This window comes from Hordeum vulgare, chromosome 2H, assembly GCF_904849725.1.
Source record: "Hordeum vulgare subsp. vulgare chromosome 2H, MorexV3_pseudomolecules_assembly, whole genome shotgun sequence".
Taxonomy (NCBI): Eukaryota; Viridiplantae; Streptophyta; class Magnoliopsida; order Poales; family Poaceae; genus Hordeum; species Hordeum vulgare.
Genome location: NC_058519.1, coordinates 628,030,419 through 628,102,507, shown reverse-complemented (window position 1 = coordinate 628,102,507; position 72,089 = coordinate 628,030,419). Strand labels below are relative to the sequence as shown.

The following is a 72,089-nucleotide window of genomic DNA, read 5'->3' as shown; positions in this document are numbered from 1 at the left end:
AAAAGTCAACCCATGCTGAATAGTGATATGTGTGCTGAGTTCCTCGTATAATTGTCGTCGTCTTTTAATCTTCAAGTCATGAACAGAGGAAATTCCCGATGATGATAGGATCGATGAGTGCAATTACTGCACCATGATAGGGGTATGTGCGACCATCTTCCTTACTTAGAAAACGGTACGTGTTTCATCTTCATGATAAAGGAGGACTTCATAATTTCTACGGTACGTAACGATGACATGTATTTCTTTGTAATTAAGCATGGCATGTTTTTTTTTGCTTGAACTTCTATTTTTCTTTTTTACAATTCGACTAGTGTATTCCTTGGTATGCAAGACTGTATGTCTTGGACAAGTTCCATTTCGAAGATAGGGAGAGTACGGAGACAAAGAGAGCTCACCTAAGGACGAAACATCTCATTTTTGATGTTAATCTCTACAATCCAGTAGGTTACTCATATTTTGGTTGTTCCAATTGGAGAGCACTATGAAAGGCCTATGGGTTTCAGGAGGGCATGCAAATAACCTTCGATCTTTGTACTAAAGATGATTGTGAAAATAATATCAAAATTTGGGTGCATATGGACATGATTCTAGTTCTACCTCCATGTGAGTTTGTCATCAAATTTTTGAAGTAATTTATATTGTTTATTGAAAAATATTTGGTACTCATCCCTACTAAACTTATTTTTTTAATTGTCGCTTTATTCTTTTCTCTAAGAAATACATAGAAGATAGTATACCGGGCGTACTATAGTTATGACTTTGAGCAAACTTGGTTGGAGAAAATCATCTAATCTCATTTATTAATGATGTTGAGAATTATAAGACCAATTATCAAATTGGCAAAAGTTATATTGAGTACGTGCCACTAGTGCACGAGTTGAACCATGTTAACATCCGTGCAGATAGCATGGTAATATTTTTTAACTATTGTGTCACTAGTCCATCTTTTGCGTATATTGTTCTTAAGCAAAACTAGATTGCTAACTATGTTATTATTATATTCATCAACAGAAACTACCGCCAGAGTTGTGTCTGTCGTGATGTTTGTCGAAGGTCATTTGGATATTCTTAGCTTATGACCTATTCTGTCGGTTGGTTTTTGCAGTGCATACTTGATTTATCGAAGGGATGAAAGCTTCAAAATCATAGGATGGAGCAAACCAATGAATGCACGCAGGCAACCACTTGCCAGAGATGAAGGATTTGCACATGCCACAAGTTGAAGATATGTTGATATCTATTCTTCGTAATGGAGATGTAGGATTTTACCTATTTTATGCTACTTTACCTAAGAAAGAGTACTAGGTCCTAACTAGTACTCATCATGTGCTAGGATGATGATGAGTTTTTTAACTAGGATGATAACAATTAGTTAGTGTTGGTTAACTTGTCATATGCTAGATGATAAGTTCGTATATGACTGTGATGACAATTATGATCAGGAGGCCGTGGTACTTGTCATGTACTAGTATGATGATGAGTTATGACAATGATGAGTTGTTATATCGTTGGGTGGATGAAACACCACTACCACCACCACCACCACCATCACAACAAGAAAGGCTTTAATCCCAAACAAGTTGGGGTAGGATAGAGGTGAAACCCATAAGATCTCGCGACCAACTCATGGTTCTGGCACATAGATAGCAAGCTTCCACGCACCCATGTCCATGGCTAGTTCTTTGGTGATGCTCCAATCCTTTAGGTCTCTCTTTACGGACTCTTCCCATGTCAAGTTTGGTCAAAACACCGATTAGATTAAGTTGGATGGAGTGTGTGTACCGTCCCAACATCATATCGTCCTACTAATCCAAGTTGCTTAACTTGGTTCGTCCATCATATTGCTGACGGGGAACGTTGCATGGGAAACAAAAAATTTCCTATGTGCACCCAAAATCTATCTATGGAGAAGTACAACTACGAGAGGGGGAGTTCATCTACATACCCTTGTAGATTGCTAAGCGGAAGCGTTAAGAAACACGATTGATGTAGTCGTAAGGATGTGTCTCTCAAAAAATTGATAGGGCCGAGTGGAAATGTTGGTGGCATGATTTTGATGTTTAGGCTTTGGACACAGAATTTCGTGGGAGAATGACTGAATATTTTCGGTCGCTATCTCTAAGCACTTGAGCAACCAATTCATCATAGATACCTGACCCCCTTTTAATAATACTGGATTTCCTATGGACTCAAACTTGATTTCTCACAAATATAAAATGTAGAGTCCTCTTGCTTGAAGCTTGGCTAATTCTATTCATTTCCTTGCATCAAGGGGCTTCTCCTCACAATCATTTATCCAATGCATCTTTGAACTTTTCTAAAATATACTTGGATAGAATCATTAGTTCAATGACACATATGTTGTTATTAATTACCAAAACCACCTTAGGGAGCAATTGTGCTTTCAATCTCCCCCTTTTTGGTAATTGATGACAACATATATATCAAAGCTTCGACGAAAGATATATTCAATGATTAGCATCGTTGCTTTGAGAAGTATGTGAAAAGCAAGAGCTCCCCCTGAATTTGTGCATTATTTTGAATTTGCATTTGAATGCAAATGCACAATCGATTAGGATCATGGGCCACTCTTCCATGCCACATACATCTTGGTGGTGCGCATAAATGATATGAACGGATAGTAATGCACATAGCACCAAAAAATGAGTGAATGATCATCATGTAGATAGCACAGATATATAACATAGTAGCATCAACAATCAAAGCGTACGATCAAACACAACGAAGAACAAAGTTTAAGACATCCAAAAGACCAAATGTTTGAAAAACCAAAAGAGAGCAATAAAAGTAATACTCTCTCTCTCTCAGCCCTAATGATCTATACAACTCCCCCCTTTGGAAACAAGTTACAAAAAGTTCGAAGGTCTAGAGCTAAGAGTCACTCTGGGCTTCATCTCCTCCGGTAGCAGTTGATGGAGTCGACAGGAGAGTGTCGGCGAAGGCTTCACTGGATGTTCTTTGAGGTGGAGGTGTTGACAGTGGAGGTGCAGGAGCTTGAGATGAAGGTGTTGAAGGCGTTGATGCCTGAGCTGATCAAGTTGGTCTAGCTTTGGCATAGCTGTAGACCTAGTCTGAGTCCTGAACTAAATAGTTGTAGGAAGAGACGTATCATCATCATCATTACTGGAACGAGGTGTGTGCACTACATGAAATTCATGTTGGAGTTGTTCAACTATGGTAACCAACTCCGTTAGCTTGATATACAGGTCATGGAATTTAGTCTCCACAATCCTCTCAAGGCTCTTGTGGAAACATTTTGGCTATCCTCTAAACCTGACATACTAACAAGCAACCAAGCAAATGAGCTGACCCTATGAATGGAAGTAGAAGAGAAGGAGTGGATGAGCATCACAAAACGCAGAAGTTTTCAGAAATTTGAACTCAAAAATCTTAAGTTTAACTTTATGCAAAAAGGGATTTCGGTGCCACCGAGATAAAAATTTCGGAACCACAGAGACAAGCAATATCCTTAATAAAAACTTGGCACACTTTTCGGTTCCACCAAAAAGAGTAGATTGATTTCACCGAGATTTTTCTTGGCAGCCGAAAACTAAAATTGGTCACACCGATTTTTCTCACTCGGTGACACCGAGATTCAGTTTTGCGGACAGTTAACCCTAAATTTATTCGTTCTCTAATCTAATGGAATCTTCTACTGGATAGGAACATTGCAATTGTGGACTAAAGATGGAGAAAACCAATTTGCGCAAGATTTGGATTAGGGAGCGCAAAGAGGCCCGAAACCTTACCCTAACTTGGTGAAGGTCTCGCAACGACGACGACGGCGGATGAGATTCTCATCGGCGGCGAGGACTCCTACGGCGAGGGCGCTTGAGAGATGAAGCTGATGTCCTCGGGACGAGGGCTCGACAACGAGGAGGTACGGAAGGCAATGATCGAGGAAGTATTTCAAACGTTGGGTCCGTAGAGTATATATTCCCGTGGTTGTCGGTGACACTGAGTTGAAATTTTTGGTGCCACTGAGTTCCTTAACTGTCAGGTGACAGTGAAACTAGGTGAGGCCGAAAATATTCTATCGGCGGTACCAAGATGGAAAAACGAAATCGACCCTATGCATTAGTGGGATCGAGATTTTGTAGTTGGTCACACCGAAATGCACTTGGGAGGTTTTGGAAGTCAGCCCTTGTCGAGATGGTTCTCCGAGTTCTCCTCACACAGAGTGTCCCTAAAGTGCTTGCTCAAATTTTGTGATGTAGCATGAATAGAATTTGAGACGAGAAAGCATAAATAGCTAGAGAGGGGTACTTAGGCATTCTTGTATATACAATTGGGAAAATAAAATAGAAATCCAAATAACAATAAATGGATATCCTCATTGGATATCTCGACTGCGCAAAAAATATGCATACCAACGTGCTCACACAATAAGATGTCAAATAAAAACATGGCAAACATGCACAAGCACTCTAGTATCTACCAAGCAGGTGATGACGAAGTCATCTATATATGAGTATATTGACATAGGATCCAAGCAAGAATACTTGATCATAGGTCATACTCATCATTTAAGCACAAGTGGGCTTGCCACTTTTACATAAAGCTTTGAATGTGTTCACATCTTAAGAGATTCTTATACTCAAGTCTTAGAGTAAATCTCCCCCTTGATGTGGCATCCCCTCTAAGAGGAATAAACTAACCTTGGGTTTTGTCGTAGAAGACTTCATGTAGGTGTAGTAGTGGTGGATGCTCATTATTGATGAAGATCATCTTGAGTTGGGAGCAATCCTTGTTGTTTCTTACTCTTATCACCTAAATGGGCTAGTCCCAAAAGATAAGGAACATATACAAGGATATCTATGGACATGGAGTGAAGTACATGTAAGATGATGTCCAATGATACATTAATTACCTTGTCCCTTGATTACCTTTGATGGAGTGTGTGACTCCTTGAACTAATGCATATGGTTGGAGTTTATTGCATACAGTTCTTGCCAAAATGAATAAGAGTAAATTTCATTGGTGGAGTCGCCCCTCAAGAAATTGTCTAGTTCTTCTTCTTGGGGAACCACATCAACTTGATGGGGATCCTTCGAGTTGTGTAGCACAATATGAAGTATATCTAGTAGTGGCCATGGGAATCCACTTGACCATGGCTTTGGGTTCTTCCTCAAATGAGTCAATCTCCTCTTGAAGCTTGTCCTTGCCCTTGTGGTCTTATGGCGGAAGGTCATTTTGAGAGCTTGTTCCCTTGGGGAGAGTAGGATCATACTTCTCATTTTAGGGAACAAACTTCAGGATGGGATACTGACCTTCTTCCCATTCAACTCCATTGGCATTGAAGTAGCCAACACCTTGCTTCTTCCGGTGTCCTCCTTGATTGTGTACAATTTCCTCGAATTGCTTATTTCCGGCTAGACTCTTGAAGACACTCTCTCTATAATTCCTTTCAACAAATCATTTTCTTGCTCAAGTGTAACTTGGATAAGAGAATCATTAGTGAAATCAAGAGAACTACTAGCAATAACATCATTTGATTTAGCATTAGAACTGTTATTACTAGATGAAGAACCTTTCCTGCCTATGTTACTAGTGTGCTTAGGTTTAACTTGTGAAACAAAGGTAGACAATAGTAATCGTTTGTCTAGATAAAAAAAATCTTCTTTTGAAGATCATCATCGATTGCTTTTAGAAACTCATGTTCTTGCTCTAAATTTAGCTTCTCGAAGCGTAACTTCTCATGAGTTCTTGCAAGCTTTCTATGAACTTCTAGAGTAGATTCATGAGATAATTTAAGAGTGTTTAATTCTATTGTTAGCCGTTCAATCTATTTCTTATCATCATCATATGACTTATCTTGACTAGCATGATTATCATCAAGTTCATTTTTATCATTGTCACTAGTTTTATCAAAGAGCAAGTCATCTTCTCCTAACAAGCCATCATCATCATTATCAAAGTCAAAGTACCGTGGGTGTGATAACTTGGGGCCTTTTTCCATGAAGTAGCTTCCAATCCCTTCATTTGGTGAATCAAATATGTCATAGGAGTTGGATGATACGAGTGTAAGAGCGACAACACCTTCATCTTGACTATAGTCGAAGTTGGAGTGGTAGCTTCTTTCGGATTGTCTATCACACTCAGAGCGGGATACCCATTCACCAACATGAGCTTGATGCCTTCTTATTGAGTTGTTATTGGTGTACTTTTCCTTCTTCTCTGATTCCTTACTTCTCCAGGAGTGTCTTCGTGTAACGACTAAGATGCGGTCCTTTCTGATCTGGGGATCGAGGCCCCGAATTGGAAAGGAGCGCATCTAAGCATCTCGCAAACAAGGTATCATAGCACATACATAATAATAACAGACTGACAATCAGGGGTTCAATTGCCATCTCATAAATATATCAGAGTACATCACGCATACAATCAAAGTAGTTCTGCTACGGACTACAAAACAAGGGAAATGACTATGCTACCCTGCCTGCTGGCCCACGACCATGACCACGCCTCAATCTTCTGGATAGTTCATGTACAGGCGGTCGTTCTCCTCGTCGTACTGCCACGCCAGCTGCGTGTCGTCGGGATCACCTGTCTCTGGGGTACCTGAACCTGTTGGTGTTGTGAAGGAATCTGTGAGCCACGGGGACTGAACAATCTATGACCTCGGTGCCAGAACTAGTCAACTTATTAGGTTGGATAGGTTAGAGTGTTTAAGGTTGCAACATCCTAAGCTTGATATGGTGTCTAACTTACGTAGAACATTTATGAAGGTGGTCTATACCAGCGGTCGAGAATACTTGATCACTAAGTGATCCTGAACACCTACCTACGTCATTCATAACCCCACCATGTTCCCGATCGAAGAGAGATCTTCAAAGGGACAGTCACGGTTACGCACACAGTTGGCAATTTTATTAGCTTATGTTTAAGTTATCTATTACCGGATGTTAACAAAATATTCCAAGTTGCCACATAACCGTGGGCACGGCTTTCCAAAAGAATAAACCCTGCAGGGGTGCTCCAACTAGTCCATCACAAACGTACACAGGCCGCAAAGTAATCCTCTATCACGAATCTCGTGATCTCGTCGGATTCCTTAGAGGAAAACCTCAACTCTGGGGAGAACCAAAGCTTCACCGGGATTCCTATACGCAAGATATATCTCTAAGGTAAGACAAGACTAGCTGGACCTCCCGACGTGTCGACGACCCTGATAAGAGCCGCTGATGACCCACAAGTATAGGGGATCAATCGTAGTCCTTTTGATAAGTAAGAGTGTCAAACCCAACGAGGAGCAGAAGTCTCTAATAAACGGATTTCAGCAAGGTAATAACTGCAAGCACTGAAAGTAGCGGTAACAAGTGATTGTGTAGCGAGGTGAAACGTAGCAAGCAAAGAGTAACAAGTAGTAGCAATGGTGCAGCAAGTGGCCCAATCCCTTTTGTAGCAAGGGACAAGCCTGAACAAACTCTTATAGGAGGAAAAACGCTCCCGAGGACACACGGGAATTTCTGTCATGCTAGTTTCATCATGTTCATATGATTCACGTTCGTTACTTTGATAGTTTGATATGTGGGTGGACCGGCGCTTGGGTACTGCCCTTACTTGGACAAGCATCCCACTTATGATTAACCTCTCTCGCAAGCATCCGCAACTACAAAAGAAGAATTAAGACAAAGTCTAACCATAGCATTAAACTAGTGGATCCAAATCAGCCCCTCACGAAGCAACGCATAAACTGGGGTTTAAGCTTCTGTCACTCCAGCAACCCATCATCTACTTACTACTTCCCAATTCCTTCCTCTAGGCCCAAATATGGTGAAGTGTTATGTAGTCGACGTTCACATAACACCACTAGAGGAAAAACAACATACATCATATCAAAATACCGAACGAATATCAAATTCACATGACTATTATCGACATGACTTATCCCATGTCCTCAGGAACAAAAGTAACTACTCACAAGACATAATCATAATCATGACCAGAGGTGTAATGAATAGCATCAAGGATCTGAACATAAACTCTTCCACCAAGTAATCCAACTAGCATCATCTACAAAGAGTAATCAACACTACTAGCAACCTTACAAGTACCAATCTGAGTTGCGAGACGAAGATTGGTTACAAGAGATGAACTAGGGATTGGAGAGGAGATGGTGCTGATGAAGATGTTGATGAAGATGCCTCCCCTCCGGTGAGAGGAGTGTTGGTGATGACGATGGCAACGATTTCCCCCTCCGGGAGGGAAATTTCCCCGACAGGATCGTCCTGCCGGAGCTCTAGATTGGATCTGCTCAAGTTGTGCCTCGTGGCGGCGGTGAAACCATAAAAAAGCTCCTGATTGATTTTTTTCCAGACCAGGACACTTCATATAGCAAAAGAGGGGGGCTAGTGGGCCTTCAGGCAGCCCACAAGCCTGCCCTGCGCCACCAGGGGGGGTGGCGGTGGGCAAGCTTGTGGGGCCCTGGTGGCCCCCCTCCGGTAGTTCTTTCGCCCAGTATTTTTAATATAATACAGAAAAAATCCACGTAACTTTTCAGGGCATTTGGAGATGTGCAGAATAGTGGACTAGGATTTGCACCTTTTCCAGTCCAGAATTCCAGCTGCCTGAATTCTCCCTCTTCAAATAAACCTTGCAAAAATAAGAGAGAAAAGGCATAAATATGGTACCACAAGTAATATAACAGCCAAAGAGGCAATAAATATCAACATGAAAGCATGATGCAAAATGGACGTATCAACTCCCCCAAGCTTAGACCTCGCTTGTTCTCAAGCGAAAACCAAGTTCCATAAACATGTCCACATGTTGAGGGACGAAGGTGTCTATAAAATATAATACGGACATGAGGGCATCATGATCACACATAGAACAACAATATATCATAAAGATTCTTATGGGAAAGTGACAATTCCTTCACAAAGCAAAGCATGAAGCAAAAACCTTACCGAGAAGTAATCAACAATAATCCATAGTCATTGAAGCAATTGCAATTTATCACAACATCAGAAAGAGTCAAATAAGAGCTTGTAAGGCAAACCCACATACTCAATCATCTCTTTCGTTTTCCACAATTGGTACAACTCACGTGGTACTCATGGTGTCAAAGTTTCAGCTGGACACAAAGGAAGATAGGGGCTTATAGTTTTGCCTCCCAACGGTTTACCTCAAGGGTAAAGTCAACAACAATAAAGCATGAGTACTAAACTCCAAGTTGATATATGAATATAGATCTTTCCCAAGCATGTGACGGTAGCCAAGACAAAGGAAAAAAGGGAATTGGTGATGATCATCATGACTCTTACAAGGGTAAAAAGTAAAGGTACAAGATAGGCCCTTCGCAGAGGGAAGCAGAGGTTGTCATGCGCTTTTGAGGTTTGAATGCTTGTCCTCTTAGTGCGGAGGAACGTCACTTTATATTGCCCCCTGTGACAAAGAACTTTATTATGCAGTCTGTCGCTTTTATGTCTTCATCATCACAGGTTCGTACAAAGCTTATTTTCCACACACTAATAGATCATACATATTAGAGAGCAATTTTTATTGCTTGCGCCGATGACAACTTACTTGAAGGATCTTATTCAATCCATAGGTAGGTATGGTGGACTCTGATGGCAAAACTGGTTGGAGGTTTATGTATGCACAAGTAGTATCTCTACTTGGTGCGAGAGTTTTGGCTAATAAGAGGTGGAAGCAATCGTCACATGCTAAGGGATCTCTAATCATATAACATTGTTTGGAACCAAGCAAACACAATTCATTATGTTGTCTTCCTTGTCCAACATCTACTCCTAGGCATGTAATAGTTTGGTGAGTGCTCACAATTGTAAAAAGTGTCTAAGATGATATATTTATATGTGAACCTCTGTTTCCTTATTACTTCTTATTAATTGCAACAATGACTGAGGTCTATGTTGATTTATTCTCAACAAGTTTCAATCATCATACTTGTCAGAAGTGAAGTTATCACTTTCCATAAGATCGTCTCATGATCTTTCATGCTATCGTTCTTTTCATACTCTTTGATCATGGCACAAAGCAAAGCCCTTGACTAAGACACTCTTTATTATATAGCTCGTAAGCTCGAATACATCGGGGGAGAGACAAAAGAAAAAGACTCAAACTAAAAACTAAAGACTTATTCCTCTAAAATAAGAAATAAAAACTGAAAAGGAAAGAACTAAAACAAAGGTAAAAGCAAAAGATATAAAGGTGATACGATACCAGGGCAACTCCCCCAAGCTTGGCAGAAGCCAAGGGGATTGCCCATACCAATGCTTAGTTGTCTTCCTTTGGTGGTGATGGTGGTGTTGTTGGAGTAGTCTGATCCTCCGTCTTCCAAGGCATAGGTGCTCCATCATGGCAGGATGAACGAGTCGCCGGAATCCTCAAATCTGCAGCCAACCTTATTGATTTAAATCTGTACTCATACTCAGAGTTTTGATTCTGCAGGTCATAGATCTGGCCCTGAAGTTGGTCAACCCTATCGTAGAGCCTGGAGAGGTCTTTCCCAATATCAATGGCATCCATCTTGTGATTGCTAGTGAACTCCGTGATCATCGTGTGGTTGGCGTTGAGTCCACGCTCCACCATCCCTTGGCACTTGAAGACTTGTTGCTCCATTGCTTCGAGCCTCGTCTCCATGCTTCCGGTCTTCTTAGGCCCCTCAACATCACGGATGTGCAACATCCCTTCGCTCATCTTGATAGATTGAGGGTGTTTCAACACTTCCGTGAGGTAGGGATTGATGACCTTCACAAATATCTTGGCCTTAGGAGCATCTGGGGAAGTCATGATGATCTAGATCTGCGGCAGAAACAAGCTCGAAACGAAAACAAAGGAAAACTGCGCGATATGGAGATCAAAACCTTCGGGCGACTATATATTGATTTTTCTGGGCCAGAAGGAGTCCTCCGCAAGAAAAAGGAGTCCGGGAGGCACACGAGGTGCCCACAAGCTTGCCCACCGCCACCAGGGGGGTGGTGGCAGAGTGGGCCCTTGTGGTTGCCTCGTTTGCTCTCCGGACTGCTTCTTATTTTTCTAATTTTCCAAAAATTCCAAAACTGAGGAAATTTCCTATTGGAAAAGTATCGGAGTCTAATTTCTTGCCGAAACAGATATATCTTCATTTTCAAGGTCTGAAACAGGCTGATAAACATCCCTTATGTACTCCTCTGGAGTTATGACATTGATGATATTGGTCTCAACATTTATGGGAGTACGAGAGATGTAATGCTTGATTCTTTGCCCATTTACCACTCTAGGAAAATTTCCTTCCGTGTTATTGATTTTGATGGCACCGGAATGATATACTTCCTCGACAACATAGGGACCTTCCCGTTTAGAGAGAAGCTTGCCTGCAAAGAATCTCAAACGAGAATTGCATAGCAAGATATAATCACCTACACTGAACTCTCGTTTCTGTATTCGTTTGTCGTGCCATCTCTTAACCTTTTCCTTGAACAACCTGGCATTCTCATATGCCTGGGCTCTCCATTCATCTAACGAGCTGATATGAAACAACCGCTTCTCACCGGCAAGTTTGAAATCAAAGTTGAGCTCTTTGATTGCCCAATAAGCTTTGTGTTCCAGCTCAAGAGGTAAATGATAGGCCTTACCGTAAACCATTTTATACGGTGACATGCCCATGGGATTCTTATAAGCAGTCCTATAAGCCCATAGTGCGTCGTCAAGTTTGCTTGACCCGTTCTTTCGAGATCTATTGACGGTCTTTTGTAGGATCAACTTGATCTCCCTATTACTCAACTCAACTTGACCACTGGACTGAGGATGATAAGGAGATGCAACTCTATGGTTGACATCATACTTAGCTAGCATCTTGCGGAAAACATCATGAATGAAGTGTGAACCACCATCGGTCATCAAGTATCTAGGGACTCCAAATCTTGGGAATTTGACTTCTTTAAGCATCTTAATAGAGGTGTGGTGATCAACATTTTTAGGGGGGATAGCATCTACCCACTTAGTAACTTAATCCACAACAACTAAGATGTGAGTGTACCCATTGGACCTCGGGAAGGGTCCCATATAATCAAAGCCCTAGACATCAAATGGTTCAATGACAAGTGAATAGTTCATAGGCATCTCTTGACGCTTACTGATGTTCCCTATCCTTTGGCATTCGTCACAAGACAAGACAAACTTATGAGCATCCTTGAAGAGAGTGGGCCAATAGAAACCTGATTGCAATACCTTATGGGCAGTTCTATCTCGAGGATGGTGTCCTCCGTAGGCTTCGGAATGACACTTCTGCAAGATCTGTTCCTGTTCATGTTCATGCACACAACGTCTAATAACACCATCTACTCCTTCCTTATAAAGGTGAGGATCATCCCAAATGTAGTGTCTCAAATCAAAGAAGAATTTCTTCTTTTGTTGATAGGTGAAACTGGGTGGTATGTATTTGGCTATGATATAGTTTGCATAATCCGCATACCACGGTGCACTAAGTGAAGTGCGGATGACATTTAATTGCTCATCAGGAAAGCTGTCATCAATAGGTAGTGGGTCATCAAGGACATTCTCTAGCCTAGACAAGTTATCTGCTACAGGGTTATCAGCACCTTTTCGGTCAACGACGTGCAAATCAAATTCCTGTAGCAGGAGAACCCATCTGATCAGCCTAGGCTTAGCGTCCTTATTCTCCATGAGGTACTTAATAGCAGCATGATCAGAGTGAATAGTGACTTTGGAGTCAACTATGTAAGATCTGAACTTTTCACATGCCAACACGACTGCTAAAAATTCCTTCTCCGTGGTGGCATAGTTTCTTTGTGCACTGTCTAGAGTTTTACTAGCATAGTGAATGACATTCAACTTCTTGTCAACTCTTTGTCCTAAAACAACACCAACAGCATAATCACTAGCGTCACACATGATTTCAAAGGGCAAGTTCCAGTCAGGTGGTTGAACAATAAGTGCGGTTATCAAAGCCTTCTTAAGTATTTCAAAAGCTTCCTCACAATCCTCATCAAAAACAAAAGGAACATCCTTCTGCAAGAGGTTGGTAAGAGGACTAGAAATCTTAGAGAAGTCTTTAATAAACCTTCTATAGAAACCAGCATGACCTAGGAAACTTCGTATACCTCGGATATCTGTGGGGCACGACATTTTCTCAATTGCATCAACCTTAGCCTTATCAACTTCAATGCCTCTTTCAGAGATTTTGTGTCCTAAGATGATACCTTCATTAACCATAAAGTGGCACTTCTCCCAATTCAAGACGAGGTTGGTTTCTTCGCATCTTTGTAAGACTCGATCAAGGTTGCTGAGGCAATCATCAAAGGAAGACCCGTATGTTGGAAATATGCCCTAGAGGCAATAATAAAATGGTTATTATCATATTTCCTTGTTCATGATAATCATCCATTGTTCATGCTATAATTGTATTAACAGGAAACAGTAATACATGTGTGAATAAATAGATCACAATGTGTCCCTAGCAAGCCTCTAGTTGGCTAGCTCGTTAGTCAATAGATGATCATGGTTTCCTGGTCATGGGCACTAGATGTCATTGATAACGGGATCACATCATTGGGAGAATCATGTGATGGACAAGACCCAATCCTAGGCATAGCAGTAGATCATATTGTGCGTATGCTAAAGCTTTTCTAATGTCAAGTGTCTTTTCCTTCGACCGTGAGATTGTGCAACTCCCGGATACCGTAGGAGTGCTTTGGGTGTATCAAACGTCACAACATAACTGGGTGACTATAAAGGCGCACTAAGGGTACCTCTGAAAGTGTCTGTTGGGTTGGTACGAATCGAGATCGGGATTTGTCACTCCGCGTGACGGAGAGGTATCTCTGGGCCCACTCGGTAGAACATCATCATGAGCTCAATGTGACTAAGGAGTTAGTCACACGATGACGTGCTATGGAACGAGTAAAGAGACTTACCGGTAACGAGATTGAACAAGGTATAGGTATACCGAGGATCGAATCTCGCGCAAGTTCTATACCGACAGACAAAGGGAATTGTATACGGGATTGATTGAATCCTTGACATCGTGGTTCAACCGATGAGATCATCGTGGAGAAAGTGGGAGCCACCATGGGTATCCAGACCCCGCTGATGGTTATTGGCTGGAGAGGTGTCTCGGTCATGTCTGCCTGTCTCCCGAACCCGTAGGGTGTACACACTTAAGGTTCGATGACGCTAGGGCTATAGGGAATTGTTATACGAGGTTACCGAAAGTTGTTTGGAGTCCCGGATGAGATCTCAGACGTCACGGGGATCTACGGAATGGTCCGGAGGTAAAGATTGATATATAGGATGGATGGTTTTGGACACCGGAAATGTTTCGTGCGTCACCGGTAATGTACCGGGACCACCGGGACCACCGGAAATGGTCCCGGGGGTCCACCGGGAGGGGCCACCAGCCCCAAGATGTAGCATGGGCCAAAAGAGGGAGGGCAACCAGCCCAAAGTGGGCTGGTGCGCCTCCCACAAGGAGGCCCAAGGCGCACGAGGTGGAGAGGGGGGGGGGACCCTAGGCGCTGGTGGGCCTAAGGCCCACCTAGGGGTGCGCCACCCCCTCCCCCTGCCCTGGCCGCCGCACCTCCCATCTGGGGGGGCTACCGCACCACCTAGGGTGGGAACCCTAGGGGTGGCACCCCCTCCCCTCCTCCTATATATAGTGGGGGTTTTGGGGCTGTTTTACACACAGTTTTCCATCTCCCTCGGCGCAGCCCTGCCCCCCTTCTTCCTCCTCTCTGCCGGTGTTTGGCGAAGCCCTGCCGGGAGACCTTGTCTCTCCATCGACACCACGCCGTCGTGCTGCCGGAGATCTTCCCCAACCTCTCCCTCCTCCTTGTTGGATCAAGGTGCGGGAGACGTCACCGGGCTGCACGTGTGTTGAACGCCGAGGTGCCGTGGTTCGGCACTAGATCGGAATCACACCGCGATCTGAATCGCCGCGAGTACGAATCCATCAACCGCGTTCTAGCAACGCTTCCGCTTAGCAATCTTCAAAGGTATGAAGATGCACTTACCCCTCTCTCGTTGCTGGTCTCTCCATAGGAAGATCTGAATATGCGTAGGAATGTTTTTGAATTTATGCTACGTTACCCAACAGTGGCATCCGAGCCAGGTTTTCTATGCGTAGATTCTATGCACGAGTAGAACACAAAAGGTTGTGGGCGATGATTTATCAATTGCTTGCCGCTACTAGTCTTATTCTTTCCCGGCGGTATTGTGGGATGAAGCGGCCCGGACCGACCTTACACGTACGCTTACGTGAGACTGGTTCCACCGACAGACATGCACACCGTGCATAAAGGTGGCTAGCGGGTGTCTGTCTCTCCCACTCTAGTCGGATTGGATTTGATGAGAAGGGTCCTTACGATGGGTAAATAGCTTTGGCATATCATCGTTGTGGCTGTCACGTAGGTAAGAAGGTGTTCTTGCTAGAAACCCAAATCAGCCACGTAAAACTTGCAACAACAATTAGAGGACGTCTAACTTGTTTTTGCAGGGTTTGGCATGTGATGTGATATGGCCAAAGTTGTGATGTTGCATGTATGATGTATGAGATGATCATGTTATTGTAATAGGTTTCATGACTTGCATGTCGATGAGTATGAAAACCGGCAGGAGCCATAGGAGTTGTCTTAATTTATTGTATGAGATGCAACGCCATGTGCCTACTACTTTTACTTCATTGCTAACGGTTAGCTATAGTAGTAGTGATAGTAGTAGTTGGCGTGACGACTTCACGGAGACACGATGATGGAGATCATGGTGTCACGCCGGTGACAATGATGATCATGCGATGCCTGAAAATGGAGATCGAAAGAGCAAAGATGATAATGGCCATATCATGTCACTATATGATTGCATTATGATGTTTATCATGTTTTTCATCTTATTGCTTGGAATGACGGTAGCATAATAAGATGATCCCTCTTAAAATTTCGAGAACGTATTCCCCTAAGTGTGCACCGTTGCGAAGGATCGTTGTCTCGAAGCACCACGTGATGATCGGGTGTGATAGATTCTAACGTTCGCATACAATGGGTGTAAGCCAGATTTACACACGCGAAACACCTAGGTTGACTCGACGAGCTTAGCATGTACAGACATGACCTCAAATACAAGAGACCGAAAGGTCGAACATGAGTCGTATGGTTAAATACGATCAGCATGAAGTTGCTCACCATGGTGACTAGTCCGTCTCACGTGATGATCGGACACGGGTTAGTCAACATGGATCATGTATCACTTAGATGACTAGAGGGATGTCGATTTAAGTGGGAGTTCATACTTAATTTCATTAAATGAACTTAATTGTCATGAACTTAGTCTAAAAGTTGTCTTTATAAATATTGTAGATTGCCAACGTCAACCTCAATTTCAACGCATTCCTAGAGAAAAACAAGCTGAAAGATGATGGTAGCAACTATGCGGACTGGGTTCGCAACTTGAAGCTCATCCTTGAAGCAGCTAAAAAGGCTTATGTCCTTGATGCGTCGCTAGGTGACCTTCCCGCTCCCGCAGCAGCCCAGAACATTCTGAACGTCTCGCAAACGCGGAGTGATGACTACTCTCTGGTTAGGTGTGGCATGTTATATAGTTTGGAAACTGGGCTCCAAAGGCGTTTTGAGCAACACGGTGCATATGAGATGTTCCAAGAGCTGAAACTAGTTTTTAAACTCATGCCCGTGTCGAGAGATATGAAGTCTCCCACAAGTTCTTTAGCTATAAGATGGAGGAGAACAGTTCTGTCAGTGAGCACATACTCAAAATGTCTGGGTTACACGGTCGTCTGACTTCACTTGGAGTCGAACTTCCGGATGATGCTATAATTGACAGAATCCTCCAGTCTCTCCCACCAAGCTACAAAGGTTTTGTGCTGAACTACAACATGCAAGGGATGGAGAAGACCATTCCCGAGTTGTACTCGATGCTCAAGTCTGCAGAAGTAGAAATCAAGAAAGAGCATCAAGTGTTGATGGTCAACAAGACCACTAGTTTCAAGAAGGGCAAGAGTAAGAAGAACTTCAAGAAAGACGGCAAAGCCGTTGCCGCGCCCAGTAAGCCAGATGCCGGGAAGAAGAAAAAGAATGGACCCAAGCCTGAGACTGAGTGCTTCTATTGCAAGGGAAAAGGTCACTCGAAGCGGAACTGCCCCAAATACTTAGCGGACAAGAAGGCCCGCAACGTTAAAGGTATATGTGATATACATGTTATTGATGTGTACCTTACCAGCGCTCGTAGTAGCTCCTGGGTATTTGATACCGGTGCTGTTGCTCACATTTGCAACTCAAAGCAGGAACTGCGGAATAAGCGGAGACTGGCCAAGGACGAGGTGACAATGCGCGTCGGGAATGGCTCCAAGGTCGATGTGATCGCCGTCGGCATGCTACCTCTACATCTACCATCGGGATTAGTTTTAAACCTTAATAATTGTTATTTAGTACCAGCTTTGAGCATGAATATTGTATCAGGGTCTTGCTTAATGCGAGACGGCTACTCATTTAAGTCAGAGAATAATGGTTGTTCTATTTATATGACTGATATGTTTTATGGTCATGCTCCGCTGGTGAATGGTTTATTCTTGATGAATCTCGATCGTGATGTTACGCATATTCATAGTGTGAGTACCAAAAGATGTAAAGTTGATAATGATAGCCCCACATACTTGTGGCACTGCCGCCTTGGTCATATCGGCGTTAAGCGCATGAAGAAGCTCCATACTGATGGACTATTAGAGTCTCTTGACTTTGAATCATTTGACACATGCGAACCGTGCCTCATGGGCAAGATGACTAAGACTCCATTCTCAGGAACAATGGAGAGAGCAACCGACTTATTGGAAATAATACATACTGATGTGTGTGGTCCAATGAACGTTGAAGCTCATGGTGGCTATCGTTATGTTCTCACTCTCACCGATGATTTGAGTAGGTATGGGTATATCTACTTGATGAAGCACAAATCTGAGACATTTGAAAAGCTCAAGGAATTTCAGAGTGAGGTCGAGAATCAACATGACAGAAAAATTAAGCGTCTACGATCTGATCGTGGAGGAGAATATTTGAGTTACGAGTTTGGCACACACCTAAGGAAGTGTTGAATCGTTTCACAACTGACGCCGCCTGGCACACCGCAACGCAACGAAGTGTCTAAACATCGTAATCGCACTTTATTAGATATGGTACGATCTATGATGTCTCTTACCGACTTACCGCTATCATTTTGGGGATACGCATTAGAAACTGCAGCATTCACTTTAAATAGGGCACCGTCTAAATCCGTTGAGACGACACCGTATGAACTATGGTTTGGCAAGAAACCTAAGTTATCGTTTCTTAAAGTTTGGGGCTGTGATGCTTATGTGAAGAAACTTCAACCAGAAAAGCTCGAACCCAAAGCGGAGAAATGCGTATTCATAGGATACCCTAAGGAAACTATTGGGTATACCTTCTATCTTAGATCCGAAGGTAAAACCTTTGTTGCCAAGAACGGATCCTTTCTAGAGAAAGAGTTTCTCTCGAAAGAAGTAAGTGGGAGGAAGGTAGAACTTGATGAGGTAATTATACCCCCTCTCGAACAGGATAGTAGCGCAACACGGGAAGTTGTTCCTGTGGCGCCTACACCAACTGAAGAGGAAGTTAATGATGATGATCATGAAGCTTCGGATCAAGTTACTACTGAACCGCGAAGGTCCACAAGGGCACGCTCTGCACGAGAGTGGTGCGGCAACCCTGTGATGGAAATCATGTTGTTAGACAATGGTGAACCTTCGAACTATGAAGAAGCGATGGCGGGCCCGGATTCCAACAAATGGCTTGAAGCTATGAAATCCGAGATAGGATCCATGTATGAGAACAAAGTATGGGCTTTAGTGGACTTGCCCGATGACCGGCGAGCCATAGAAAATAAATGGATCTTCAAGAAGAAGACTGATGCAAACGGCAATGTAACCGTTTATAAAGCTCGACTTGTCGCAAAGTGTTTTCGACAAATTCAAGGAGTTGACTTCGAAGAGACTTTCTCTCCCGTAGCGAAGCTGAAATCAGTCCAAATCATGTTAGCAATTGCCGCCTTTTATGATTATGAAATTTGGCAAATGGACGTCAAAACAACGTTCCTTAACGAAAACCTTAAGGAAGAGTTGTATATGATGCAACCAGAAGGTTTTGTCGATCCTAAGGGTGCTAACAAAGTGTGCAAGCTCCAGCGCTCCATCTATGGGCTGGTGCAAGCATCTCGGAGTTGGAACATTCGCTTTAATGAGGTGATTAAAGCGTTTGGGTTCATAAATGTTTACGGAGAAGCCGTCTGTACAATAAAGCGAGTGGGAGCTCTGTAGCTTTCCTCACACTGTATGTGGATGACATATTATTGATGGGGAACAATACAGAAATGTTGGAGAGCATAAAGGCCTATTTGAACAAGAGTTTTTCAATGAAGGACCTTGGAGAAGATGCATACATATTAGGCATCGAGATCTATAGAGATAGATCGAGACGCCTCATAGGTCTTTCGCAAAGTACATGCCTTGACAAGATATTGAAGAAGTTCAATATGGAAAACTCAAAGAAAGGGTTCTTGCCAGTTTTGCAAGGTATGAGATTGAGTAAGACTCAGTCGCCGACCACAACAACAGATAGAGAGAAGATGAGTTCTGTCCCCTACGCTTCAGCCGTGGGCTCCCTATTGTATGCCATGCTGTGTACCAGACCTGATATAAACCTTGCCATAGGTTTGGTAGGGAGGTACCAAAGTGATCCCGGTATGGAACACTGGACAGCGGTCAAGAATATCCTTAAGTACCTGAAAAGGACTAAGGAAATGTTTCTCGTTTATGGAGGTGACGAAGAGCTCGTCGTAAAGGGTTACGTCGACGCTAGCTTAGACACAGATCCGGATGATTCTAAGTCACAGACCGGATACATATATGTGTTGAATGGTGGGGCAGTGAGCTGGTGCAGCAGCAAGCAAGAAGTCGTGGCAGCATCTACATGTGAAGCGGAGTACATAGCTGCTTCAGAAGCAGCTCTTGAAGGAATTTGGATGAAGGAGCTCATCACCGACCTTGGAGTGGTTCCAAGCGCGTCGGGTCCAATGACTAACTTCTATGATAACACTGGGGCCATTGCCATAGCCAAGGAGCCTAGGTTTCACCGGAAGACGAAGCACATCAAACGCAGCTACAACTCCATCCAGGACCATGTCCAGAGTGGAGTAATAGAGATTTGTAAAGTACATACGGATCTGAATGTTGCAGACCCGTTGACTAACCTGTTCCACGAGCAAAACATGATCAACACCATAATGCTATGGGTGTTCGATACATCACAACGTAACTAGATTATTGACTCTAGTGCAAGTGGGAGACTATTGGAAATAAGCCCTAGAGGCAATAATAAAATGGTCATTATCATATTTCCTTGTTCATGATAATCGTCCATTGTTCATGCTATAATTGTATTAACAGGAAACAGTAATACATGTGTGAATAAATAGGTCACAATGTGTCCCTAGCAAGCCTCTAGTTGGCTAGCTCGTTAGTCAATAGATGATCATGTTTTCCTGGTCATGGGCATTAGATGTCATTGATAACAGGATCACATCATTAGGAGAATGATGTGATGGACAAGACCCAATCCTAGGCATAGCACTACATAGTATTGTTCGTATGCTAAAGCTTTTCTAATGTCAAGTGTCTTTTCCTTTGACCGTGAGATTGTGCAACTCCCGGATACCGTAGGAGTGCTTTGGGTGTATCAAACGTCACAACGTAACTGGGTGACTATAAAGGTGCACTACGGGTACCTCTGAAAGTGTCTGTTGGGTTGGTACGAATCGAGATCGGGATTTGTCACTCCGCATGACGGAGAGGTATCTCTGGGCCCACTTGGTAGAACATCATCATGAGCTCAATGTGACTAAGGAGTTAGTCACACGATGACGTGCTACGGAACGAGTAAAGAGACTTACCGATAACGAGATTGAACAAGGTATATGTATACCGACGATCGAATCTCGGGCAAGTTCTATACCGATAGACAAAGGGAATTGTATACGGGATTGATTGAATCCTTGACATCGTGGTTCATCCGATGAGATCATCATGGAGCAAGTGGGAGCCACCATGGGTATCCAGACCCCGCTGATGGTTATTGTCCGGAGAGGTGTCTCGGTCATGTCTGCCTGTCTCCCGAACCCGTAGGGTCTACACACTTAAGGTTCAATGACACTAGGGTTATAGGGAATTGTTATACAAGGTTACCGAAAGTTGTTCGGAGTCCCGGATGAGATCCCGGACGTCACGAGGAGCTCCGGAATGGTCCGGAGGTAAAGATTGATATATAGGATGGATGGTTTTGGACACCGGAAATGTTTCGGGCGTCACTAGTAATGTACCGGGACCACCGGGACCTCCAGAAATGGTCCCGGGGTCCACCCGGAGGGGCCACCAGCCCCAAGAGGTAGCATGGGACAAAAGAGGTAGGGAAACCAGCCCAAAGTGGGATGGTGCGCCTCCCACAAGGAGGCCCAAGGCGCAGGAGGTGGAGAGGGGGGAACCCTAGGCGCTGGTGGGCCTAAGGCCCACCTAGGTGTGCGCCACCCCCTCCCCGTGCCCTGGCCGCCGCACCTCCCATCCGGGGGGGGGGGCTGCCGCACCACCTAGGGTGGGAACCCTAGGGGTGGCACCCCCCTCCTCCTATATAGTGGGGGTTTTGGGGCTGTTTTACACACAGTTTTCCATCTCCCTCGGTGCAGCCCTGCCCCCCTTCTTCTTCCTCTTTGTCGGTGCTTGGCGAAGCCCTGCCGGGAGACCTCGTCTCTCCTTCGACACCATGCCGTCGTGCTGCCGGAGATCTTCCCCAACCTCTCCCTCCTCCTTGCTGGATCAAGGTGCGGGAGACGTCATCGGGCTGCACATGTGTTGAACGCGGAGGTGCCGTGGTTGGGCACTAGATGAGAGTCACACCGCAATATGAATCGCCGCGAGTACGACTCCATCAACCGCGTTCTAGCAACGCTTCCGCTTAGCGATCTTCAAAGGTATGAAGACGCACTCACCCCTCTCTCGTTGCTGGTCTCTCCATAGGAAGATCTGAATATGCGTAGGAATTTTTTTGAATTTATGCTACGTTACCCAATACCGTAAACGGAGAAGTCATCCATGAAAACCTCGACAATCTTTTCACAAAAGTCAGAGAATATAGCCATCATACATCTTTGGAAGGTGGCAGGTGCATTACATAAGCCAAAAGGCATACATCTATAGGCAAAGGTACCGAAAGGGCAGGTGAAAGTGGTTTTCTCTTGATCAAATTGTGCAACAGGTATCTGCGAGAAACCTGAATAACCGTCTAGAAAGCAGAAGTGTGTGTGCTTTGAGAGCCTTTCTAGCATTTGGTCGATGAACGACAAAGGATAATGATCTTTCCTGGTTGCCTTGTTCAGTTTCCGGAAGTCTATCACCATTCTATAGCCGGTAATAATCCTTTGTGGGATTAGTTCATCCTTATCATTAGGAACGACGGTGATACCTCCCTTCTTGGGTACGCAATGTACTTGACTTACCCAATCACTATGAGCAACATGATAAATGATTCCTGCTTCCAGAAGCTTTAATATTTCTTTTCTAACGACCTCTTTCATCTTAGGATTTAATCTCCTTTGATGATCAGCAACTGGTCTAAAGTCAGGATCGGTTTTAATCTTGTGCTGACATAGAGTAGGACTAATACCCTTAAGATCATCAAGAGTATATCCAATAGTAGCGCGGTGCTTCCTCAGAGTTTTTAGTAACTTCTTCTCTTCACGCTATGAGAGGAGAGCACTAATAATGACAGGATATATCTCCTTCTCATCAAGATAGGCATACTTAAGAGTATCAGGCAACTGTTTAAGCTCGAACACAGGATCACCCTTTGGTGGGGGAGGATCCCCAAGCAGTTCAAGAGGGAGATTATTCTTGAGAATAGGATGTTGTTCTAAGACAATTCTATCTATCTCATCTCTCTCCTCCATATGCATATCATTTTCATGCTCAAGCAGATATTGCTCTAAAGGATCTGTAGGAGGTACGACAATAGAGGCAAGAGCAATGATTTCATCTCTACCAGACGACTCTCTTTCATGGGGTTGTCTTCCAAACTTGGAGAAGTTAAATTCATGAGACACACCCCCGAAACTTACTGTGACAGTCTGCTTAATGCAATCAATGTGAGCATTGACAGTGTTGAGAAAGGGTCTACCGAATATGATGGGACAAAAGCTATCTTGTGCAGTACCAAGGACGAGGATATCAGTAGGATACTTCGTCTTACCACACAAGACTTCTACGTCTCTCACAATTCCCAGAGGGCAGATAGTGTCTCTATTAGCTAGCGTAATAGTGACATCAATGGGTTCTAATTCAGCAGGTGCAATCTCATCTTTGATTTCATCATATAGAGAACGGGGTATCGCACTAACACTAGCTCCCATATCACATAAACCATGGTAACAGTGATCTCCTATCTTAATAGAAACAACGGGCAGGCCAACTACAGGTTTGTGCTTGTCTTTCGCATGAGGTTTAGCAATTCTAGCGGAGTCCTCACAGAATTTGATAACATGCCCATCTATGTCTTCGGCTAAGAGATCTTTGATAATAGCAACACTAGGTTCAACTCTAATCTCCTCAGGGGGTGCAAGTGGTCTAATGTAACCCCTACGTATCACAGTTGGAGCTTTAGAATAACCCTTCATCCTAGCAGGGTATGGTGGTTTCTCACTGTAAGCACAAGGAACAACAGGATCACTAAAAGCTATGATTTTCTCCTCAACTAGATTGGTTTTGGCTATGTTGCTTTCTACAAGAGGATGATATTTAAACCACTTCTCTTTGGGAATATCAACATGAGCAACAAAATATTCACATACAGAAGCTACTATCTCAGAGTCAAGTCCATACTTAGCGCTAAAATCTCTAGAAGTGTTTGTCTCAACAAAAGATTTAACGCAATCAAACTGGAAATTCATACCTTAGTCCTTACCTTCCTCCAGCTCCCAATCCTCAGAGTTGCATTTGATTCTCTCCAATAAATTTCACTTGTGATCAATATCCTTCTTCATAAAAGAACGAGCACAAGAAGTGTCAAGCATGGTACGATCTTCATGAGAAAGCCGAGCAAAAAAGTTTTGAGTGATGATTTCTCTCAAGAGCTCATGATTGGGGCATGAATATAGCATTGATTTAAGCCTCCCCAAAGCTTGACCTATGCTTTCCCTGTCACGAGGCCAAAAGTTATAAATAAAGTTCTGATCACGATGTACTAAATGCATAGGATAGAACTTTTGATGAAATTCCAATTTCAACCGATTGTAGCCCCATGATCCAGTATCATCACATAGCATATACCATGTCAACGCCTTATCCTTCAAAGATAAAGGAAAGACTTTCTTATTTACCTCATCCTCGGGCAAACCTGCAAGCTTAAATAAACCACAAACTTCATCTACATATATTAGATGAAAGTCTGGATGTGAAGATCCATCTCTTGTAAAAGGATTAGCCACCAGTTTCTCAAGCATACCCAAAGGAATTTCATAAAAGATATTTTCAGTAGGTACCTCAGGTTGAGGAGAAACTCCTCGTGCTTCCGTTCGTGGTGAAGATACCCCGAACAAACTCCTCAAAGGAAGAGTTTCCATAGTGACAAGTGACAATAAATTTCAGCAAAATATATAAATGTTTCCTTACCAATTTCCACTTACCAAAGGCGCTTCACTCCCCGGCAACGGCGCCAGAAAAGAGTCTTGATGACCCACAAGTATAGGGGATCAATCGTAGTCCTTTCGATAAGTAAGAGTGTCGATCCCAACGAGGAGCAGAAGGCTCTGATAAACGGATTTTAGCAAGGTAATAACTACAAGCACTGAAAGTAGCGGTAACAAGTGATTGTGTAGCGAGGTGAAACGTAGCAAGCAAAGAGTAACAAGTAACAAGTAGTAGCAACGGTGCAGCAAGTGGCCCAATCCCTTTTGTATCAAGGTACAAGCCTGAACAAACTCTTATAGGAGGAAAAACGCTCCCGAGGACACACGGGAATTTCTGTCATGCTAGTTTCATCATGTTCATATGATTCACGTTCGTTACTTTGATAGTTTGATATGTGGGTGGACCGGCGCTTGGGTACTGCCCTTACTTGGACAAGCATCCCACTTATGATTAACCTCTCTTGCAAGCATCCGCAACTACAAAAGAATAATTAAGACAAAGTCTAACCATAGCATTAAACTAGTGGATCCAAATCAGCCCCTCACGAAGCAACGCATAAACTGGGGTTTAAGCTTCTGTCACTCCAGCAACCCATCATCTACTTACTACTTCCCAATGCCTTCCTCTAGGCCCAAATATGGTGAAGTGTTATGTAGTCTACGTTCACATAACACCACTAGAGGAAAAACAACATACACCATATCAAAATACCGAACGAATATCATATTCACATGACTATTATCAGCATGACTTATCCCATGTCCTCAGGAACAAAAGTAACTACTCACAAGACATAATCATAATCATGACCAGAGGTGTAATGAATAGCATCAAGGATCTGAACATAAACTCTTCCACCAAGTAGTCCAACTAGCATCAACTACAAAGAGTAATCAACACTACTAGCAACCTTACAAGTACCAATCGCACTTGCGAGACGAAGATTGGTTACAAGAGATGAACTAGGGATTGGATAGGAGATGGTGCTGATGAAGATGTTGATGAAGATACCTCCCCTCCGGCGAGAGGAGTGTTGGTGATGACGATGGCGACGATTTCCCCCTCCGGGAGGGAAATTTCCCCGGCAGGATCGTCGTGCTGGAGCTCTAGATTGGATCTGCTCAAGTTTCGCCTCGTGGCGGCGGCGAAACCACGAAAAAGCTCCCGATTGATTTTTTCAGACCAGGACGCTTCATAAAGCAAATGAGGGGGGCTAGTGGGCCTTCAAGCAGCCTACAAGCCTGCCCTGCGCCACCAGGGGGTGGCGGCGGTGGGCAAGCTTGTGGGGCCCTGGTGGCCCCCCTCCGGTAGTTCTTTCGCCCAGTATTTTTAGTATAATCCAGAAAAATCCACGTAAATTTTCAGGGCATTTGGAGATGTGCAGAATAGTGGACTAGGATTTGCTCCTTTTCCAGTCCAGAATTCCAGCTGCCTGAATTCTCCCTCTTCAAATAAACCTTGCAAAATAAGAGAGAAAAGGCATAAATATGGTACCACAAGTAATATAACAGCCCAAGAAGCAATAAATATCAACATGAAAGCATGATGCAAAATGGACGTATCAGTCGCGTATCTGAGTCTCAGGACACGCCGGATGAGCACAATGTTCAATATGATGCATGTATGCACAACTTCAAAATATGCACAGAAACAATCCTACTCAAATGACAAGGTGCCACCTCATCAGAAATGACACTTTTGCACAACTGCTCGAAACTGTAATCCAGTGCCACCATTGGATTCCTGGGGTTTTCTACCCCAAATCCATATATCGTACTATTATACTTGTATGCAGAAAAACGGGCAAATAGCTCCTGTGCGACATCGTTGAGGGGCAATTGATGGACAACGACATCGTTGGCTGAAATGGCTCGCGTGCGACGTTTTTTAGAACACAAATAGCCCAGGTGTGACATGTTGGTTAAACGCAACTGATGTATGATGTTAGGATTATGTGAGACCACAAAACGTTGGACCCACCACCACTTATCCACGTCAGCGTGGGAGATATCCAACTGACCGCGCTGGACCCACCTCACCGCAGCTAGACCCACCTGTCAGCGCGGGACCCACCTCACCGCAGCTAGACCCACCACTTATCCATGTCAGCATGGGACCCACCTCACCGCAACTATGCCAAAACAGCGCCCGTGCCCGGCCGCCCACCCCCGTGCAATTTCTTCCCCCTTTCCCCTATCTTCCTCTTCTCCGGCGACGAAGCGAGGCAACGAGAGAGAGAGATGTCTACCTCCTCCTCCACCTCACAGTCAAGATGGCAACGGGATGGGAAGGTTAGATTTCACTTATTTTGTAGTTGCTCTAGTTTCTCCCCATTTCGGTTTTTGTAGTCGAATTTTGGATTTAGGGTTCGTGTTGCTTTTTCCAGATCCTGAAGAAATGTGACCATTTCGAGTGTATGGATGCGTATATTGAGAGGCTTCAACTTGAGGGCTACATTGATTCGAATGGGGCGGCAACCTGGGAGCTCAATTTGGGCTTGCCGCCGAATGCTGTGGAGAATTGGAGGGACAGAGCCGTGACGACGACGAGGAATGCGCGCGATGCTGAAGCAGATCAAGAAACATCTCAAGCAGATGGTCGATTTGCAGAAGCAAGCAAATACAATGGTAGGAGGATTTTATGGTTGTATCATTGCTCTATTTTTTTTACTTGTTGTTCATCCGTCACTAGAAGGGCGTGGATATAATTTGTAGTCAGCTTGGGGCCCGTCAGCTTGAGGGCAGAGGACGTGATCTGTGCGCCATGACAAGTTCGTGGATTCCGATTTGCTACGGCAATTTCTTCAGTCAACTTGTTGTTGTCAGTCTAAAGTCCAACACTTGTATATACTGTTAGTTATTCGGTTAACGGGCAAGCCGACAAAAATTCAGCTCATGTTAAAAAAACTCAATGGGCTACCCAATAGATTGTTGGTCCGTGACAATGACGTTGAGTAAATGGGCCCTTGAGTAACTAACCCAAAAATAGCCCACAGGCGTAGGGGCACCAATATATCCCTGTTTTTTTAACAATTAACCCACAACCATGTAAAGAGACTAAGACATGCAACCCTTTTAGACTGAACTTATGGCCCAATTACCACTTCCATGGGCTTTCGGGGCATATGTCTTAGGCCTTCTACAAAGAAGAAAAATATTGACACGACCGTTTTTTTTTGAACGGGAAATATTGGCAAATCATCCCGCGTCTTTTGAACGCGGTGACATCGTCATCCAGAAGGAAAAAGAAAACCCCAAAGGTACCGAATGGAATTCTACATATATAGTAGGTCAAACATAGATAGTAGGTGGACGCACAATACATAGATGGGTACCCATACATAGATATATATTACACGATACATAGATAGTAGGACAAACATAGTTTTTCATATATTACACGATCATAATAGTACAACGAAAATAAAACGAGGGAACGCCGCCCCTAAAGCCTAAACCCCGGCCACCATCGCCTTCTCCGGGAACCCCACCTTCTCCTTCTCCGGCATCTTCATTGCTCGTTGAAGTTGTAGGGGAGGGAGTGCATCTGGTTGGGAGAAGGGAAGATGCTCTCGTAGTTGGTGAAGATGTTGTAGGCTATGAATGCGATGAACTCACATCCACACCAGAAGATTCGCCCGAGGAGCGCATGCGCATCACACCCATTCCTGAAGGTGACGGTGAGCATCACCAGGGGGATGCCACCATCGTCCGGATTGATGTTGAGGTGGAACATCGGGCGCGTGCCGGGTGGGAGGTTGAGGTGGGTGTAGCCGAGGTTGAGGAACTCGTGGGTGAGTTCCACCGGGCCCCTCCACCTCGATATGGACCAGACGCGGAGGGTGTCCTCCACGATCACGCCGGTCGGGAAGCGCCTCTCCGGCACGGCAGGTGGCGGGGTGAAGGTGACTTCGACGAACTCCACCGCGACTAGAGAGAGAGGAGAGTAACGAGAACTGGAGGGGAGAGAGGGGGCGCTAGAACTGGATATGTGGTTTCAGTGGAGAGAGGTGGTGGTTATATAGCCGGTTGGAGAAGATGAAGGCAAAGAGAGGCGTGCGAGTAAATGGCCAACGCGTGTGTACTTGAAGTTGAATCGAGCGTGCTTGTGCTCTGTTTTTGCCGCCCGTTGCAACCGAGTCTGAACAATGACGTTAATTGCTCTGGTGCGACGCGACGTCTGAGACAAGTCAGCGATGTGGTTTAATTGCTGCGGTGCAACGTCCGAATCGATGCATGCAAAAGCGGGCACCCTGCAAAAGACTACACGAAACACAACGGGCCAACGGGTGTCTTGCGGACCAACCAATCCGAGCGCAGAACGAGCGTCTCGCGAATCGCTCTAGCTGAGGGGCCAATCGCAACCGTCCAACGCAATATTCCTTCTACAAGGCCTCGATCCAACAACCCAGGTTAACATGGTTTTGGTTGACCAAGTTCGAAATGAGCATACATAATTAAAAAATTTGAAAATATATAAAAACCGACGCACATAGTACTGTTATGTCATATAGTAACGAGAAAAAAAAAATATAAACCTGTCTTATAAACAAAGGAACGAAAAATCCTTCACTGATATGTGATAACTCGAACATAGTAGTCCAGATTTTGAAAACTTTGAAAATGAAAATACTCAAAACCTCACAAAAGCTTCATTTTGGAGTGACTAAGAAGGATCCAGGCTTGGTTTGTCATTTTCATGTTTGAAACTTGTTTAAATGTTTGTCAAACTTAGATTTGACCAAGTTTGAAATGATCATAAAAAATAAAATAAAAAATAAAAATATTGGAAAACCAGTGCACATATTCTTACTTTGTCATATACTAACAACTCAAATTGATTTGGCTGTTTTAGACATGGTGGACAAAAAACCTGTTTAGAAATGGGGTATTTACCTCCTTTGGAGCTAATTTGAAACTCATGTGTGAAGACAAGTGGTTTTGGGTGTTGAACTTCAAACTTTTAAAAACGTCACAAAAGCTTAATTTTGGAGTGACTAAGAAGGATCCAGGCTTGGTTTGTCATTTTCATGTTTGAAACTTGTTTAAATGTTTGTCAAACTTAGGTTTGACCAAGTTTAAAATGAACATAAAAAATAAAATAAAATAAAATATTGGAAAACTAGTACACATGTTCTTACTTTGTCATATACTAACAACTCAAATTGATTTGATTGTTTTAGACATGGTGGACAAAAAACCTGTTTAGAAATGGGGTATTTACCCCCTTTGGAGCTAATTTGAAACACATGTGTGAAGACAAGTGGTTTTGGGTGTTGAACTTCAAACTTTCAAAAACATCACAAAAGCTTCATTTTGGAGTGACTAAGAAGGATCCAGGCTTGGTTTGTCATTTTCATGTTTGAAACTTATTTAAATGTTTGTCAAACTTAGGTTTGACCAAGTTTGAAATGAGCATAAAAAATTAAAAAAAATAAAATATTGGAAACCAGTACACATGTTCTTACTTTGCCATATACAAACAACTCAAATTGATTGGCACCAGTTTTCTTTTTTTTTTTAATTTTTTTTGAATTACTTAAGCTCAACCCTAACGTTTGAAAACCGTACAACCTCGTTCGTGATAGCCAAGTTTGTGAAGGTTTTTTCATGAAAAACTCCATAGTCCAGATTTCTTATTTTTCCTATGGAGTTAGTCACATAGAATGATGATTGCCACAAGTTTCCTATTTTTTGATTTTTTTTGAATTACTTATGCTCAACCCTAACGTTTGAAAACCGTACAACCTCGTTCATGATAGCCAAGTTTGTGAAGGTTTTTATGAAAAACTCCATAGTCTAGATTTCTTATTTTTCCTATGCAGTTAGTCACATAGAATGATGATTGCCAGAAGTTTCCTATTTTTTGATTTTTTTTGAATTACTTATGCTCAACCCTAACGTTTGAAAACCGTAAAACCTCGTTCGTGATAGCCAAGTTTGTGAAGGTTTTTTCATGAAAAACTCCATAGTCCAGATTTCTTATTTTTCCTATGGAGTTAGTCACATAGAATGATGATTGCCACAAGTTTCCTATTTTTTCATTTTTTGAATTACTTATGCTCAACCCTAACGTTTGAAAACCTTTCAAAACCCCATCAAAAACCCGCACATGTCCGGACGGTCTGGATCAGGAAGTAGGGCTACGTCGGCGATCCGCGGGCAGCGCTTTCATTGGTCGGCCCAGCTCCATCGAAACGTTATGCGCCTCCACATCGATTAAATGAAGAATTGCTGCACTTTGTTAACTAAAGAATTGTTGCGCTACCAAAGAGTTCAGCGTTGCCGTGGCCAAGGTCGCGGACGAGGGGTTTTGAAAACTTGACAATGAAAATAGTCAAAACCCCACCAAAGCATTGCAAATAGCATCACATCATTAAAACAACAGATTATTACAAATAACATCACATCATTATTACAAATGTGGTTCAACTTTCAAGTTTTGAATTCAAATGACAAGTCTTCAGTTCAGAACACAATTGCCAACCACATCATTATTACAAATTTTGGATTCAAATAACAAGTCTTCACATCAGAACACAATTGCCAAATCTATTTATTTTGCCTCTTCTTACCACTCGATTTTTTCGAATTCTCAACTTCTACGGCGGACAACTTGTTGATGCTCCTGGTTTTCTTGCCACGACCAGTAGGCCTCCCCACGGCACGGCCAAGCACCTCAGCATGCTTCACCTGATGCACCTCCTCAACTTCAGCAACAATTTCACTTTGCACAGCAAGCTCCAAAAAAGGTTCACTTTGCACAACAAGCTCCAGAACAGGTTTAATTTGCACAACAAGCTCCAGAACAGGTTTAGTTTACAGAATTGGTTCATGTGCATCGAAAATAGGTTCACACTACTCCGGTGCATCGAAAACAAGTTCACACTGCTTCGGTGCATCGAAAACAGGTTCAATTTGGTATGCTGCGTCCAGAACATGTTCAGTTTGCTCAGGTGCATCCAAAATAGGTTCAGTTACTAGATTAAACCTTCTCTTCTTTATACATCCATTGAGTCTTGCCTTTTTCAGTGGCAAGCACTGTTCAACAACAAGAGGTGGCATTTTTTCTGCATGCTTTCTCCTGAAAAATAAATCATATCACTTAGTTAGAGACTGAAAAAATCATAAACAACAAGAAACAACATAAATAGTAACGTTAACATACTTTGGTCTTCCCGGAGTGTAACAGCATTTTGGTGAACCAATTCTATGCCCAAGTTCCTCACACAACTTGCATCTATTTTTGTTACCTTCTTGAGCCCTTTTTGGCTTCACATACTTATCTTTTTCCCTTTCTTACTACTCCCCCTTTCTCAAACCATGCTTTGAATCTGCTCTGTTTGGGCCTTCCAGCCTTTCTTCTAGTGATGGGTGGACACATGAAAAATTCAAAGTCCAGCTCAGGCCATTGTGATTGGTTTGTCAGTGCTGGAATTGGGGTAGCATATGCATCCCGGAATCTCTGTACTGAGTAATAGTCATGCAAGTATGGGTGCATATTTAACTTGGGTCTAGATGCTAAAAAGAGTATGGCGTGCTCACATGGTTTCCCAGTGTGTTTCCACTCTTGGCAAGTGCATTCATGCAAATTAGTGTTGACAATATGCCTCTTGCTAGTCTTTGTATCTCTAACTTCAGCACCCCACAATGAAGATTTCTCAATAGCTAGATGTGAAAGCTTTCAACTCCTGTTGACCACATGTTGTACCACTGCCGGTAGCTTATCCCCTTGTAAAAGCTCACCAATTCTTCTTCTCAACTCCCACATACGCATGATCATGATCCTGATTTGGTCCACCATGTCATGCACAGGCAAATCTTTCAACTCCTTCACCTTGTTGTTGAAACTTTCTGCCAAGTTATTGTTGATATGATCACACTTGATGGCAGTATTAAAACCTGACCTATACCATAAAAGAGAATGGTATGTGTTCAACCATGTAGAAAAATAATTCTCACCACATGCTACCATTATCTTACCAAGGTGATAGGAATAGGTGTGTGTGGTGTAGGATCTTGCGGATGGCCGCATGCGCCCAAATCCTTCCCCTCTGATTTTTTGATCAAATTCATCCACATATGGCCAAAGCACTCCCTCTGCTCAGCATGGGGGAAAAACAATCTTGACTGCATTTTCTAGCCCTTTGCATACATCTGTGTGGATGACCAAAGGTGATACTGGCTCTATGCATCTTTTGAGCTGCATCATGAACCAGGTCCACGATGCCTCTGTCTCTGATTGGAACATTCCAATGGCAACAGGAAACATCCAGTTGTCTCCATCTAGAGCATTGCATGCTGCCAACTGACCATTCCACTTTCTAGTCAAAAAAGATGAGTCTATGCTCAAATATGGACAGCACCCTGCTTTAAATCCATCGATGCAAGGCTTTAGACACATAAAAAACTTGTTGAAATAAACCTTGCCATCCTCTTTTACCTCAGTATCTATCTCCAGCAAACTTCCAGGTGACCTCTTCTCCACCTCTGCTTTAAAGTTATACAACATCCTAAATGTAATTGCCCAATCACCGTATAATGCTTTCATTGCCCTTTGTTTTGCCTTCCACACTGTGGTATAATTTAGCACAATAGGGTATTTCTTTTCCAAGTCAACTTTAAGTCTCTTTGCTGTAGTATTTGGTGTCTTGGCTAAAATAGGAGTAATCTTTTCTGTAATCCAAATATGTGATGTCATCCTTGAAACTGTTTGTGAACTCGTAATACAAGTATGCTGATTTGGGATTTGATTTACCTTGGTTGTACTTCCATCAGGTTGTCGTCTAGTAGATATGTACCACTTACAGGGATTGGCACCTCCATCATAACCTTGGCACCTAGCATAAAATTTCTTTTGATCAGTCCACAAAATCTTGGCCTCAAACTCATGATTCACTTCATAGGTCTTGAAACACATCCTAAACTCATCCATGTTTGGCCACAACTTCCCCACTTCAATAACGGGGTTCTCTTTATCATACAAATTTACCAGCTCATTGGCATCTGCATCATCCACAGCATCTGCACCCATTTCCATCATATGCTGGAGGATATCAGCATCATCTTGAGGGTTTGAATTTCGGGGGTTAGCACCAGCACGCACACTAGTGTCATCTTTCTCCTTATCTTTGTCATCAAATGGAATGCCAAATAATTTGGCCATCTTAATGTCAGATATAGGTGCAATGACCAAATCTGTACGTTCCTCTAAATCTACATCATTCCAATCAATAGAAACAACTGTTCCAGCACCATTGTGGCCCTCTTCTTCATTAGCATCATCCCTTCTTTCTTCACCTATTACTGTCAATTCAGAAATCATCGGCAACAACATCTACTTTTGTGCAACCCACTCAGCATCTGCCATCTGTGAAGCCATTTTTGATTGCACATAACCAACTTTGGAATCAGATTTCAGATCAATTAACTCTGCATAAAAAGTTGCAGCTTTGCTTGTCCAACCTTCTTGTCGATCAATTTCAGCTACCATATCTTCCCCATCCTCGATTCTCACATAACAACCCTTCCAATTGTCGAACCGTAGCTGTGATACCTCTTGATCCGGACACCAAACAGTACTCTCCCCAATTATCTCCACCAAATTTTGCACGGCCTTCTCCTCCATGCTCTGCAACTCATGTGGATCAATATCTCTACAATCGACATCCCACCGAACAAATGTATCTCTATGAATGTCTTAGACGCTACCATCAACTAGCTTGGCTTTACAAGGAAAGAATTCTACTGTAATTGAGGAGGTAGGCGCAAAATCTCCCCTGCCCCTGTTTTGTCAATGGCGGGAAGGGGGAAGCGGTAGTGGAGTGAGGTACTTTAGGGGACGAGGACGCACAAATGGAGTTCAAGAACAGCTAAAGAAGGGGGGTTGGGTGCATTACCGATTAGAAGTATTCTCACCTCCCTCCATCTAATTCAATCCGTCCACGACACACAAATCTACATTCCAAATCGGCGGGGAAACAGAGTTTGAGGCAACAAATCCTTGCAAAATTGTGGGGAATGGAGCTAGGTTGCGAAATTACTCACCAGAGATAGCTCCTCCGCCATCGAGAAAGGCTATCCACTGCCCCCAGAAGAAAATCGTTGCCGCCGCCGGAGAAGAGGCACAGGGCGGCGGGAGTCGTCGAGCAGGGGAGAATCAAGCGGAAGGGGTCAACTCGCGGGCGGCGTAGCAACTAAAGTAGGTCCCACCTGGCGGAGCACATAACCCCTGTCCTAAACGGGCTGTCCTAACCTAACCTCGTCGTCCGTTAACAGCCAGACGGCCGTTTTATCACTTATTCCTCTCTGAGCAATTGCCACTCGTCAAAATGGTGCACGTGAGCCATTTCAGCCAACGATGTCGTTGCCCATCCAATTCACCTCAAAGATGTCGCACAGTAGCTATTTGCCCGTAGAAAAACACCACAAAACAGTAAAGAAAATCTACCCAAAATCATTACCACTATTTGTCAAAACAGGATGATCTTGCATATGCCAGATTTGGCATATTCCTCTTCTGGAATATTCCAGATTTGGAAAAATACATCACAAACATTAAAAAACACATAAATCAATAGTGGGGTCCCACTAGCCATACACACCAGGGTCCCTAGTGCATGGCAGGTGGGCAGAATACAACAATATTAACACAGAAAATTAAAAGGGAGTGGTGGGGTTCAAACCCACCACCTCTGTGTGCACACACATAAATCAATAGTGGGGTCCCACTGGTCATACACACCAGGGTCCCTAGTGCATGACAGGTGGGCAGAACACAACAATATTAACACAGTAAATTAAAGGGAAACACTTTGTATCTATAGTTTGATAAGACTTTAGTGTCAGATCATTCGAGTGATGGAAATAGAAAAATCAGGCACGTAACATTTGACCGGTATTTTTTTTTCTAATCGCGTGTTTCCACTCACGCCCGTAACCCCGAGCTCAACCCAGCTTGGTCGCCTCGCCAGATCCCTTTTCCGCTCCGCCCCGCCACTCCTCGTTCTTTCCTCATCGTCGACCATCTGACCAGCTCCGCCCCCACCCTCACCCCCGCTCCTCCTTCTCTTCTCATCGTCGGACAGCCCGGACACCCCATCCTACACTCGACCAATGCTTTTCCCGGGCGAGATCGGTGATGCGCCATCCTGGTAATAGAGATTTGAGTCCTCCCTCCTCAACATCAATTCATGGATCAGAAGTTACAAATCAGCTGTCGAAGTAGCATCGGACGACCAGAGAACCAACATCGGATTACAACCCTCCTCACCCACCCTACATTCAACGCGCCCATGTCGAAATCGACATATTGCACTTCTTCCATCGCTTGAGGTCCACCCCGCAAGAGTGCCAACAAAATAGCCATCACAACTCGACTACCACATCATTCGCCCAGCCCATCTCTCCATCTGACCAAGGGTTTGATTCATCTCTCTTGATACTATACATTCATGCATTGCTTGTTAATTTTGGCCTAATTGTTTTATGAAATTTGTGTGGTCTCTTTGTGTATACTTTGGTTTCTTTCGTATACATGGGCATGAAATTGGGATGTACATTCCATATTTACTATATCATCCATAATTTTCTATGAAATTAGTATGTACATCGTATAAATAACAATACTAGTTTTTGTCCCAGTTTTGAATTTCCCTGCTTCCAAGTTACACTACTGATGTATCTAGTGCCATTTATTGGTGCTTCTACAATGTTATATTATTGCTTCGTTCGGCTAGATAAAATATTTCATGGAGGAACATCAAATTCGTTTGTGTGATCTCTTTGTGTGGATACTTTAGTTTATTACTCTTTGTCTCGGGCTGTGAAATTATGACCTATATCCTGTAGTCCGTCACTATATTATCAACAAATTTCTATGAAATTCGTATGTATAACATCATACAAATATGCATCCCCCGGTTGGTGTCGATACAAAAAAAATCACTATCAGTTTTTCATGGTTTTGAGTGGCACTACTTATGTACCCAGTGTTATTTTTTCGTGATTCTACAATGTAATAATATTGCTTTGTTTAGCTAGATAATTGCTCACAGATCGATGAAGAGCAATTCCGTTAAATATATATATGTCCACGACACAAAAGATGGATCCCCATGTTGGCCGTGAGCATATTGTCTCATTATCAACGTTTTGTTCTATATATGCTTCCAACCAGGATGTGTAATGTTGAGTTACCATATTTTCATGCTTCCCACATTTTCCCTTATTGTGTTTCACAAATAAGTTTCTTAATTCTATTGCCTTGCTTCCATACATCTGTTTTTAGCAACCATCTTCATGTCTTTTTTCATTCCCTCTATGACTGTTTCTTCATATTTGCTAACATATTGCATTTCTTACATTTTGAGTGGACATGCGACAATAAATCAGGCTGAAGCAGAGGGTATGCTCAAGGGTACGCACATCACCTCCATTGCCGCCATCCACCGCGCCGCCCATGTTCCTCCAACAACACCGCCCCTGATTTGATTCTCCGTGTCATGCTTTAAACCCACCTGCACCGGCCCCACTCCTCGATGTTTCCATTTCCAATGTTCTATGCTTTCCCATAAAATCAGTCATACTGAGATAGCATATTTTCTTGTTTCCTGCATATGGGGTTCCTATATCACACTTTGTGTGTTTTTTTGGTTTGTGGATTGCTTCCATACTCCATGTCTTACTTTAGAAATTTTGTTCTTGCCATTGGTATCACCATTGAAACATGCCATGCTCTCATATTATAGTACAAATATTTCTTGGTATATAGGTCATTTTCTTTCAATTTTTTTTAAAAAAATGCTCTAATTTAGTCGCATTATTTTAACGTAAATTTTATATTCTTCATTACTAATGTGCATATAGTACCATTTTTTGCTTCCTACCTTTGATACCGATGCATCATCCCTAACTGATAAATGCCTCAAGCAGTTGTGTGCTGGCTTCGGGGCTGATAGGTGTTGAAAAGGCAGGTATATATGGCGGCGAAGCATTGAAAAGCATGTAGATACATGGATATACCTCATAATGAACATGGCCACACACTCATGAAGGGAAGCAGGTCTCTAGTCTTTAGGAAACATACAATATGAAAGCATTGTACTCCTTATCGAAAAAATGGAAGCATCGTACTATTGGCGACTTGAAGAAAATATGTTTTATAACCGGACGGAGCAAGGAAACAAATTTATGTTCGGTTAGGAGTAAATTAGTTTTGCGATGGAAGCACTTTTATGGTGGATGGTAGCAAAGTTTGTCTTGTGTTGAAAACATAATGAAAATATATATTTGACTCAAATTTTTCTGCATGGAAACAAATTCTTGGATGCAAAATTTTAGTATTATATTGGAGTAAAGTTCTTGGACACAATTGTTTTAGGTCCAAGCAATTTTCAATTGCAATAGAAGCAAATTGTGTTGTTCATGGAAGCAAATTTTTATTCTATTCGGAACAAAAGTAAGATGTTCACTCGACATAGATTTCAGTACAGCAAAGAGATAAAGAATTTTATATTAGAACCCTTTTTTGTTCAATATAGTTTTTCCAAGATAAACAAGTACTATGTCGAGATGAGACATTTTGACATTGTCGAGCGATGGAAGCAAAAGCACCATGGTAACTCTGTTCTAGGAAGCAAGGCTCCCAGAAGTTAATGGATAGGCATGTGTTTTGAAGCAGTTACACCAATCAGGAAATAAAAGATCAACGTTAGCCTATCAATCCTCCGTACAGATCCAACGTTCATTAGCTACTAATCCTAGGGCTATGCAGTGGTCTTACGGGACGCTAGGTCCAACGTTCATTAGCTACTAATCCTAGGGCTATGCAGTGGTCTTACGGGACGCTAGGCATCAGTAGTGTGATGCCTAGTGGTTCCCATTAAAAGGGACCGGTGGGGTTCAAACCCACCACCTCTGTGTGCATCACAGAGGCAAGCACCACTCTGCTATGCAGGGCTAGTTGCTGTAATAGGGGGGGTAAACCCTATCTAGCAGAACTGCCACGCTCTACAGACGAAAAAAATCCCAAAACATTAAAAGGGCGCGACAGGGTTCGAACCCTGGACCTCTTGCGCTGGGATAATGCTGCGGCTACTAACCCAACATAGGTAACACTGTAGGTAATCTATCACCGCAGCTACCACAGCAAGGAGAAAAACTCAGGTAAATAAATGGTGGGGCGCTGGGTTCGAACCCACGTCGCGCATTCTGCTGCAAGTCGGGCTACACTGCGGCTTCTAACAAAGGAGGGGCTTGGCTCCTTGGACTAACCCATGACGGTGCCCTTCTTCCACCTCCACACAAAGGAGGGGAAGTTGCCAGCGGCGGGTGGAGCAGCAAAGGCAGCGGCTACGGACTACCGGCAGGGCTGCGGGAACCCTAGAGGGTTCCATTCCGGGGGCTAACCCGTCGCGATCTACAGGGGGGCAAAGCACCGAGCTTGCAACCTACTGGCCATGGCGGCACACGGCTGCGGGGCTCCTATCGGCGATCTATGACGGCGATGACGCGCAGGAGAATGCTCACCACGGGGAACCTACAAGGTACGGGGCGAGGAGGAGGCACACCCGATGTAGCAGGTATAGGGGTTCGGGCTTCGGGTGCTCGTCGGAGTCGAGGACGGGGCTGACGGCATGGAGTCTCTCCGGCCTCCCTAGCAACGGGAACGGGACGATGGTGACTCCCTCGAGCCTTTGTACATCTCCGAATCAGTGAAGGGCGCCACCACCGACGAGGACGGCAACGACGACGGGCGACGCAGCCCTGATGCTCAAACTTCGAACCTCTCATGCACTCTGCTTCTCTTACCTCACGAAGAAGAAGGGACGAGGGAGAAGGGTGGAGGCGGCATGGAAATGGAGACGGGCTAGGGTTAGGGAACCACCAGGGGTCTTATGCAGCTCGACCCGAAGCTGGATGACCGTCCGATCGACCTAGGAGGCGATCAATGGTGCCCCTCTGGTTCTGGTTCTTACAGAGATGACGAACGCAGGGAAGAAGAGGAACACGTTGGTGGGCTATGGGCCTAAACTAACACGCATAACACGCATCTCTCTCTCTTTGTGGTAAAAGCTTTGCAGAAAAAAAAACATAACACGCATCTTTGAAATACTACAGGGGCAAAGAAAAATGTTTTTTTACAAAATAAAATTATCTTTGGGCTTTTAAAATGCTGCCACTATTTATAAAAATAAGTGGGGCATTTTAGAAGTACAAAAATAAATTCTTTTATTTGAAATTGGGCTCTGTTTTTAAATAAAAACAAAGGGAAAATAAATTCAAAGAAGAGAGTGTTGCACCCCACAAATAATAAGAAGATTTCTAAAAGATGTGGAACATTTTTATTGGGACCAAAACAGGAACTTCACATCTGCCACAAAATCAAAAGGAAGAGGGGGTTTAAGGTGCTGTGGTGCAACAAGGGGTTTTGAGATGAACCTTGTTCCACCCACATCACATAACCATCACATGCACTCTCACACATTGCACTCCACTCAAAAACCAAGGTGCAAGACAAGCAACACAAGACAAAAGATAAAGGGAACTACTAGGCATCAGACTACAGATTTTTGCTATGTATCAGACTAGTCCGTGGCCATTCAATAGGAAGCATGCAAATCGTTGGATCCACCAGTAAACTCCCCCGCCTGAGTCAATTTGCATGCAGATTTGGCAGTAATTAGGATTAATAACTTTCCTGACAATTTCTCCCTGAAATCAAGGCATCGTTGCTTCCTAAAATGAGGACCTTGCTTCCTCATTTTGTTTGTTTCCAATCACGAGAACCCTTGCTTCCTAAAAATTGGTTCCAAACAGGATCATTGCTTCCTAAAAAAATATTTCGTTCGAAGTTTTCAATCATAAGGATTATTTTTGTTTGCTTCCTATATACCCCATCTTGTTTTCAATCGTGATGGTCCTCGCTTCCGATGCTTAAGTTTGGTTTGCTTCCGAAGAGTAACCTTTATTGTTTTGGACTATATTTTTATTTGTCTCGATCAAATTGCTTCCATACGGTCAGATTTGCATGGAAACTGAAGATTGCTTCTCACTTGTTACAATCATTGGAAACTAACCCATGTGTTGGATGCTTTAAGGGTTATTTGAGCCCCAACTAGCTCAAACTAGCTCTAGCCCCATGATCCAAACAGGGCCGTAGTTAGGAAGTGTGTTCAATGTATTGTTTGAGCAGAAAAAATATCTTTCTTGCGACCAGACAATTGTTTTGAATGTATCATCAGTCGTGACTCCAACAACAACAAAAATATTTCCATCAAACAATGCACAAAAAAGTAGTACTTGCTTCCCAATAAAATACAATTAGATTCAAAAGATTTACAAATTTGCTTCCATATTAGTTGCTTCAAATTCCACCGACGCAATACAAACCCAACCGGCAGTGGTCGCACATCTTTCCACGTCCAGATGGTCCAAGAGTGTTTTACACTCTTCTGGACTGGTGGTTCATCTTGATGACGATGGCACAATGAAGAGCGGAACTATCGAAGCACACCTCGGTGAGGATGTTGAGAACGTACGTGACGAGCCAACAAGACCATGGAAAGCACACCCGCCAGGACAACACCAACTGAAACATGGATGAATTGCTTTCGTTGGCACTGGTGCACTGACATCTATAAATTTTAGACATTAGCAAAGATAAATATGAGAATTGTTAGAACAATTGATAACATAAGACCAAAGAGGCAGGAGGTATTACAAGCATTTTATCTAAACCAAAGGAGCATCTGAATTATAATTTGGAAGCACCATCAGTATGAAGCATGACAATGTGCTATCTTAGTATAACTCATCTTACTTTGAAGCATAACTGAACATAAATGTAGAAGCACGGGGTTGATATGTACGAAGCAAAGTGGACTCGGTGTAGAAGCGACATGGTAAATATGAACCAGAGTTTAAGCACCAATGGTGTAGTACTACTATATGTATGTATGAAACACGAAAAGCTAGAAGCATTGTACTGATGCAATGTAACGACTAAGATGCGGCCCTATCCTTATTTGGGGGCGAGGCCTCAAAAGGGGAAAGGGGCGCATCTACGCGTTTCGCAAACGGGATAATCATCACAATACACAATTAAAGAGTACTAGGGCATACACTTACCATCTGTTAAGAATATATCATATAGCTTACAGACACACATTATTCAGAGCAGCAGCAGGTCCAGCTACGGACTTAAACAGAAAACAGATGATCTAACACATCCCATATGCTAGCCCACGATCACAACCACAGCCTCAGTCCTCTGGATAGTTCACATAAAGATGGCCAGAGTCCTCATCGAACTCCCACTTCAACTGGTTGTCATCAGGATCTCCTGCGTCGGGCGTACCTGTACCTGTTGGGGTTTGTAGGAATCTGTGAGCCACGGGGACTCAGCAATCTAATGACCTTGGTACTGAATCTAGTCAAGTTATTAGGTGAGGAAGGTTTAGTGTATGGGTTTGCAGCAACCTAAGCTTATATGGTGGCTAACTTACGATAATCAGAGTAATCATATGGTGGACTACGCGAGCGATCAAAGACTAGGTTGATCACTAAGTGATCCTGAACACCTACCTACGTCAAACATAACCCCACCGTGTTCTTGTTCGAGGAACGATCTCCGAAGGAGACAGTCACGGTTACGCACACAGTTGGCAATTTTATTAGAGTTAATTCAAGTTGTCTAGAACTGGATGTTAACAAAATATCCACATTTGCCACATAACCGTGGGCATGGCTTTCCGAAGGATTTAACCCTGCAGGGGTGCTCCAACTAGTCCATCACAAACTGCCACGGGCCGCAAAGTAACCCTCTATCACGAATCTCTTGGTCTCGTCGGATTCCTTAGAGGAAAACCTCAACTTTGAGGAGACCCAAAGTTTCATCGGGATTCCTATACGTAAGATATATCGCTAAGGTAAGACAAATCTAGCAGGACCTCCCTTCGTGTCGACGACCCCGATAAGAGCCGCGTATCTCAGTCTCAGGACACGACGGATAAGCACGCGTACAGTGGTCTGATAGAAATCACTCAAGTTGCCCTGAGTTGGCCCCGCACAGTGCTCTAGTTTGGACCAACACTCATGAGGAGCACTGGCCCGGGTTGTTGATTAAATCCTCGGGGTAGCTATTCCCTATGCAAATTATTATTAGGTGATTTGCAGATTAAAACCAATGTTGCGTCCTTCCAGACAAGCCTTAACACTACACGATTTATCAAGGGGGTCCCCATAACAACCCCGAACGTGTTAGGAGCGATCATTTATGGAATCAAATACCGATAACCGAAACTAAGGCAGCAACAACGGAACAAATCACCCGGCAAAAGGCTAGGCCTTCCGTCATTTACCAAGTATACAGGTGCATTAATTAAATAGTAATTTAAACATAATGATATCAAATACTCATGTTATCACATGAGACAGCTGGCACCTGCAACTAGCAAAGCTACTCATTAGAGGTTGAGAAAGCCTACTTAGCCAAACAACATTTGCTAGGAGAGGGAAGTGTTTGGGTTTCATGGCAAAGACAGGAGGCATTATATCAAGTGGTAGGCAGCGAGCATGTATCAAAGGAAACGTGATTCTAAGCATAACAAATCTGGATACAGTATCAAGGTCACGGTCATCTTGCCTGTGATGTCTTCAGCTTGGAACTGCTCTTGATCTTCCTGCACGTACTCTCCAGAATCCACGTACTCGCTCTCCGATACCGATGCTACCCAATATAAGATCACATCCAACGAACACCAACACCACATGATGCAACAAGCAATATGATGCATGTGTGAAGAAGGAAGCATGCATCACTAGTCTAGTCACTTTCATATGCATTAGTTGAGTTAATTGAATTCTGGACAGAACCTCATATTAAGTTATCTTGACATGCGTGAATATGGCGTGAACATGTGCATCACGAGAAAACGATGCAAAAACATATGAAGAACATAGAGAACGGAGCTACGGATCAACCGGAAACTACAAAACAAGATATCGAGACCTACGGTTCAAATCAGCCACAAACACACTCCAATAGCACTCCCCTGGTGTTGCCAGGTTGCCACATGATCAAGCAACAAAATATAAGTGGGGTGGTGCATGGGAACACACCACACTATCAACAATGCCCACACAAGCTTCAAATCAACAAAAACATGCAATCTGTTTTCAACAGCATCATAGCAGTTTGTCTACAATATTTAAAGTAGCTACAACCATCTAAATGAAGCAAGCAAGATATGAGGCAAAAGCCATCCAAAAGCTCTACAACCCTGAACAATAAGTTAATACAAAGGAATCACCCATGAGTAGATCTATGGACACAAACTTGGACAAAATATCACAGATTCTGGGACTTAGTGAAAATCACAGATTTTCACCGGCTGCTTATGCTCTGAAGCATTTTGGCAGCCTCCAAAATGATATCTACAGGAAGTGAAAAATCATGAAATTAACAGGGAGATAGACAAACACAAAATCTCACAAACTTTAGTTTGTTGCATGGGATGATTCCCAACACATGAGCTAATTCATCCAAGACAACAGGGGAAGAAAATAACATCAGATTCCCAGACTTAGTGAAAATCACAAGGTTTCACAAATCTAACATCTTCAGCCAAGTGTCAACTTTGACAAGGCACAATAGGTGCATGCAAATTCCTAAAAACATAACAAAGACCCCATGTTGTAGAGGGGTTCACCCACTACCACTACATCAAGGATTCATTCTCAAAGGGTCAAGGCACCACCTAATACAAAGCACTAAACATGGCATCATGACAGAAAATAACAGTTTTATGAAGTTTCTCTAAAGTGAAATATGATTGCACCAATGGATTCCTTAGAGGATTCTACTCCAAAATCATATGTAATACATGGGTACTTGCATGTAACATCAAGGCACAAAGCTAGCTAGAAAAATACCACCTAGAATCCAACAAGCTATAAATGAATAACATCACATGTAAAACTAGCACATCTACACCTACACATGCCCACACACAAGCACTATGCACAACAACACCACTCCATAGTGGCAAACATGAGGGGTTAGGCCCTCATCACAAGTGCATATGCACACATACACACTCACACCCATGCATGAGCACACACATACACATACATGTGCTCACACACACACACACACACACTACAAGAATAGGTGCAACATGAGGGCTAGGCCCTCTTGCACATGTGTATGTGCACCCCCATGCACACACGCACACACACACACATGTGTGCACACATACACACTATCATGCACACACACACATACACACTATCATGCACACACACATGCACTCATGTGCTCACACATGCACTCTAGGACTTAAAAGAAATAAAACACCCCCTGGTTTTGTTAAAAGAAACAAATAAGAAAAATGCAGCAAAAGAGAAGAAAAAGAAAAATAAATTAAAAAAGCAGAGCCCCTGGGTTTCGAACCCACTACCTCCTACACCTCTACTCACATGTACACCACTGGGCTGCCGTGGTGTAGCTGCACTATCAGAGGGGTAAACCTTCTTATGTCTCCTCTGCCACACATCGACAGAAAAGAAAAAAACCCAGATTAAAAGGGGGCGCTGGGTCTCGAACCCCATACCTCCCCGATGGGAACGAGCTCACACTCTAAACCAGTAGGACTACGGTCGGACACTTGACAGAGAGGGGTTACTTGCTCTTTTGAGCAGGCCCCTTGGTGCTACCTGCTACTCCGTTGACCGAAGCAGAGGTGGCCGCCGGCGAGCACACGGGCCACCAACGGTGGGAATGATCATCGGCGAGGGATGCAGGGAGCACGGGGGTTCCATCCCCGAAGCTAGCGCGGGAAAAACTGTCGCTTGGCAGTGCTACTACTGCGAGGAGCTGCTGCTGCTTCTACTGCTCGTGCACCTACGGTGCGACTCCGGCAGGGCATCGCCTCAACTAGCTACATGCGCTGACAGAGAGGGGGAGCGGGGGAGAATGGTGCGCGGCTCACCTAGGGTCTAGGCGACGATCAGACGCAGGAGAGGAGGGAGGGCGACGAGTCGGAGCACAGGAGCTTGCTGGAAGGAGAGGAACAAGCCGTCGTCGTGGATGTCGTGGAAGGAGTCCTCGTCGTCCGGTTGCTGCGGGAACAGAGCTTCCACGGCCACCACGTGCTCCTGGCGATGACGAAGAGGAAGAGGAGGCCGATCTGCTGCTTGCTACCAGGCTCACTGGAGCCCATCCATGGCGTCGGCGTCGAAGGCTCTCCCCTGATGGCGCGAGGGAGAGAGGAGGGATAAAATGGAATGGGCTAGGGTTGGAGAGGGCGTCGGACTGCTTAAAAGCCTCGGGGCACGCGCTTGGAGCCACTGGATCAGAGAGGGAAAGGGGTCGGTGGTGGTGGAGGAGTCGTACAGTGGTGACGACAGCGAGGAGGAAGAAGGAGAGAGCTACGGGCCGCGTGCGAGAGGAGGGAGGTGAGGCGTCCCAGGAAAGAAAATAGGGAGCCAGCCCACGTGGGCGCCTGATAACACAGAGAAGAAAATAAAAAGGGTTTTCCTATTTTCCAATAAACCAAACAAAGCAAAAATACCCAGAGTATCACAGGCTCTTAAAAATAAAAATAAGAACACCTGGGGCATGAGGGAATTATGCCCTATTCAAATAAAATACAAATCTTATTTTTGGAGCAACTAAATTATATCCAAAACAGGGATTTTATATGTTGTTTTATTGAAACTCCAATTAATGTAAAGATTAAAAACCTCAAGACAACACCCCACTCAAACACAAGTTGATTCTAAGAAAATATAACATTTTTAAAACAGGTTCACACAAAGCTTGTCACACAAGTTAAATAAATAGAAAGGGGGAGAAGGTTTTGACATGGAATGAAAGCAATGTGTTTGCAAGCATAGTTTGGTAGCACCCACATCATCACACACCACCACAAGCATAGCTAGCAACACCAACAAGAATGGAAAATGCAAAAGAAAAGAATGGTGCCATGATGCAAAGATGATGACAAGAGATGATCCACATGAAATGATGACTCATAACAACCACAACATGGTTTTCCAAAATGGGAAAGGTTCAAATATGGCAAGGATTACATCTGGGGCATTACATGCAATCTCAATATACTTTCTATATAACAAGGATAGTCATGATAAGGATGGCATGGCGGATTCTCGCGCGGCCAACAATGTGTGCTCCCTTCAACCTTGAAGCATAGACAACAAAGAGTGGGGAAACACAACAAAGATCTTCTCACTTCTCACTCGTATTACAGCCAAAATTAGGAAGCACATGTATGTCATGTACATACCAAATTCAGAGATATTACTATGATTAAGTCATATAATACGCAATGGCGTGGGCAAAATAATGAATCGGTTGAAAAAACACAATGGAGGTAGACAAAAATCATCAAATGACACTCGTGACATACAGATATGTTAGAAATCAGAGAGAGCTATATGAAAATTTCGCAGAATTACCTAAGTTAGATGAGGATGTTGTTGGAAATATGCCCTAGAGGCAATAATAAAATGGTTATTATCATATTTCCTTGTTCATGATAATCGTCTATTGTTCATGCTATAATTGTATTAACAGGAAACAGTAATACATGTGTGAATAAATAGATCACAATGTGTCCCTAGCAAGCCTCTAGTTGGCTAGCTCGTTAGTCAATAGATGATCATGGTTTCCTGATCATGGGCATTAGATGTCATTGATAACGGGATCACATCATTGGGAGAATGATGTGATGGACAAGACCCAATCCTAAGCGTAGCACTAGATCGTATTGTTCGTATGCTAAAGCTTTTCCAATGTCAAGTATCTTTTCCTTCGACCGTGAGATTGTGCAACTCCCGGATACCGTAGGAGTGCTTTGGGTGTATCAAACGTCACAACGTAACTGGGTGACTACAAAGGTGCACTAAGGGTATCTCCAAAAGTGTCTGTTGGGTTGGTACGAATCGAGATCGGGATTTGTCACTCCGTGTGACGGAGAGGTATCTCTGGGCCCACTCGGTAGAACATCATCATGAGCTCAATGTGACTAAGGAGTTAGTCACACGATGACGTGCTACGGAACAAGTAAAGAGACTTACCGGTAACGAGATTGAACAAGGTATAGGTATACCGACGATCGAATCTCGGGCAAGTTCTATACCGACAGACAAAGGGAATTGTATACGGGATTGATTGAATCCTTGACATCGTGGTTCATCCGATGAGATCATCGTGGAGCAAGTGGGAGCCACCATGGGTATCCAGACCCCGCTGATGGTTATTGGGCGGAGAGGTGTCTCGGTCATGTTTGCCTGTCTCCCGAACCCGCAGGCTCTACACACTTAAGGTTCGATGACGCTAGGGTTATAGGGAATTGCTATACGAGGTTATCGAAAGTTGTTCGGAGTCCCGGATAAGATCCCGGACGTCACGAGGAGCTCCGGAATGGTCCGAAGGTAAAGATTGATATATAGGACGGATGGTTTCGGACACCAGAAGTGTTTCGGGCATCACCGGTAACGTACCGGGACCACCGGAGGTGGCCCCGGGGGTCCACCGAAAGGGGGCAACGACCCCGGGAGGCTAGATGGGCCAAGTGGGGGAGGGAACCAGCCCCTAGGTGGGCTGGTGCGCCCCCTCACTCAGCCCATGGCGCGGGAAGAGGGGAGAGGGGGGGGAACCCTAGCGCAGGTGGGCCTAAGGCCCACCAGAGGGGTGCGGCACCCCTCCTCCCCCCCTTGGCCGCTGCACCTACCCCCATCTAGGGCTGCCACCCCCTCCAGGAGAGGGAAACCCTCAAGGGGGCGCATCCCCTCCCTCCCCCTATATATAGTGGGCACTTTTGGCCATTGGGGGATGCACACTTTTCCCTCTCCCTCGGCGCAACCCTGCCCTTCTTTCTCCTCCTCTTTGTCGGTGCTTGGTGAAGCCCTGCCGGGAGACCTCGTCTCTCCATCGACACCAGGTCGTCGTGCTGCTGCAGTTCTTCCCCAACCTCTCCCTCCTCCTTGCTGGATCAAGGTGCGGGAGACGTCACCGGGCTGCACGTGTGTTGAACGCGGAGGTGCCGTGATTCGGCACTAGATCGGAATCACACCGCGATCTGAATCGCCGCGAGTACGACTCCATTAACCGCGTTCTAGTAACGCTTCCGCTTAGCGATCTTCAAAGGTATGAAGATGCTCTTACCCCTCTCTCGTTGTTGATCTCTCCATAGGAAGATCTGAATATGCGTAGGAATTTTTTTGAATTTATGCTACGTTACCCAACAGATGCTACATGCAGAGGAGGTAGGGGGCGACTCTAGCAAGGTTCCTCACGTGATGGATTCGTTCGCGTGATGGACTCCAGCAAGGTTCCGCCCCGGTGGCCTAGACGCTGGGGGTCCGAATAGAGTGTAGATGACCGGGACGACCATAGACTGTGAGTTCGCTCATCATGCGCGTCGTGGCTACTGCCGGCCGCAACAACTGGATGGGACGGCGCACCTGCGTGGTGAGTCTCACGGGAAAAAGGGAGGCCGGTTCATGGCGGCGAGAACCAGGCCGCGATGAGATTGGCGAGGTCCGGAGCAGCGGAGCAGGTGATGAGGATGGGGGTGCATGTTTTTTTTAGCTAAGGGCGTATGGGATGGGTTTGGCAGGTGAGGTTAATGCGGGAGTAGTTATGGGTGGAAAATCAGGCTGTTTTGGAAACTAATGAAACGATTTCGGAAGCAATCTCGGCCATTAGATGAAAGAAGCATCGACGGTGTGGGACCAGTATGATAAACGTATGCTATCAGATGCCTGCTAGGAAGCGTTTCCCAAAGATAAAAGATGTTATGCATGATGGCATGATGCAACATAAAATGAAGACACCATTGAGCTCAAACCACTTAATCATCATAACAAGGTTGCCATACAAGGGAAGAAATTACAAGAGGGGGAAGGGAATGCATTGGGGCTGTCACAATGTCGCCCGAAGATACTTGTTGAATCGAGACCTTGTTGGTGTTGTTATATTTGTTCACCGCCACTCCGAGTTCCTCGACGACCTTTGCCAAGAGCGCGTGAACCACTACTGTCTGCTGCCTCTTAAGCTTGTGTTGGTTTTCCCTTGAATAGAAAGGGTGATGCAGCGAAGTAGATGAGTATTTCCCTCAGTTTGGTGAGAACTAAGGTATCAATCCAGTAGGAGGAACAAGCAAGGCCCCAATCGTAGTACCTACACAAATAATCAAACTCTTGCACCCAACGCTAAAAATGGGCTGTCAATCCCTTCAGAGTTATTTGCAAGGATGAGATCTGATAGAGATAGATATAAAAGATTGCGGAAACAATAGTAAATAAATTGCATCAAGGTATTTTTGGTATTTTTGGTTTATAGATCTGAAAGTATAATATGGAAAATAGACCCGGGGGCCATAGGTTTCACTAGTCTTCTCTCATAAAGGAATAATATGGTGGGTAAACAAAATACTGTCGGGCAATTGATATAGAAAAGCGAATAATTATGAAGATACCTAAGACAATGATTATGCATATAGGCATCACATCCGTGTCAAGTAGACCGAAACGATTATGCATCTACAACTATTACTCACACATCGACCGACTCAAGATTGCATCTAGAGTATTAAGTTCTTGAAAAACAGAGTAACGCATTAAGTAAGATGACATGATGTAGAGGGATAAACTCAAGCCATATGATGAAAACCCCATCTTTTTATCCTCAGTGGCAACAATACAATACGTGCATCGCTACCCCTACTTTGTCACTGGGTGAGGACACCGCAAGATTGAACCCAAAACTAAGCACTTCTCCCATTGCAATAATTATCAATCTAGTTGGCCAAACCAAACCAATAACTCGAAATCATGCATATAAGAATTCAGAAGAGATTCAAATAATATTCATAGATAATCTGAACATAAACTCATAATTCATCGGATCCCAACAAACACACCGTAAAAGAGTATTACATCAAATAGATCTCCATAAAGATCATGACGAACATGGTATTGAAGATCAAAGAGAGAGAAGAATCCATCTACCTACTAGCTATGGACCCGTAGGTCTATGGTGAACTACTCAAGCATCATCGGAGTGGCAATGAAGTTGATGTAGATGCCCTCCGTGATCAATTCCCTCTTCGGCAGATTACCAAAAAAGGCTCCCAGATTGGATCTCACGGGAACAGAGACTCCCAGCGGTGGAAAAATATTTCCGTGGCTCTTTTTAGCGATGGGGGAATATTTGAGAATTTATAGGCCAAAGAATAGGGTCAGGAGGCCTGCAGGAGGCCCACAAGCCAGGGGCGCGACCACCCCCTAGGGCACGCCTTGGAGGCTTGTGACCTCCCGGCAGGTGTCCTGCCCCGTACTCCAAGTCTTCTGGGTTTCTTTTGGTCCAAGAAAAATCATTCCGGAGATTTTATTCCGTTTGGACTCCGTTTAATATTCCTTATTTGCAATACTCAAAAACATGAAAAAAAAACAGAAAATGGCACTAGGCTCTAGATTAATAAGTTAGTCCAAAAAATAATATAAAACAATATATAAATGCATATAAAACATCCAAAACAGATAATATAATAGCATGGAATAAAAAAAAATTATAGATACTTTGGAGACGTATCAGCATCCCCAAGCTTAATTCCTGCTCGTTCTCGAATAGGTAAATGATAAAAACAAGATTTTTGATGTGGAATGCTACCTAACATATTTATCCATATAATATTCTCTATTGTGGCATGAATATTTAGATCCATAAGATTCAAAACAAAAGTCTAATATTGGCATAAAAACAATAATACTTCAAGCATACTAATCATATGGTCTGGCTATGTTCCATCTTCACCACACAAAGTATCTAAGTCATGCACAACCCCGATGAAAATCAAGCAATTGTTTCACACTTTTTATGTTTTTAAACATTTTCAACTCTCACGCAATACATGAGCATGAGCCATGGATATAGTACGATAGGTGGAATAGAGTATGGTGGAGGTTGCAAAAAAAGAAGAAGATAGTCTCACATCAACTAAGCATATCAACGGGCTATGGAGATTCCTATCAATAGATATCAATGTGAGTGGGTAGGGATTACCATGCAACAAATGCAATAGAGAAGGGTATGAAAGCTCAAAAAGGAAGCTAAGTGGTTGTGCAAAAGATGTAATTCCACTAGTTATATGAAAGTGACAAAATAGGAGACTCTTTATGAAGAGCATGGTGCTACTTTGAAGCAAAAGTGTGGACAGATAGTAGCATTGTCCCTTCTATCTTTCTCTCATTTTTTTTATTTTTTTATGGGCTTCTTTGGCCTCTTTTATTTTTTCATGGACTTCGCTGGCCTCTTTTATTTTTTGGAAAGTCCGGAGACTCATCCCAACTTGTGAGGGAATCATAGCTTCCATCATCCTTTTTTCACACGGGACAATGCTCTAATAACGAAAATCATCACATTTTTATTTACTTACAACTCAAAGATTATAACTCGATATCTAAAATAAAATGACTCTATAAGCAATATGAAAGTGATGGTGCGTGTAATATATCTCGGAATGGCTATGAAAATGCCATTTTTAAAAACAATCGAACACTCAGGCAGTCAATTTCTAGGAACAATCATTATTTTCAACTGAATTTCAGCACTGTAATATTGGAAACAATCATAAGATTTTGGAATCGATCAATATAGTCATTGGCGAATTAGAGGGCCTTCAGTTAGGAGATTGATCAATAAATAACGTGTATGAACATGAGCGGAAGACAAGAGTAGAATTTCGAGTTGATCAGTGTATGAACATGAATCTTTCGCACCTTAGATAGAAAATAGACGTGTGCATTGCAGGAGATACTCCCTCGGGAAAATTAACATGTTCTGTGCCCTTGAAACTGTCATCACCTTCATTTAATAAGTTTAGTTTGCATTGCAAAATTCAGTTAACATTTTCAAGTTCAGTTAACAAGATTGAAATGACCAGACCTGCAAACTTACAAATTCAGTTAATTTGCAAAGTTAAAATTCAGTTTGCTGCTTTCTTTCCAACATCCATCAGATACAAACTTCAGATTGAAATGATCAGCAGAGGCATAATAAAATAATTAGCCCTGCAAATTTTGACAATTCAAGCGAATTATGGAAGCTTGCATTTTGTGGCTTTCCATATAGGGAAATTAGATAAGTGTAAGGTTCAGACATGGCCTCCAGTACAGGTATTACAGGTTGTCAGACAATGGCATCCTTGAGCAAGTAATTGTTGGGCATTCGGTCTTACTAATTGCCTGGCCAGTACTATAAGCAAGCAAAATCAAAACCTGAACTGCATGCCTTCAAACAAAACAAAATGGCACTGCTGCACAGTAGCAGAAGTGGTTCACCTGAATCCTGGTCTTGATGGTGTCGATGGGGTAGACGGTCATCTCCACCACCAAGCCGGTAGCTCCTCCGGCTATGAAGCCCTCTGCAAGCTAGCAGAAAAAAAACATGATTTTTGTATGGCTGTACTGATCATATGCAATGTTGCTGAAAATTCTCAAAGGTTGTACTGATTTCTATGCATATTAGATGAAAAAATCGCATTGAAGAATATGGCCATGATTTTTGTCAAAATTTCAGATTTCATTGTAGCTAAGGAAGGGCCTGACTGTACTGATGGAGCATGAAATAAGATGAAAATTTCAGTCGACGAGATGACATACACAGGTTTTACCAAAACAAATTGAGCATGGCATTCACGACTTTTACCAAGAAAAAATGAGCATGACATCCACGGCTTTTACCAAAAAAATGAGCATGGCATTTACAGGTTCATCTCAAAAATTTGAGAATGATAAATCATCAGGTTGGAACATACACAATCCATATAGTTCCCCAGCTATCAAACTGCAGACTTACAGTAGTCCATGCATCAAAATTTCAGAGACAAATACACTAGTCAGACCATACACTAATCAGACCAAAAAGATCAAGATTTCAGATTTGGGCAGGATGAGGAGGACCTGCAGATTTTCAGAGCATTTGGGAACTTGGGCACGAGGAGGAGCCTGGGATGTAGGAGGAGACGCCCTCGTCGGGGTCGACATCCGCAGCAGCCGTCGTGGTCGTCTTCCCAATGCCATTGATTTCCATAGCAGACGCTCGGTACCTGGAGGAGGAGCTGGTGCATGAGGAGCTCGAGGACGAGGAGCACACGCCCCATGTCGTCTCAATGCCTCCAAGTCAAGCGCCAACCCCATCCAGGACATGGGTGCCGCCACCGGAGCCGGCAAGTTGCAGGCTTCGCAGAAAACCAGGCGAGGAGGCGGTGCACGATGGGCTGCATAGTTTGTCAGATGAAAGTGGAGGGTTTTTTGGCAAAATGTCACTGACGACATCCTTCTTCGGACAAAGGGAGTACATACATACATACATCAAATATTCAGGGTCCTACCTATTCAATGCTGGACATTTAACAGTGTAGAAAGGTAAAAGTCTATACTCTGTCGAGGTATAGAAGTTACAAACGCTCTATCAAGGTCCACTTCAAATGAAAAATATACATATATTCGGTTATAATGAGCCTGGATCTAGTCTTATGCAAAATAACCAGCAACAATCCCACTAACTAGCAGTCTTCCTAATGCCAGGGGAGACCAACTGCTTCCCATTAACTGTTCAGACCACGGCTAAAACTTATACTGCTGGAGAACATGCTACCCATCAAGAAAACAGGGGAAACAAAACACGCATAATTAGGTGGATAGAATGAGGGCAGCAAACAACATAAACAAATCTTAAGATCCCTCTGATATTTGCAACACACTTGGACCAGCAAAGATTCACTCACCAAAAGGAACCTTTTTCACTTAAGTTCAGTAGTACCTCCAACTAGTCAATATAATAAAAAATTAACTAACAACATTGTTCATCACTAGTAACAGCACCCCATTCAATACAAGTTCAATCAATAATAACTTGAGAGCTGGAACGTGCAGGCAATACCAATCTAATTTTGGTTGGTAAATAATAATAGTTCAGGTAATCATTTAAGACATCCTGGTTAACATGATCAACTATCAAGCACAGCATAACCTATTAACGATAGCTCACATATTCCACATAATAAAGGTTCACATAGAATGACTATAATTAAAATGTTCATAGCTTCCAATGCCTAATAGCACAATACATCACGAAACGGCAGCAAAGACAGTCTTCAAAAGATGGACATGTCCAGTAGCAAGATAGCCATTATCATCTTGAACAAGCTTACACACTGCCCAAACGTCCTTGTTCCTATTCATCAGGATAGTGTCTTCGAGGTTATCAAGGACCAAGCTATAGTAATCCCCACTTGATAGCTACCAAAGTTGCACTTATGTTTACTTATGTTCCATTTTTGAGGTGTGATGAAGAGAGCATGAGTACTTTCAACAGACTGCGATGGCGTATAGGCCTCCATGAGAACTTTCAACTGTCCATCCAATTCCACAGAAACTACATGCCTTGACAGGTCAAGGTAACCAGCTTTAGCCATTCCACCTTCTAAATCAAGAATTACAACTTGCCCAGCAATATCTTTATCAACATCCTGAGGTAGTGAAGAGCAAACAACTCGCCCACCATGTGGAAAAGGCAATGATCCAGCTTCAGCTGTAACATGCACACTCAGGATAGTGGCCTGGACCGACTGTTTAAGTTGCTCATTGCATAACTCCACTGTGCAAAAGCTATTTTTGGCTACCTGCGGGGAACTGTCACCATTGTAAAAGTAGAATGCACTGATCAATGCTCTATCTTCAGATTTTGTTACGCCCTTTACTCTTAGTTGGATTTCGATGTAAACAGTCTCGATCGACACAATTGCACGGACCGGGCCAGTCAATCGCAAGAAAGGATCCTATGAGCATCACCATTGCCATTGGCTAATCAACAAGGGATTACAAGCAACAAACAAAATACTAAGAGAAAGGAAATAGTATTCATACTTGTTCTGTGAGGATTTGGCAGAAATTCCTTCTACGAAGGAAGATAGGGTTGCGACAGCGGTCCACAGCATCTCGGGCCGCGACCACTCCGTACACCTCCAATGGGAAGCTGATTTTGTCCCTAAACAAGATTTTGTCTGTTAACGAGATTTTGACGGAGTAGATCTGCAAGGTACTCCCGGCAGCAGCTTCAACTGGGATGCGGCTTGGTGTGCAATGTGTAAAGAGCATGGGGCTCAATATCGCTGCATCCAAGTTAAAGTATGAGTTAGAGATCTAACATGAACTAGAGTGGCAAGATTCCATTTACGATCCATTCAAGAAGAATAAAGCAGAATCAATATCGTTGCATATTGAAGTGGAGTAAATTCCAAATTGCAAGAAACCAGCTTTTCTTGAGACATGCAGTATGTCAAAAAGAAAACTAACTACCACCAGATAACTAGCATACATGCATGTTGACTCACTTTGGGCTTCGAAGCTGTTGGTGTTGCCCCATGTACGTTCCCAGTAGAGTCGGTAGGCAGTGAATCTCTTCTCCTCCATCTCCATGGAAACTTTTTGGTCTCCACAGCCTTGCCTGCGGCTCTCCTCCTTCAACTTCTCCATGGCAGACAAGAAGGATTCAGATTTCAACTCTATGATCATGGATTTCACTTTGGAGTCGAAGTCTGAGTCCATCCGCTGGAGCATACTGATACGTTCAGAGATCCATTGCAATTCGCAGATACGGCGTAGGTATGGTTCACAGGTAAACATAATCATGGTTCTCATTACATCTTTGTTTTCTGGGGAGAAAGCTCTCAGTAATTTGCACATCTCACGCCACAGCTCATCAATCTGCTTGGAGAGCAACTGTAGCCTGAAGCCGAAGCTCAGCACTGCTAGTGCTTCCTTCCGGTTCTGTTGTGCTTCAAATACGATAGCAATGTCACCGGCAACTTCTCTGAATTTCGACATGATCTCACTGGTAAATTTGGGTAGGGAGGACAGATTGTCAGCCTGGCCAACGATCCTCCCCTGTGTCTCCCTTGCGACCAGATCAAGCAGCTCCTCACTTTCTGCGTCTTCGCCTATCCACATCTGGGTTTGTACTGCGGCACGATGGAGCAGATCCTCGAGTTCTAGGGACGCGGCACTCCTTGGCTTCGACTCCTCACACCTCATTTCTATCTCACCGCCGTCGCCAATCTTGCTCTGGGTTTCCAACGATTTCAAATCATGACAGGCGTTCTGCATAGCGCAGATCCTCTTCTGGGTATCGGAATCTGACTGACGGGAGATCTTCTCAAACAACTTGAATATATCTGATTTCAACCCAAGCAAATTATTGCGAACTGCGGAGATCTCAGCCATCTTGTCCTCCTGGACCTGAATCCAGCGGATACTCTCATACACGGAGATTGCAGCCAGATAGAGCTCCTCGCTTAACACGGACTCGCCACTACAACCACTTGAATTCCCTGCGGTCGCCATCTCACCGTCTGTCGTCTCGCCGCCGCCGCCGCCGCCACCAGTTTTTGTTTAGGGGAGGGCAAAGGTACCGAGTAGGGTTTTCAGATAGGATGCAAACGGGGGAGTGGTGATATACTGTCTTACTCAGCCCGGCCCAGTATATCGAGACGCACAGGCCGATCGTGTTAGTTTTGTAAAAAAGCCCCCGAGGTTTTAGATGTTCAACCCGCAGTCTCTGTTTAAGTGACACTTTAGAAAAACGTTTCGTTTTTGCGTAAAAACCATTGCAATTGTTAGATATTATGTCTGCAACCCTTATCCCCGACCCCGAGCTCCTCCTCCTATGCGCCTCCTCCCCGACCTCCCTCGCGCGTCGTCCGGCGTCCGGCAACGTCGCCGCCGATTCCCAGGTCACACCGCCGCTCCCCTGCCTTCTCTCTTTCCCCTCTCTCTCTCTCTCTCTCTCTCATCTCATTTTCTCTCCTTCCCTCCAGGAGCTCAGCGCGCCACGGGATCTCCACCGGCCAGATCCGGTGCCTTCCTCCCGGATCCGCGCGCCATCCACCTCCTCTATCCGATTCGGCGCCACCCAACCCGCCATGACCTCCACGATGGCGCCCGCCGAGATCCTATGCCGGCCATTGCTCCAAAACTTGGTTATGAAACTTCAGATAAGGCTAGATGTGCCAGAAGCGACGAGACTCTGGCCGTGCCACATGTTCGTGGTGGCTTGCATGCAGCGGTACAAATTCAGAGTAAAGTCTTTTTCTTTGCACCTTCTTTTGTTTTATGTTGCCTCCTTTACCAGGGATAAATTGCGAATTCAGGAAGCATTGTCTTCCATCACATCATCCTGATGATCACCGGCTATTGTAGAAAGCTGCAGCAGCACATCGTCAAGAGGAGCAAAATCAGGACTTCACAATAGAACTGGTGATGTATGCCTGCGATTGTTTGCTCTCTTGTGCACTGGTAGAACTGATAGAAAGGTTCAGAGGGGATAGAAAGCGCTAAGGAAAGACAGTTAGGCTACAGGTTATGGCCTATTAAAATTGAACGCTCCTCTACCGTTTACCGAAATATGTATGGGGTTCTTTATATTAAGTGGTTATAGGGACAAGAGCTTACTTAGTGACAATTTATTTTAGTTCATGCTTTTGTCAACTGAACTGAACAAATTTTATTTGCCTATTTCTGAATTTATATTTCAGTAATATTATGGATTCAGTTTGTCTTGCACATGTATGGGTCTCACTGGTTGTTATTTTCAAAAGCCTGTCTAATGAATCTTTACTACTGAGCTTTTTATTTGTGACATGATTATAGTATACACCTGACCTTCACATTCATCTTTTCATGCTTATGTAATGCTCGGCGGTTCCGATCTTTCCGGCAGGTTCCTGTTGGAGACATTGTTTGAGAAGCTCTACCTCTCTAAACCACTACTTTGCGCATGAACTTGAGCAAGGGGGATATATATCGGTTGTTAAGTTTTGCCCCACAAGAGAGGAGCTGGGCGCTGCATCTGGCTGGAAATTGGTGTCAAGTCCCATATGCAAAGATGGAGCAACCTCGATGAATAGTGCAGCAGCCCGAGCAATCAAGTTCATGGGAAATCGGCGGCACAAGATGCTTGTTGATTACAACTATGAGCAGCTGAAGCAAGGGCAAAGAAAAAATATAAGCCTCAGACTTGGTACCCAGAAAAAGAACGAGATTAAGGAGCAAAAGGTGAGTCATAGCAGAGATAAGTAAGGAATGATCAGACTATCTAGAAGTGGTTCGTGTTGCATCTAGCCAAATTCATCAACTTGTTAGGGCTGCTTTGGACTCAGCTACTCGAGTGACTGCATTTGACCTTAAAAAGCCTCTTGTGGAAATCCATGATGGCATAGCTGCAGTGCAACAGCTTACTAATGCGGCATGTCTCTCCCCGCAGAAGGCACATATCAACATAACTTGGAGTTCCGACCCATCGACTGCATCGCCACTGTAGGTGCCGCCTAGGTCCAGTGCTCTGGATTGACTTTCCCCCGTGTTCCTTTATCCCCTGTTTTTCTCATGTGGTGCTTGCTTTTGTTGCTCAGTAGCTTCCTAGCAGCAGTTTAGCTTTCTTTGATGCACCTATATGCTTGCAAGTTGCAACCACTCACCATGTTCACAAATTATCTATGCTGCGATTTTTATTGTATAATTGGTATGCACTTCATAGTATATACTACTTGAGTACAATTTAGGTTATGTCAGTGTGTTGACAGCTATGCATCATTTAGAAGTATGCTGCAGCAGCTGTAGGTTTATAATCAGGGATAACATATCTGCAGATGGTTTATCGTTCTTATTATTGCTGCTATGATTTACAAATTGTATATTCGAATTTCATGTTTTCTCTTATTTTCCCCAAATACAATTGTTTTGGCGGCCCATCTGGGCCTCCGGTGGGAGTGTTTACCACTCTCCCTGACATAGTCGTCGAAAAATAGTTGTTTCGCCGTAGTCCCTGAAGCTTTTCCAAGTGTTGTTCTCTTGGTTCCGGTGTGTGTGACTCTGAATCTGATCTCGTCTGATGTGTGTGTGTTCCTACTTCCTACTAGAGGAGAGTAGGGCGTGTGACGTGGCTATCCTCGATCTAAAATAGGAAGCTCCAGTATCCTTAAACTAGATACATCCTATCACTTCACTTATGAGGCACAATGCACCAGATTAAATGGCTTAATTTGTTCTTGCGGTATGATGTTGTGGTATGAATCATCCTGAAGTTATATATCGGGCGTCTCCTCAGAGAGTTAACAGCTCTGAACTTGGTTCAAGCGCAGGTGGTGGCCATGGTTACAGCTGCGGCAAACGTGATCAAGTTGATTGGTGTCTCTTATGGGTGAAACCAACACAAGTCCGCTGTTGGGTCGTTTGGGCCACTCATTACGTTACCTGCTCGAGGCTTGCAAGTCTCGTAAAACTTCTACAATAATGTTTCTTGATCATGCAACTATATATGCTACTACCAACTACTACTGCTTACATTTGGACTACTATCGATTATGTATGCCACTATCCACATCAGGAAACTACGTACTATTAATCAAAATTTGTATCCAATTTGTTTTCCAATATCCTGACCGGTTGAGTGAGTGAAGTATCTTTATTACAACAAATTATCTTTAGAAAAATATTTTTTCCCGTTGCAACGCACGGGCCTTTGTGCTAGTTGAGCTAAAAAAGCTACAACGAGATGTTATTTTTTTAATAAAGACACCCAAAGTGCATCTTAAATCTAATTAAAATTGAGAAAAACAAAGATGGTACAATAAATACACAACTGGACGTAAAACGATATAAGTAAAAAATATAATTACATTAAAATGAAACTAGTCTTTTTCTTTTATTGATTGTACGCCGTTCGTCGCAGGTTAAAAAATGCACTGAATCAATAGCTACAAAAAACGACACTCGTAAACGTTTTCGTCATACAAAGCTTTAAAGACCGCAATAGTCATTCGTTCCTTGAGACGAGATCTAGAAATCATTGAAATAACATTAGTTGGAGTATCAACCCAAACAAAACAAACTTGCAATCCATCATCATCAGTTTAGAGCATTGAAAAAATCGGATTAAATCAAGAAAAATATGTCAAAGTCGCTATTGCACCCTTTAGGGATGCTTACAGCAAGACGCACCTGATGCGCAACGCGACCGGTCCGGGACATCTATTAGCCGTGTTTTATTTTCTTTGTGTTTTTCACGGTATTCTCACTGTTTGATCTGGTTTTTTCTGTGTTGTTTTTTAAGTCTCGTTTCCCCTGTTTCAGGGTCAGGTTTTTATTTATATATTTTTATTACTTATTTTATTTCCTCGTAGATTTATTTTTATTTTTACTTTTATACTTCATTATATTTTCTAGAAAAATTTACAAATTTTATTTTTCTTCTTTTCTATATGATGGTTTACTCTCTTTCTTTCTCGCTTTCTTTCTTTCTTTCATATATTTTTTCTCTTTGTCGGTTTTCAATTTTTTACAATTCTTTATTTGTATTTATTTTATTTAAAAAACTCGGTTTCCACAGCTTTCCTAATAGACTATGTACATTATTTCCTTAAATAGAAGTTTTGAACATATTTTCTAATACATGGTGTTTTTTAATAAAAAAATCAGACACAGAGGAATATCGGGATCAAATTTTTTTATAAAATAGTAGAATTAACATTTCTCGTATACAGAATAAAAAATAGAATAAGAATAGGAATGTCAGAAAAATAATTCACACACATAAAAAATACATGATAACATACATTTTCGTATATCAGGAACAATTTTATATACGCGATTTGTATTTAAATATAAAATAAATATTTAAAAAATGTCGGGATAACGTCCACACGTGTGATAGGAGCAACAACAGTCTACACGTCCAATGATCACATGTTGCGCCACACCATCGCATGCATGTACAAGTCACGAAACTGATGATGTCATCTGGAATCTTTTGTCTTTTTAGTTTTTAATTTTTTTATCTTTTAAATAAAAAATCCAACTAAAAAACATTTTCACCATTAAATATGTCGAGACGTATCAATATGTTTCGATGGCTTTTTTTGGGTTAAAAGTTGTCATGTCCATTACACATAAATTGCCATCATGATTACACTGTAGTTGTCATGATATATTTCAACTACTTTTTTTTACGTTTAAAATAAACTTTGACATGTTACAAAAATGAAATTAACAAACTAAACTTGTCATGATGTATTACTAAGATTTTTCATGATTCATGAAATAATTTTGACATAGGTTCACAAGTAACAAAGAAATATGCCATTAATTACTTTAAAAATGCATGGTCACTCGCTCAAATTTGTCATGAACCACAAATTAAAATTGCCATGGTGAATTACTTAAATTTGGCATGATACATGCACTAAAATTTATCATGGTTCCTACAAATTTTTTTCATATTCAAAATACTTAAATTGCCATGGTAAAAATAATAAAATACTCAATTTGTCATGACGAATTACTAAAAAATGACATCATCCATGAATAAAAAAATTCGTGGTTAATTACCAAAATTTGCCATGGCCAATTAATAAAAATTGCCATGCAAATTAGTTGAAATACAATGGTAGCTTTATATATAAAAGAAAAAACTAGATGAAACATGTCGTGACAACTTTATTGTAAACTCTATATAGCAACTTCAGTGTAAACATGTGGCAACTTGTGCCCCCCCCCCCTCAAAAAAAAGTTATCGAAACATATGAATATGGGATCTAGTTTTGAATATCTCGTCGAGGCGGATTTAATGGTGAAAACAGATTTTGAATTAGATTTTTATTTAAAAGTTAAAATATTTTGAAGTCCGAAAAACCAAAAAGATTATATTGATGCCATATATTTGATGTGGCAAGATGGATGGTTATGGAGGTGTGTGGACCATGTTTCCTCATGTCACACATGTGGGCGTTACTATTTCTGTTAAAAAAAATGTATTTTGATGTTTACTTTTATTCAATCTACGTTGTACATTTTTCATATACATGAGGAATATTTTCTTAATACATACTTAAACATTTTTAATATACATGATCAACATTTCTTTTTCATACACATTGGGCGTGTTTGGTTGCCCGCATTAGTCCTAACAAAGCTAGCGCGGGAAGAAAATGGCTTGTTTAGTTACATGTGTTCACTTTTGACATGCATTGTGCGGTGTTTAAAGCAACTACTAGTGAGGCCCGCTAGGAACCTTAGAATCAACAGTTTTTCCACTGTGAGGGCCGCGGGATGCACGTGGCGACGGGTGCACACGAGGGAGCCACATTAGAGATTTCACATTGTTTTGCGAAGCGCCAACAATAATTATCCTCACCGCTCTTTCTCCCCTCTCTCCATTCTCCTACTCTCAAACTGGTGGCGGCATTCAACGAATCGAAGAACAGCAAGGCGACCACCAGCCTTCATCACCGACATGAGAAACATCACCCGCAGAACTTTGGCAATGACGGTAAGCCTTATTTTCAACTCCTCCCTTATTGTTCCGTATTCGATCCACGTTTAGATTCGGTCTGTGTAATCCATCTACGTTTAAGGTCAATGGTGAATCGAGGTAAATAGCCATAGGATTGTTCAGACCTTTGATATATCTTTTTTATTGATCTGGTGTTGGAACATAAAAGGGTATCATGCACCTATTTCTCGAGAGGTGACCCTGGGTATCGAACCCATGAGAGGAAGATTCCCTTGAAGCGATGGTCTCTAGCAGGCTTTTATCAATGTAAAATCTAGTTTTTTACCGGATCAACGAGCAAATAGTGATTCAAACACTTATAATAAAAAAGGTACACGTATATAGTATTATTGCTTACAACCATGTATTTGCACTGGGATCAAATATGATATTAATTTGTGATCGGGAAGTCACACATTGAGATTTGTTTGTTTCATATTAGAGTAGGGGATGTGTCCAAATAAGATCTTGACCAACACGAGTTGTGCATCAAGAATCAGTTGTCCTACCGAAAGCCTATCTGTCTCGTGGGGTTGCCCTAATAATTAAGATAATCAAATAAGACAAAATCATTGGGTGTTTTATGACTAAACCTCATGAATCCCCAAGGATATGATCCATGTTATCCTACAAAACATTACTGTCACCGGTGTTTGGTATAACACTTCACAGTACCCTTTCTCCTAGCCTCACCGGTGCTCCATCTCCATGATCCTGGGTACCTGCAGGGATGAATATCATGGACAAGACAAGAGGCACTTCACGAAACTATTTTATTTCACACATAAGGGACGTTATGTCAAAGACTTCCATTGACCCCCTTAAAAAATACCTCGTGTTGCAAGGCTCATGCCTCAACCCATATGTAGTGCCCCAGATGTAAACCTTGCCATATTTGGAACCTATTGCATGTGGGTCCACCTTGTCAGTGATTTGATGTATCCAATTGTGCCATGACCTCATGTGGTGTCCCTTGTATTTTCCTTCCTTCCCATGCTTGCATGCATAGCATATCATTGCATGCCCTTGTCTTGTGTTGTTGCCATATGGTCTAAGCATTTCATGTGGTGGTGGTGATCTTGTGGTTGCACCTTGTGATGCCTTGTGATGATGTGCATGTGGTGTATAGTTTATGTGGGGTGTGCATGTGATAGTGTGTGCTTAGGTTTCAAAACCATCTCCACCCCTCCTCTCTATTTCTCCTAGGTCAAGATTCTCTTCTCCCTTCCCTATTTTAAAAATGCCCATGTATTAGTGTATTTTGTGGAGGGTGCCAAGATGTGTTTTTGCTGTTTTGTATCTTAGTTTTAAGGGTGCAAATAAATCCAAAACAGTAAAGAAATTGTTGTTTTGCATTTATTCAAAATTGCCCCAAATATTTATTTTCTATTTATTTCAAATAGGTCATAATTCCTTATGACCAGGGGCATTTTTGTTTTGTTTTTAACCCCAACAGAATTGCCACTTGTTTTAAAACCTTTTCTGTGTTTGTTTAAAAGAATAAAACCCCTCTCAGGGCCCTCCTCCTCTATCTGTTGCCAGTAGCGCAGCCGCCGCACGGCCCAGCCCATTTCCTCCCCTCGCTCACGCGCGCGGCGCGTCTTCCTCCTCCCTTTCCAGCGAGGCAAGCGGCCCCACATGTCATCCTCTCTTTCCCCTCCCCTCTGCTCCACCGAGAGGAGCGACAGCACATGGCCGACGGCACGCTCTCGCCTCCCCCTCCCTCGCTATTTAATCCCTTGGTGTCCGTGCAGACGTGTTAGGGTTCCTCCCCGCCGCCGCACCGTCCAGATCTCGATCCCCCTCTCTCCCTTTCGTCGCAGCAAGGTGAGGAGCGCTCAGGTCCGCCATGGCCGACGGGTAGAAGGTCGTCACCGCCGTCAATCTACTTCCTCCACCTCCTCTACGACGGCACCAACAGCTCGAGGACGCCTCCAGGAGCCCGTTCCCGGCGCTAGATCGACCTCCCCCGCGCTGCGTCCACTGCTTCCCGGCGGCGCTTCCCCTCCGACGAGAAGCTTCCTCGACGGCCTTCTTCCTCTACTTCCTCTACGAGCCGCTCCCTCCTCGACTCGTACGCGAGGTAGTGCTCCTCCTTCCTCCTCCCTGTCCCAGATCGGGTGCAGTAGCAGTAGGTTCGGAGCGCGCTTGCTCTCTGTCGCCGGAGCCGCCGCTCGCCGTCGTCACGACGTTGTCGAGCCCCCCGGGTGTAGTTAGTTTGTGAAACGAGTTCGTGCGTGAGTGGGCTTCCTCCCCTCCACGAGACGTTGGCCGATTTAGCCTGTGTCGCCGACGAGCACCTCCCCTGTTCCGGCCGTTCGACGGGCAGCAGCGGTGCAGAGGGGAATACTCTTCAGGGTTTCCCCCTCTTATCTGTCAGACTCCCGATCCGTAGTGTAGTGGTAGCGATCTGTTATGCCTGTTGTGAGGTGCTGGGTTCGATCCCCCTCGGCACCTTTTGCTTATTTGATTTTTTCGGCACAGTATGTTGCAGGGTAGCCTTACCTTGCCTGACCCCGCTGTTCTGTCGATGAGAGGGCAGTAGCAGAGTGGTGTGGCTCTGTTGTTGCAACCAGTGGGTTCTGGGTTCAAATCCCAGGGTGCCCTCCTTTTTATTTTTTCCTTTTGCTGTAATTTTTACTCCCTTCTTGCTGTTGTTGTTCTTGTGACAAAAGCATAGGTGGCAATGACATTTTCTTTATTTTTCCTTTGCTGTTATATTTGTGCTAGGTGATGTAATGTGTGTGGATGTGCTTGTGAGAGGTGTATGTGATGTGTGTGCATACACATGAGTTTAGTGGCACTAGATTGTGTGTGTATGGTGGTGCTACTTATTAGATGATCCTAGGAATATGATAGCAAGTGTAGATATAACATGTGTAGGTTCTTCATTGTTGTAGGTACTAGCACATGATGGTTGCACTAGGTTGTGTGTGTATAAATATAGTAGATCTTGTTCTAGTGTTGGTTGCTTTGATAACATGTGTAAGTGTGTGGTGTGGATCTTGAGCATGATGTGCTTGTGGGTGAAGTGGAGTAGATGTGTGTGTGAGAAGCCTTCCACCTTTGCAAGCAAGCCTTGCACCTCCACATGACCATATGTGAGAGGGCATGGTATGTTGTTTGTGTGGGAAGCTTAGTAGTAGGGGTTGTGAAGTTGATGTGCATGACACAAACATGGGGTCAAACCCCCATGTCACTTTTTCATTGTGCACATGAGCTGAACCTTTGTAGTTGTTGTTATAGTGGAACTACATGAAATGATGCCCTATTCACTAGGCATGATTTGGAGTAGTTTCCTCTTTCTTAATTTGTGGTCACTTGTACCAATTAAGTGCCCACATTTTATATATGATGTTGGGGTAGAATCTCCCAAGTAATCCAGTGGTGAAGTTAGTTTTGCCATTGGGATACTTTATGGAGTTGACATATTCAGATTTGTTGCAAGTTTGCTCTTTGTTTCCATGGAATAGGTGGAGCCCAAGAGCATGAGCTTTTGTGTGATAGTAGTAGGGGTTTTGCTGTACACCATAATGATGTCATTTATCACTTGGTGTAACTTGTGTGCAAACTATGCCTAGACAAAGTGGGCATGTGGCTGAAAATTCCAGCTTAGTGAAATCTGGAATTTCACTAAGTCTGAGAATCTGGAAACATTTTCTTCTCCTATAGATGAGGTTGTGCTGGTCATTGTGTTGTGAACTAGCCTTAGTTCAGTGCTAGGATTTTGGACCTGATATGTTTGTGAAGCTCCCTGTTAAATTTCATATCATTTGGAGTCTTATAGGTTATGTTTTGCTTGCTGTCAAAAAGCTTCGGAACTAAGACAGAAAGTCAGGTGCAGGAATTTTCACTAAGTCCCTGAGATCTGATGGTTTTGGGAAAGTTTGTGGCCTTGTATCTTCTAGAGTTTAATTCCTTTTGGTGTGATTCTGGCTGGTGCTGGTAGTGTTCTTGGTTGGATACAGCCACATATATTATTTGTCATATTTTGAGGGCTGTAGCTATGTTGCATGTAGCTCACAAAGAGCTAAGATGCAGATTATGACAGATTGTGTAGTATAGTCATTTTGATGATTGTGGGTGATTAGTTGATGTTGTGGTGTTCTTCCTTGCTCCAATCCATTCATGTTGGGTTGTTATATGTCTTGGCAACCTTGGAATACCAGATTTGTGCCATTGGAGTGTGTGGTGTTGTTTTTGACACGTAGGGCTTCATATCTTGTTTCGTTGATTCCCGTTGACCCGTAGCTCCGTTTGCTATGTTCTTTATATGGTTTTGCATCATTTTCACGAGACGCATCTGTTCATGCCATTCTCATGCATGTCAAAATAGACTAGTGTACAGTTATGTCCAGAAACTTGTAGTAGTTTCTTTTGCTTGTGCTAGTGATAGAAATAGTGATGCATGCTCATTTTTCATCTCATGCATCATGTGATTGTTGCATCTTGTGGTGCTGCTGTTCATTGGTTGTTATTCTTATGTTGGGTAGCACCGGGATCGGAGAACGAATACGTGGAGTCAGGAGAGTACATGCAGGACGAACCAGAACCATTCCAAGCTGAGGATATCACATGCAAGATGATATGACCTTGATTCCATCTCTAGACTTGTTATGCTAGTTTGCGTTGCCATGTCATATTGCTCGCTGCCTACCACTGAATTATATTGCCTCTTGATATGCCATGAACCCAAACACTTATCCCTTCCTAGCAAAACTTGAATGGCTAAGTAGGTTTTGCTCAGCTACTAATGTTAGCGTTGCTAGATGCAGGTGCTTTGACTCATGTGAGAACATGAGCTTGATATCATTACCTTAAATTCTGTTATTTAATTAATGCACCTATATACTTGGTAAATGACGGAAGGCCTAGCCTTTTGCCGGGTGCCTTGTTCCGTTATTGCCGCCTTAGTTACCGGTTACCAGTGTTTGATTCCATAATGATCGCTCCTAACACGTTGGGGGTTGTTATGGGGACCCCCTCGATAAACCGCGTTGTGCTAAGGCTTGTCCGGCAGGACCCAACATTGGTTTTAATCTGCTAACCACATAATAATCTGCATAGGGAATAGCTACCCCGAGGAATTTAATCAACAGCCCGGGCCAGTGCTCCTCATGAGTGTTGGTCCCACCTAGGCGATGTCCGGGGCCCCACTGGTCACCCAGAGGTTTAGCCATCCCGATGTCTAGCTCATCCGTCGTGTCCTGAGACTGAGATACGCGGCTCTTATCAGGGTCGTCGACACAACGGGAGGTCCTGCTAGCCTTGCCTTACCTTAGCGGTATATCTTGCGTATAGGAATCCGAGTGAAGCTTTGGTTTCCCCGAGAGTTGAGGTTTTCCTCTAAGGAAACCGACGAGATCACGAGATTCGTGATAGAGGATGCCTTTGCGGCCTGTGTACGTTTGTGATGGACTAGTTGGAGCACCCCTGCAGGGTTTAATCTTTCGGAAAGCCGTGCCCGCGGTTATGTGGCAACTTGGAATATTTTGTTAACATCCGGTATTAGAGAACTTAAACATAAGCTAATAAAATTGCCAACTGTGTGCGTAACCGTGACTGTCCCCCTCGAAGATCTCTCTTCGATCGGGAACACGACGGGGTTATGAATGCCGTAGGTAGGGGTTCAGGATTACTTAGTGATCAAGTAATCACGACCGCTAGTGTAGACCACCTTCATAATTGCTTTACGTAAACTAGCCACTAAATCAAGCTTAGGATGCTACAACCTTATACACTTCACCCTTACCCTACCTAATAACAAGACTAGTTCTGGCACCAAGGTCTTAGATTGCTGAGTCCCCGTGGCTCACGGATTCCTCCGAAACTCCCAACAGGTACAGGTACCCAGAGACAGATGATCCCGACGGCACCCAGCTGGCGTGGCAGTACGACGAGGAGACAGACCGCCTCTACGTGAACTATCTAGAGGACTGAGGCGTGGTCGTGATCGTGGGCCTACAGGCAGGGTAGCATAGCATTTCTATGTTTTGTAGTCCGTAGCGGAACTACCTTCATTGTATGTGTGATGTACTCTGAGTTATTAATGAGAAGACAATTGAATCCCGAATTGTCTACTTTTATTATTATTTGTGATGTGTTACTTGCTTGCGAAACGCTTAGATGCGCTTCTTTCCTATTTGGGGCCTCGACCCCCAGATCGGAAAGGACCGCATCTTGGTCGTTACACCATACCTTACCGAACTACTCACACATGGAGATTAGATCACAAGAAAAAAACATTGAAGAACACATCTGGGGATAGATTGTTTGCAATATGTCTTACAATGGATACCTTCTTGCGATGCACGATTACAAGTCTACTCTAGATGCAAGAGCACTATGATGGTGGAGATGGAAATGGCGACAACTAGGGTTTGTGGATGATAATGATGAAGAGGTTCTAGTTGTTGTGATCGACGTTATTTTGTTGACATTTCGATGGGATCCCCTTTATAAAGTTGTTCAGGTACATGAGTTGCCTCGGAATCCACGCCTAACGACCGCTCAAACGGGCACATGTGTGTTGGGTTCTACCGTTGGTGCATCGCATGCAAACTAAAATTTCCTATGCGTAGAACAACCAAAAACATGCTATGCAGATGGCTCATAGATCGTTACCACTAGACGTGAACTGTCGTGCATCAGAAGTAGAGTTGTGGCAACATGTCCGTGAGGTCCATCTCCTCCTCGTCTGATCTCCCTCAAACAGTCGGCCTTCGGATCCCACATACAAGTTTGCCGGAGCGGCGCAAGTGCACCGGCTCTAATGGTATCCGTGTGTGCAGGAGGAACACCGTGTGGCAGACTGCTAGGTCTGATGACACAGTCGATGGCGAGTGGAGGCGGCTAGTTGCAACATGTGCAGAAGCTGAAGCGATCAACCGATGAGTCTGTCGCACCTCCACTATATAGGCATCCTACGCGGGCTCAACTCTTGGGCCTCGCATGGATCGTAATGCGCACATGTTCCTTCCCTTAAGCACGTGACCACTTAGGTTCTCGTTCACTTGGTCGCGAGTCAGATCACATCCGTCTCGGCTAGTCGGTAGCGACCTCTAGCAAAGCATGCCGACTCCAAGTGTCTGATTGTAGGATCGGAAGTATGTTTAGAGGGGGTGATTATACTACTTGACAAGATAATTTTTTTGCCTTTTCCCAATTTTGGTTGACAAGCACCTTTGGAAGTTATAGCAAGTCAAGTACACCCTACACATGCAGTTCGAAGTGTATAGCAGTGGAAAGTAAAACATGCAGGTGTAAAGTAAAGGAGTGGTTGACACAACGATTTTTGGCATGGTTCCGATAGGTGGTACTATCGTACGTCCATGTTAGTGGAGACTTCGACCCACGGAGGGTAACAGATGCAAGAGCCCACGGAGGGCTCCACCCACAAGGGGTCCGCGAAGAAGCGACCTTGTCTATTCCACCACGGCATCCGCCCATGAAGGACTAGCCTTACTCACGGTAGATCTTCATGAAGTAGGAAATCTCCTTGCCCTTACAAACATATTGGTTCAACTCCACAACACGAAGTAGGAGGCTCCCAAGCGACACCTAACCAATCTAGGAGGCACCACCCTACAAAAGGTAATAGATGTGGTAGATCAATTAACTCCTTGCTCTTGTGCTTCTAATGATAGTATCCTCAACACAAAATCACTCTCTCATAGAATATGCATGGGTAGGAGAGGTTGATTTGGTGGAAAGCAATTTGGGGAGGCTAGAGATCAAGTTTCAAATGGTTGGATTGGGATATATTGGTCTCAACAAATGAGTAGGTGGTTCTCTCTCAGAAAATGGATCTGGCAATGAAGTGTGTGTTCTGAGTGCTTCTCCCATGAGTTAGTGGTGGGTGAAGGGGTATATATAGGCAACACACAAAATCCAACCTAAAGTGGCAAACTCGGTGACACCGAAGTTACAAACTCAGTGGTACCGATTAGCATAAAAGGCACAACTTTTTAATATCGGTGGGACCGATATACACAATTCGGTGGCACCGAAATGGCGGCCAATGGTTAGATGCCCAAACTCAGTGCTACCGATACTCAAACTCGGAAATTCCGATTTTGTGTATCTTGGCAACAGAATGTTGGTCACACTAAACTCGGTAGTACTGATATGGATTCGGTTGCACCAATTTGGTGGGAATGGCTAGGGTTCCTATGTGAGTTCAAACTCGATGGGTCCAAAATGTGGAAGTTGGTGACACCGAATTTGAGTATGTGGAATTTGTCAGAATGGATATATGGGAAAATTGTTGGTAAAAGTAGCATAAATTCAAAAATTTCCTACGCCATATTCAGATCTTCCTATGGAGAGACCATCAATGAGAGAGGGGTGAGTGCATCTTCATACCTTTGAAGATCGCTAAGCAGAAGCGTTGCTAGAACGCGGTTGATGGAGTCGTACTCGCGGTGATTCAGATCGCGGTGTGATTCTGATCTAGTACCGAACCACGGCACCTCTGCGTTCAACACACGTGCAGCCCGGTGACATCTCCTGCACCTTGATCCAGCAAGGAGGAGGGAGAGGTTGGCGAAGATCTCCGGTAGCACGACGGCGTGGTGTCGATGGAGAGACGAGGTCTCCCGGCACGGCTTCGCCAAGCACCGTGGGAGAGGAGGAAGAAGAAGAGCAGGGCTGCGCCGAGAGAGAGATGGAAAACCATATCTCCAAAGGCCAAAACCCCCACTATATATAGGGTGAAGGGAGGGGTGGCGCCCCCTTTAGGGTTTCCCCCTTGAGGGAGGGAGCCCTAGATGGGAGAGGGGGGCGGCGGCCAGGGAGGAGAGGGGGTGGCGCACCCCTAGGTGGGCCTTAGGCCCACCAGCACCTAGGGTTTCCCCTCCCTCCCTTTGTGGTGCACTTGGGCTGAGTGTGGGGAGCACACCTGTGATAGCCCGATGCCGACGTTCCAGAAGATTCCCCC

General features: G+C 43.6%; 2 protein-coding genes across 2 annotated transcripts; one reads left to right on the top strand and one right to left on the bottom strand.

Moving 5' to 3' along the window:
* Positions 1–54,775: 54,775 nt before the first annotated feature.
* On the bottom strand, positions 54,776–57,250 carry LOC123430971. Its single transcript, XM_045114794.1, has 3 exons — positions 56,160–57,250; positions 55,693–55,937; positions 54,776–55,604 (listed from the first exon to the last, which is right to left on the bottom strand). Exons 1-3 carry the CDS (start codon positions 57,166–57,168, stop codon positions 55,008–55,010), a joined length of 1,851 nt encoding a protein of 616 aa, XP_044970729.1. The 5' UTR covers positions 57,169–57,250; the 3' UTR covers positions 54,776–55,007.
* Positions 57,251–57,485: 235 nt separating this feature from the next.
* Positions 57,486–60,253, top strand: LOC123430970. The gene is made up of 5 exons (XM_045114793.1): positions 57,486–57,557; positions 57,642–57,902; positions 58,544–58,878; positions 59,087–59,139; positions 59,964–60,253. Exons 1-5 carry the CDS (start codon positions 57,491–57,493, stop codon positions 59,995–59,997), a joined length of 750 nt encoding a protein of 249 aa, XP_044970728.1. The 5' UTR covers positions 57,486–57,490; the 3' UTR covers positions 59,998–60,253.
* The last annotated feature ends 11,836 nt before the right edge of the window (positions 60,254–72,089 follow it).

Bases quoted from the DNA above. Each gene is read 5' to 3' on its own strand.
- LOC123430971 (XM_045114794.1), bottom strand. From the start codon at position 57,168: ATGGCGACCGCAGGGAATTCAAGTGGTTGTAGTGGCGAGTCCGTGTTA. The intron at 55,938-56,159 runs GTGAGTCAACAT...ACTTGGATGCAG, and splicing joins CAACAGCTTCGAAGCCCAAA to CGATATTGAGCCCCATGCTC. The intron at 55,605-55,692 runs GTATGAATACTA...TGATGCTCATAG, and splicing joins GCCAAATCCTCACAGAACAA to GATCCTTTCTTGCGATTGAC.
- LOC123430970 (XM_045114793.1), top strand. From the start codon at position 57,491: ATGCGCCTCCTCCCCGACCTCCCTCGCGCGTCGTCCGGCGTCCGGCAA. The intron at 57,558-57,641 runs GTCACACCGCCG...CCTTCCCTCCAG, and splicing joins ACGTCGCCGCCGATTCCCAG to GAGCTCAGCGCGCCACGGGA. The intron at 59,140-59,963 runs GTAGGTGCCGCC...GTTCAAGCGCAG, and splicing joins CCATCGACTGCATCGCCACT to GTGGTGGCCATGGTTACAGC.